The 72,089-nt window shown below is 31.3% G+C and overlaps 7 protein-coding genes and 2 long non-coding RNA genes across 15 annotated transcripts; 3 read left to right on the plus strand and 6 right to left on the minus strand.

The window, feature by feature from the left end:
• Window positions 1-4,968: 4,968 nt before the first annotated feature.
• On the minus strand, window positions 4,969-9,238 carry LOC121116021 (uncharacterized). Of its 4 annotated transcripts, none has more exons than XM_040710216.2 (3): window positions 9,164-9,238; window positions 8,678-8,906; window positions 4,969-8,062 (listed from the first exon to the last, which is right to left on the minus strand). In XM_040710216.2, the coding sequence occupies exons 2-3, from the start codon at window positions 8,871-8,873 to the stop codon at window positions 5,346-5,348; spliced, it is 2,913 nt and encodes a 970-aa protein (XP_040566150.1). In that variant the 5' UTR covers window positions 8,874-8,906; window positions 9,164-9,238; the 3' UTR covers window positions 4,969-5,345. The 4 variants fall into 4 exon arrangements, with proteins under 4 accessions (XP_040566150.1, XP_040566149.1, XP_071744050.1 ...); XM_040710215.2 differs by having other exon boundaries at window positions 9,023-9,177; XM_071887949.1 differs by lacking the exon at window positions 9,164-9,238 and adding an exon at window positions 9,052-9,160.
• A 1,019-nt stretch (window positions 9,239-10,257) lies between these two features.
• Window positions 10,258-11,642, minus strand: LOC121116481 (uncharacterized). Of its 4 annotated transcripts, none has more exons than XR_005863874.1 (4): window positions 11,542-11,642; window positions 11,171-11,466; window positions 10,955-11,005; window positions 10,258-10,883 (listed from the first exon to the last, which is right to left on the minus strand). It is a non-coding gene; the product is annotated as an uncharacterized lncRNA (long non-coding RNA). The 4 variants fall into 4 exon arrangements; XR_005863875.1 differs by having other exon boundaries at window positions 10,955-11,050; XR_011779859.1 differs by having other exon boundaries at window positions 10,258-11,050; window positions 11,181-11,466.
• Window positions 11,643-14,072: 2,430 nt separating this feature from the next.
• On the plus strand, window positions 14,073-18,259 carry LOC121116022 (uncharacterized). Its single transcript, XM_040710217.2, has 3 exons — window positions 14,073-14,311; window positions 14,477-14,724; window positions 15,339-18,259. Exons 2-3 carry the CDS (start codon window positions 14,529-14,531, stop codon window positions 18,113-18,115), a joined length of 2,973 nt encoding a protein of 990 aa, XP_040566151.1. The 5' UTR covers window positions 14,073-14,311; window positions 14,477-14,528; the 3' UTR covers window positions 18,116-18,259.
• A 1,798-nt stretch (window positions 18,260-20,057) lies between these two features.
• Gmppb (GDP-mannose pyrophosphorylase B) lies at window positions 20,058-23,924 on the plus strand. Its single transcript, XM_040710218.2, has 6 exons — window positions 20,058-20,228; window positions 21,517-21,676; window positions 21,735-21,992; window positions 22,384-22,542; window positions 22,627-23,034; window positions 23,106-23,924. The coding sequence occupies exons 2-6, from the start codon at window positions 21,533-21,535 to the stop codon at window positions 23,235-23,237; spliced, it is 1,101 nt and encodes a 366-aa protein (XP_040566152.1). The 5' UTR covers window positions 20,058-20,228; window positions 21,517-21,532; the 3' UTR covers window positions 23,238-23,924.
• Window positions 23,925-38,293: 14,369 nt separating this feature from the next.
• LOC121116613 (solute carrier family 22 member 21-like) lies at window positions 38,294-39,142 on the minus strand. The gene has a single exon (XM_040710877.2). The coding sequence runs from the start codon at window positions 39,140-39,142 to the stop codon at window positions 38,294-38,296; it is 849 nt and encodes a 282-aa protein (XP_040566811.2).
• An 11,624-nt stretch (window positions 39,143-50,766) lies between these two features.
• LOC121116024 (organic cation transporter protein-like) lies at window positions 50,767-52,647 on the minus strand. The gene is made up of 2 exons (XM_040710219.2): window positions 52,556-52,647; window positions 50,767-52,444 (listed from the first exon to the last, which is right to left on the minus strand). The coding sequence occupies exon 2, from the start codon at window positions 52,430-52,432 to the stop codon at window positions 50,867-50,869; it is 1,566 nt and encodes a 521-aa protein (XP_040566153.1). The 5' UTR covers window positions 52,433-52,444; window positions 52,556-52,647; the 3' UTR covers window positions 50,767-50,866.
• Window positions 52,648-60,775: 8,128 nt separating this feature from the next.
• Window positions 60,776-61,223, minus strand: LOC121116818 (uncharacterized). Its single transcript, XR_005863949.1, has 2 exons — window positions 61,122-61,223; window positions 60,776-61,050 (listed from the first exon to the last, which is right to left on the minus strand). It is a non-coding gene; the product is annotated as an uncharacterized lncRNA (long non-coding RNA).
• A 3,178-nt stretch (window positions 61,224-64,401) lies between these two features.
• LOC121116025 (organic cation transporter protein) lies at window positions 64,402-66,458 on the minus strand. The gene is made up of 3 exons (XM_040710220.2): window positions 66,401-66,458; window positions 66,205-66,323; window positions 64,402-66,088 (listed from the first exon to the last, which is right to left on the minus strand). Exon 3 carries the CDS (start codon window positions 65,604-65,606, stop codon window positions 64,509-64,511), a length of 1,098 nt encoding a protein of 365 aa, XP_040566154.1. The 5' UTR covers window positions 65,607-66,088; window positions 66,205-66,323; window positions 66,401-66,458; the 3' UTR covers window positions 64,402-64,508.
• Window positions 66,459-70,694: 4,236 nt separating this feature from the next.
• Window positions 70,695-71,747, plus strand: LOC121116614 (zinc finger BED domain-containing protein 5-like). The gene has a single exon (XM_040710878.1). The coding sequence runs from the start codon at window positions 70,695-70,697 to the stop codon at window positions 71,745-71,747; it is 1,053 nt and encodes a 350-aa protein (XP_040566812.1).
• Window positions 71,748-72,089: the final 342 nt, after the last annotated feature.

A 72,089-nucleotide genomic window follows, 5' to 3' on the forward strand; every position in this document is an offset into this window, starting at 1 on the left:
TTTATATTTCAATTCGATTTAAAATGATTTAATGATAAATAGGTATTGTTTATTTACTATTTTTGTCACATAGGTAGGATAATGAATGAATGCTCTTTTGCAGATTAGTATTTGGTAATTATATTCATGAATGATCATTTTATAATAACTATAGTATGCTTGACAATCCATGAGTACTTTCCAATATGAATAATGGCGAATCAAAGGAAAAGGGGATCCCAGGCGGTTTCGACAAATATATTATCGGATACTTCAATGATAAGGAAGCCCGGCGTGGATCAGGAGCATGGACGGACGGAGGTGTACAGGAAAGAATGGATAGGTAAAGGAAAAAATATATTATAAATACTAGGAAATACCCGTATTATTTATTGTATTTCGAATTATTTTATTAATGCATTAAAAAACAATAGAATCTAGTAAAGCTGGTAAATTACAATATAGTATTTATAGATATGTTCCTCCTTCCGCTATAATGAAAATACATACTAAGACTAACACGCTAGACGCTAATGTTCCTCCTATTCACTTTTTTAAATTCATATTCAATATACAGGGTCCACAGAATGTTCTGCTAAAAGTTTATTAAAGTACTAATGATATAACTAATTATATAATTTGCATATAATTATAGACATAAGTCGACACAAGTTCCAAAAACATGTGATATAACGTTCATTTAAAATGGTCATCCTTGCCCTTGACCTCAGCCCGAAGTCTCTCATAAAAGGACTTGCATGCTGCACGTACCATGTCCACAGGAATGGAGTCTAAGGCAGTCACAAGCTTGGCTTTCAGGTTGTCCAAATTCTTGAAGGGAGTCACACAGGCTCCGCACTCATAAGTCCACCACATGAGTAATCTATAACGCTTACGGCGGGCCAGTATGGGGCCAGACAGTCTTGTCCCAGAAGCCACTCAAATTGACCTCACACTACCACTGTGTCTCCCTGGATGTGTGGGAAGGGGCACCACCCTGTTGTAAGGATTATATATATATATAGGTAGATACGAATTGAATATGTTGATAGTACTATGCCGTTATTATTCAGGATAACCTCTACGAAAGTGTGTAGCAGCCTCGTTCAACAGTACACATTTAAGTTATGCGTATAAATTTCACTATAATAAAGGTCTCATACTCCATTAATGGATAACGTTATTGATTGCATCAAGGTTTTCCTTCATAACATTGAGACTGAATTGAAGTGCTCGGCGTTTTCTATCGCCAGAATTGAGAAACAATAATTTTACTTTACTTGGTATTTTCGAAGTAATTCGGAGATGGTGCTACCATTCTGTTCAGACTATGAGAGATACAAGTGGCATTTAACATTATTTGAAAATGTTACTCAAGGTTTTTGACTTCTTTTATAAAATAATCTGTGCCACTAATAATGAAAACCTTTAGTCTTTTGCCACAGAAAGCTGAGCCAAAAACGTTATTAAGACTTTAGACTTTATTTTGGCTTAAATCTTTATGTTTGCTTCAAAGTTAAAGTACCGGTGCATGCAAAAGAATTGAGACTCTTTGGCGACAAATAATAAACACATATAATTCATTTGAAAGGCATTTTTTCTGTATTTTATTGAATTAAAAAAGACTGAATATTCGATTTTCTTTATAATTATCCAATATGACCACCATTTTCTTCCAACAAGTCCTCCAGACGATGCTGGAAGCCCTGGAATACCTTCATGAGGTAGTCCTTGGATATTGCCGTCCAGGTCTGGTCGACAAAGTCTTTCAGGTCCTCAATATTTGGATGGCGCACTTCAAAGGCCTGACTCTCAACGTACCACCATATAGAGTAATCAAGAGGATTGAGATCTCGGCTGTGTGGTGGCCATCAGCTCTTGTCCCAGAATGGCATGTTGTTGGTGGTTTTTCAATGTTTTTCAGGTGGAGCTCTGTGAGGAAAGGCTGCTCATAAGCTCGTAGAGAGGTCCCACCCTCGTTCTTGACGGATTTGTACACTATAAAGGGGTAGACAGTCATCTCCTTGGGAAAATCAGACATGGGCATCGTGGGATTGTCTTGAAAAGCTTCCTTGACCTTATTTGATTTCAATTTTTTTGGCCCACTACTCTCGTCTCTAGTAGTCTTTATGACATCAGTGAAGAAGAGTCCAGCGTGAAGTAGTGAAGCTACTTCAGTCCTCTACCGCTCATCAGCTATGGTCGTTGACTTGATTAAAAACAAGTTTTTATCACAAGTAGATATTGAATATTAGCTATCTGGAACCGTCGGTATTTTTTCTCTACAATCACTCAACTCTGAGTTATAAGTCTTTAAATTTGATTCTCAAATCATTTGCACTGAACAGTAGAACTATTCATTGTTATGATAGATGATAAGAGATAAGTATTGCCAAGTGCTATTTGACATTTCCCTTGGTAAGTTTGACATGTTTGTAGCATAATCGTAATCAGAATGTTTTGAAGTACAACCATCATTTGTGTTGTTTATAGTGACTTGAAAAAATTAATTTGCCAAAAAAATGGAATTAAGTTGTGAATATTTTCGTGCGATCATTTTTCACAACTTTCGACGTGGATTATCACAACAAGAGTGCATTGATGAACTTAAATCTTTGTGTGGCGATGAACCACCATCCTATAGCATTATGAACAACTGATTTAATTAATTCTATCGTGGCCGACGCTCGCTCAAAGACGAATTCCGTGAAGGTCGTCTAAAAACGGCCGTTGTGCCAGAGAACATTGATGCCGTGTGTGAAGTGATAATGCAAGATCCTCATGTGACATACCGTGAGATAGAAGCTTTCTTGGGCATTTCTTTTGCCTGCATACCTTTGATATTGCATGTACACCTTGCCGTAAAAAGGTGTGTTCTCCTTGGATCTCACACAATTTGACAATCACTCAAAAGAAGGGTCGTGTCGATTGGTGCAAAGAAATGTTAAAAAAATCCGCTTGCGGTGCTTCAAAAAATCGTGTATAAGGTTGTCACAGCACTTCGAAGAAAATGGTCACCTGTTTCTTCGGCAAAACTGGTCATGTGGTGTCTGTTTCACTTGAGCATCGTAGGACGATCAATTCTGAGTGGTACATCACAATTTGTTTCCCAGAAGTCTTGGGAGAAATTGGAAAAACGAACAAGAAAAGACGAATCATTGTTCAACATGACAATGGAAGCTCTCACACATTGGCTAAAAGCAGCACCTTTTTAACCCACCAAAACGTCGAATTGATGGGTCATCTGCCCTGACATGGCACCCAATGACTTCTTTTTATTCTTGCACATCAAGAAAAAAAATACGTGGTCAACGATTTTCGTCGCCAGAAGATGTTGTTGAAACGTTCAAAACCATGTTTTGGAAGTGTCTCAATCGGAGTGGAAAAAGAGCTTCGACAATTGGTTTGAGCACATGCAAAAGTAAATCATGCTAGAGAATACTTTGAAAAACAATAAAACCATTTTTGTGATAAATATTCGCATTTTCATTATTAGGCCAGAAATATATATAGCAGCCTACGTATTATATATAAATACTAACGTTGGGATGATTAATCGGAATCGGAGAATTTTGTGTTTTTTCTCGCACTTTTTCAGCATCCAGAAAATAATGTATAATTTGCGATTCTGATTTCTCAGGATAGTTCATCCATTAATGATCGAATCTCTTCCGTTTTATGATTAAATGTTTCAACGGCTTCTCTTATTGTCTCCATCCTTCTTTTAATCCTGAAGATACTTGGTGTCTTCTCAATTAATATATTCTTTATCAAAGAAATGTATTTTTTCATCAGCTAATCTTAATTGTGCTTCTCTGGACATCATTTAACAGAATATAATGTACACTTCTTTATAATTATTTATAAGGAAGTTATATATTAATAATATACAGTAACGCTGACAATTATGAGAATATTTTGGAGGAGAGCAGCTTAGTTGTTATGACGTTTCATAAGATCAGCGACAAGTGACTTTTACGAGGGGATATATACAAAGGCATAGGTAATAATTACTCCGATTTCGAGCCTCAATTATACTCTGAGTCCAACAAGGACTTACAATTATAACTCCAAAGAAAATCTTCGAGATTACTCTTCGTATTTTATGAGCACACATTCAGGTTTAATGTAGAAGAAAATGAAGTTAACAACTCAGGAATGAAATAATAATGACAAGTCAGGATAAAAAAATTTAATCTTCAGTTTATTAACTCCAAAAAAACGGGCGAGCTAAAAAAATGCACCCGATTTTTATCACTAACAATGATCTTACAAGTTTAGAAACGGTCGCTAAGGTCCCAGATATGAGACAATATTAACATGCATTACATATAAAAAACTTTTCAGGCAGCACTATAGATGTATAAAGTGCTCCCTGATTCATTGAACTAAAACAACAATTGCTGCACCGATCACATGTGTTTGGAAAACAATTGTTGTAATTTAGTGTGTATTCAATTTTTTTCTTCTTCTTAGTTTTAGAACATATTTTGATTATAAATTATTTTATTATGAAATATTACATATAATAGGAGTATAGTTATAAATTTACATGGTCGTTTCCTGTATTTGGACATAAATATTTCAATACTTTGTATTCATAACGTAGAAAAGTAATTAATAGTTAAATACCATTAATAAACAATAATACATAAAAATCGGAAATTACACCTATTTTCTCCGATTCCATCCCATCACTAGACTTTATACCCTATATTTTTAATGGTGAACATGTGAATGAAGAACATAATTCATATACTGATTTTTTGGTTTTCTTATTATTCCAACCTTCTAATAAGAAAATAAAAAGAAAGAGTAGATTATTCCTTTTAGTACCTTTAGTTATATATGATATAAGAAGGCGAGTTATACCCTCGGAAAACATTCCCAAAGCAACTTTATAACGGTTAACTTTCCTAGATCCCCTTAGTATACCCTAAAATACTAAAACTAGCTAGAAGCAAAATATCCTAATGATACATCTTCACATTCACATTTTTTTAAGTTTATTGTTAATATTTCTTTGAGTAATTAGATTTCTTTTATAATCAAATTAATTCATTCTTATGGGCCAATAATAAATACATAATAAACTATGTGATAACAATTGGTGGCAAAAAAAAAATATTATTATAACTTGATCAAATAATGGAACTACATTTTGACACGACATGTCATATCAATCCAACATGATATGCTATTTTCAAGGGCTTAATTATAAAACAGATACAAATATTTTGAATTTGAATGATTTATAATTCATAATTACACTATGATACATTTTATTTACCTTCATTTGAAAATGAGCTATAACTATATGATGGCGTGTGAAATCAAGTAGTTAACGATGATGATTATTTCTCGAGTTATTCTATATCTACCATAAATTTCCCAGTATTTTGACAAATGAAAAATTTATGAAGGATATCTTTAGAAAAAATATATTTCCACCATTTGTGAACGTGAATATAATGATATATTATCCATAAAGAATCCAACTGCATGTCGCACTCTCTGCACTTATAATTTCGTTGATAAGATAAACGAAGTAATCTTCCAACTTTTTCTCTTAAATGACACATCAAGTGTCTTATAATTGCCTTTTTATTCAATAATGTCCTGATATGGCAAAAGGGGCAGACAAACTCTTCAATGATAGTAGGGCAGTTTCGTAAAATAGAGGAAGGCTGAAGCGTACTATTATTCAATGTGGAATTTTGTAGAGAAATTTTGAAATCCTTGTATTCTTTTGAGTTAGTGTCGAAAATACTATCTAAAGCGTTGTGTTCCTTTACACAGTGTATTAAAAGAGACTCTTCGTTCTCCTTTGTCTGATGACACGAATAACACATGTTAGAAGGAACAATGCCCTCGTTGTTGATAAAATTAATTAGTCGATCCTTGTAATGTAGTAAGGCTATATGAGTAATGAGATCTCCTGGCTCACCACACTTAAATGTATGACAATAAGGACAGGAGTAAGCGTCCTTACTTTTATGTTTAAGGTTAGTATGAGTTCTAAGAGACAAAGTATCCATAAAAATTTCATTACAAATGGAGCAATTTATTTTCAGTAAATTTTTGTGCTTTTGTTCAACATGATATCTCAATTTCTTATCATCAATGCATATCTCGCCACAATGGAGGCAAGTTCTTTTTCGAGAAGGGGTTTTATTATTAGTATGGAATTCTGCGACATGTCTGTCTAATTCATGGTCAGAATTTAACATTAAGTTAAAACAGTAGGGACATGCTAAGTAATATAACTCCACAGTTTTAGTTAACACTGCACTTTCATCATTAGTTTTAACTGACTCTTTTACAATATTAGAAATATTCTGTGTATGCTGCTTTACAGAGTGAAAATAATTCATATGTCTAGAGTGGGAGTCTATCGAATTAAAAACTTTTAAACATTCTTCACATTTATGTTCAAAAATAAACTTTTTGGGGCTCTTTAGTATAGACTTCATTTCATTGGTTGCAAGTTTGAATACTTCATCATGGTAAAATGCCAAATGGTGGGCTAACAAATCAGAATGAAAAAAACACATTGCACATCTGTCGCAACGCAAACTCTTTGTATTTAAAGCTAATATCTTGCTTTTGTAATGATTTGCAGCTATATGGAGTTCAAAAGCTCTTCTACTGGAGCATTCTGTATAACATAGAGAACACACAAAGTAAATCATTTTGAAATCATCCAAAAAGTTGCTCTTGGCTGTAAAAACCTCAATTTCTTTTTTAGTCATCATTTTTAAATTAAGCTTTTTGAGTTCCTTCTGACACTTTTCCAAATGCACTTTTAAATCTTGCATACTATCAAATTTAGAATTCTCACACGACTTACATTTAGTTTCTATAGCTGTACGGAATGGTATTTCTGAAGACTCTTGAATTTGTACAATTTCTTGATTAGAACATTTATTAACTTTGGCTGAGCTTTGCTTGTGTAAACTCATGACTTCTTCAATAACAATATCACCAATAGTAATATTACTACGATTTCTATCTCTTACATTAATAAACTTGGTCGAAATTGGAGAAGGTTTGTATAATATAACTTTTTTTTTCTTCGAGAATTCAGACTTACTATTTGAAAGATCCTTGTTAAATGATAAGGAACTGTTATTAATGTTGTCCTGATCTGAAGAGTCATAAGGAATAATACTATTATTACTGTTGTCAACTGTGCAATCATTCTTATTTGATGATATAACACTATTCCTATCACCAATTGTATTATCCCCAAAATTGTTGTCTTCTTCTACGATACAATTAGATTGTATATCTTCGAAAGTACCTTTCCGACTAGAAACCTTTGAAGAACAATCATTATCGATACTTTCATCACGCTCATCAACCAAATTGGGCATCCCTATAATTGGATCATGTTCGGGATTTGTAGACTTTCTAAATTTGTATTTAGGCTTAGTAATTATCACTTGATTAGGAATAGAACGCTTTCGACTAATAGATTGAGATTGTATCGTAGTTAGGAGCACCTCATCTTGACTTATACTCGTCTCACCATTTAAAAATTCTGGGGTATACGTAGGAATACCATCTTCCACTTCACATTTAATATTGGTATATTCTGACTCGTTAATAGAAGAAATCTTTTCAGATTCATCAATATTCAGTATAGATTCCAAATTGACAATCTGAGAATCATTTCTATATCTTTCCTTAAAACAAGTATTTCTAACAGTTGACTCTTGATCAAAATAATTGAAATTATTTGAAGTAGATATCTGTCGGCATGGTGCCTCTGTATTAGTAGAATTTGATTTACGAGAACGGAGTGCATAGGGTTGTTGTAAGTCTGTTTGGGAATGAAGAGAAGGAATTTCGGAAACTTCGTTAGCTATATTATTTGCTGATACTTCTGAAATATTCATAGATACATCACGAATTCCTAATAATTTCATCATTTCCATAAACTTGGAAACTTCGACCCTTCCCATTTGACGATCAACTTCTCCTGCATAGGCAAATTTCAAAAAATCCTTTAAAATGTCTGGATTATCAATTCCATCAAGGGTTATCATAACGTTTGGATTGGTATGGCCAGTGCAAGAACCTATTGAAATTTAAAAAATGAAATTAACTGTATATCACATTTCTTACGTTATAGATATTTTTAATGTTTAATTGTTGGAGACGTCTATTTTAGGGGCCTAAACAACCAAGTTTTTTAACAATAAAATCTATTTTTTCAATTAATATTAAGGAAAATATTGAACTATTAGATGTCAAAATAGTATCAATAAATAAAAGGACTTTAATTTTACGTCTATGAAAAATGTATCTCATTATTACATAGTTTTATTATATATAATATCTAATTTCCATGGTGTATAGACAATATAAATAATACGATATTTTCCTCTAATTATCCTACATTATTACTTCCCTAATCGATCAAAAAAATATATAAAATGTCCTAAATTAGACAATTTATAGGGACTTTCAGTAAATATAGCTCTAATTTAATTCAAATATTACTGTTACATCAAGTAGTATTTAATGCAGGTATTAAGTGATTTTTTTTTCAAGGCATTTGATGGAATTTAATGAAGATTTATTGGATCTTTGTCATTTTTATGCGTCAAGTTTGAGCCCCCAAGATGGCGTCTCCTTCAACTATGATACAATTTATGACGTCTGTGAAAGCGTTTTCTAGTCATTTTCTTACTCAATTTTTGGAAAAGCTCTCTCAAAAATGGAGAAATGGAAGCAAACAAGTACTGATGACATTTAAAGTGCTGCCCCTGAATGATAAACGTCAAATCAGTGAATAGTTCGGACTCCCAAGAGACTCTCTGATTGGCATAGAGCATACCGAAATGAGTTTCCATTCCACCGTTCGGAAGAAGATTTATTGAAGACATTGCACAACTTTTTAATTAGCATTAATATCCAATCTAGAAGAGTAAAAAACTATGATTAGAGTAAAGTCAATGAATCCCGAATTTAATTTTATGATAAAATGGATAAAATAATAAATAAATACAAAAAATTGTCCTATATTGTTAAGTACATTTTAAATATTATACAAATGTACGCTACAAAAATATTTTAGTCAAGAACTTAAATTAAGTTCCTTAGATGTATATTTAATGAAGGATTTTGGTTACACAAATAGGATTTTTATTTGTTGAGTTACTGCACTTTTACTAACCCGAAACTTTTTTCTCATTCTTCTTCAAAAAGTGACGTCATTTGTTCTTTGCTTTGTATATATAAAGTAAATGTCTCAAATCGATACTATTTATATTCCAACGCAACCTTTCATTCAATTAAAATGTTATAATTCAAATTATAAAATAATAAATATATTATTTTAATCAATATACATATATAACATACAGGTGGTAATATAAATTTTTAAATTATATTTAAAAAAATATAACATTCGAACACAGTTCCTTATATTATAAGTATGAATTCACACTTTCTATTGATTTTTTTGTATGGATGACGTCATGACGTCTCTTATATTTCATATTTTGTTTATCAGTCAATGTGATTACTGATTAGTCCGGATCAGGATTAAGAAATACAATTTCACCAGTCTAATAGTGGCTATGTCATCGGATATAATTTTATAAAATTATACCACTCGGTAGATAAAAGTATAAAATTTATCGAAATCTGCCCGTAGTTGAATGGAGATTCTGGATGTAGACGAAAATTAACCTTTTTAAAGGATAAAGTCCCTTTTGAATGTGTTATAGCTGTTTAAACTACAAAATTGTAGCTCACACAATTATATATTCGTATAGCTGACAAAATTTCGTGTCAATGAAAAACCACCTCAAAAAAAACTTTTAATCTCATTGTAGATTACGTATATATCTATAGTTAATAATAATTTTTTTGTCAGCTTTGTTAAAAAAAAAAGTTTAAATGGTTCTATTACATTAAAATCATCTTTTTAAAATAAAGAAGTTATTTGTCATCAACTTCAAGACATTTCCAATCAACAACAGGTAAGATCCGGGAAACTTTTGGGTTTCTTCCATCACCTAGAAAAATTCCATTAAATTATATAAATCACTAAAGAAACTTTTTTATGACCAAATCCCTATATCAGTAATCACAATAAATAAACAAAAACTAAAAAAACACAGGAGACATTATTGCTTGTATGTTACAACTTACAGGTATAGAAGGACCACAAAAAAATTAAATTAGATACATCTTTTTATATTAATAGGACATGAGCAAACTAAAAAAAAAATATATATTATCTGCAAGAGTTGCCAACTCGGCGTGTCCATGCTGTTATTGCTTGTGAATACAATATATATATATATATAGTATTTAAACATATCACAAATTGGTTTGACTTCTCTTTCTTTGGTTCGGTGATGTGCCAGTCTGTAGGTTTGTCAACTTTTTGTTTAAAAAATGGCATATGCTCTGAAAAAATTTGACAGCGCTCTCCATGTGGATTCCAGACAAATCCCCCCTCTGAATTCCCACCTATATTAATAAAACAATTTCAATTTCAACTATTACATCTTGCCGATTCAATGGATTCGGTGGTATGCCATTTGTTTCCCTAACTTTTTGGATATTTCTTCTCATCTTTTCAATTTTAGGAAGATTACCAGCAACATCATCATTTACGTTTCTTAATTCTTTGGATATAATTTGCTGTGGAGTATCAATTGTTTCTTGAACCCTTCTTTTAATATTGGATATCATAATGGTAACTTGAGTCTAAGTTTCCGATTGAGCGTGTGTATGATTGTTGATTTGTTTAATAAATTCATCGTTTCTGTTGATCTTAATTGTTGCCTTACATTGGTAGTCTTTTCGTCTCAATATACATTCAAATTTTCTCAAACCAGTAGTCAAATTCTTCTCGTAGACATAGCGGTATATTGGTAGTCCTAGATTTAACGGATTTAATTAAACGGACGAAAGATTAAAACGAACAAAAAATAATGTGGAAGGATGGTACCATCGGTTTTCCGCATAGAGCTCCTTCAACAGCTTGCAAGTCATCCTCCACCTGTTTAAAGAAGACCATGTCGTAATTGTAAACAAGTTATCGGCACTATTTTAAATGATTGTGATAATTATGAAAATTTTGAGTATTTACGAGATACTTTTTTATTATCTCATGTATATATTTGATGTTAATTTAGAAAATAGATATGCAAAAAAATTGGCTTACTTCATTTTACTTCATTATCATTCTGGGAGTTGTATTATTTTGCCACAAGAATGCACCATTCTCTATGGCATTGTTTATAAACGAATGTAAGTAAACAACTAATGAGTTATAATTAGTGTTGCGTTTGTCTATGGACTGATTTCCTTATCAGTCATTCCCTTCCCTTTTCAGTCTTTTTTTTCCCGGTATGATCCTTTTTATCATTCTACGGTCTTAAGGACCGATACATCGGTCTTTCATTCCAACGGTCCTAGCAAACTTTTTATTTTCTTACTCTTACCTAGGATTAGCTAGAACTATGAAAATAAAAAATAATAGCTATCATTTGGCTAGATCTTATTATTATAAGATCTTAGCAAAACACCACCTACATTTAACTTCAGCTTTCTTGTCTCTTGAAAGAAGTTATATAAAACCAAGATGCCTAGAGATAAAGTATCTTGTATAGAACCAAGGACTGCTAAAGAGACTGTCCTTTGTAGAACTAAAGCATTATGTAGAACAGCTGAAAGGATATAGTGATATTTAGTAACTACGTAATTTCAGCTGTTGTAGTTAACATAAAAGGCCAATAAGGACTTGTCCCAAGACTGTCAAATTTGATTAGGACCAGACAGATAGGACTACAGTCCTTTTAATTTTTTTTAGACCGAGGCAACACTCCTAATAATACTTGGAGGAGTACAAGCTTTAATCACACAACATGTTATTTTGAAAAACCACATTTTTAATATTGAATTTCACTTGGTTGCTCATATGAATGAACGGTGATAAAAATTCAATGTAGAATGGGTTTACTAAAAACAAGAAACCAAAAATCAAAATGGTACTCCTGACAATTTGAGGACTGTTTTGTAGGAGAGAAAGAATAATGTTCATGACCAGTGATCGAAATCCAGTTTATTTTTAGCTGTCCCGTTTTTTGGATTCGGCAATCTGAGGAATGAATTTTCGTTTCCACAGCAGTTCTCGTTATTTTTTAATTTCTAAGTAGTGAACACTCTTTCGGCACGTTTCATTAGATCAGCAAAAGTCATCTATGACATGGGAGGAAGGAGAATAGTATATAAACAAGGCCATTTTTTGAATATAATTTAACCTATTTAGGAAAGGATGTTCACTACTCAGGAATTCAATAATAATGACAACTGCTAAGGAACAGAAAATCATCCTTCAGATTACCCATTCCAAAAAACCGGAGAGCTTAAAAATACAGCGGATTTTCATCATTCCCTATAATATTTGTTATATTTGTAATTTTATCTCAACGTCACGTGGTATTTTAAGCAACTTTTCCATTTTGGGATAATATTAGAAATCCAAAAATTTGTTCTTGAACAAAAAATGACAGATTCACTGAATGTTTCAATTAAAAATCAAAGTAGATTTATGTTAAGGGTCTTCAAACGTAAATGATGAAAAATTATTCAATTATTTAAACTGATGAATTTGTTTTTCAAAAATAAAGTATCAACTTCAATTTGTGTTTGTACAAGATCGTTATGTAATAAGTTTCATTCAAATAATTCATATGTAATATTCTTCTTCGATTGATCTTTGGATACTAATGTGATTAATTCATATAATCGGCTGAGTTGAATGTATTTGTACAAGGAATCATATTGATTTAGAGTCGCCTAATTCAAATGGTTGGATTCAGACCCAAGTTCACAAAATATTATTCAAAACTATAAATTATGAATAAATCTCCGTAGTTTTAATGGGATTGTTTATATTGATTAATTTTTTTATTGACTGAAAATTAATATTTAATTTCTAGCGTATGATTTGAATAGTTTATTCAGATTGGATTTGACTGCTGACTACCGGCTCACTCAGCAGCTATAATTATTACTCCATGGGAATTAGATGTACCTAAATACTAAAAATCAAATGTAATTACTTAAAATTATATTATTTTGATCATTCTAAACTCATGAACTAGGGATAGGTATGAGAAATTAATACATTCTTATTGAAGTTTTTTATTCTTTTCTTTTCGGCATCTATAACTACATAATCATCGTTATGAATTAATTAAATTATTATTCAAGGATCAATTGAGGATATCATATTTCATACTGTTTGAATGAAACTGGTTACATAACCAATGAGTTATTATACTATCAGAACTCATTGACATAATCTAATACAAACACGATCTTAACAAGTTGCGTGCGAGGGTCACTAGGTACGTATCTCCTGTGTTGCTAGAGTTTAGAAGTTCCACAATGTCAGTACTTGAATTTTTGAAATTATTGAAGGTAATGCCCAAGTATCATATGTATACAACAATATGTAAAAAAATAATGGTGAAAAAATTAAAATTCTTCCGATTATACAATCTTTTTTGAAGTTATTTAAATTTTTGAAATGTCCCACCGGTGGGTCCCACGCACTGTATTTGAAGTGATAGTGACCAACCAGTGGGTCACTTCGCACGCAACGTGTCGGCAAATTCATCAGTGTAAATTATTACTTTAATTTTTTTAAATTCACTTTTGAAAACCCTTCAACATATATCTACTTTGATTTTGAGTTGTATACATTAAGTCAATCCATCATTTTTTGTTCAAGACCAATCTTTTAATATTTTCCCAAAATGGAAGAGTTACTAAAGATACCACGTGATTTTGATATAAAGTTACAACTACTACAAATATTGTAATCTTATAAATTGTCCAAAACTCATCTGAGCTTACAAAGTGGAATTGGTTATCACAAGGGATGTTTTTCACCAAGATAGTTTGCTTGTGCTCCTCCAGATAGTATTAGAACGCATTGAAACAACGTTCATGCAACATTAATTAATTTTTAATTTGAATTTCCACTTTTGAAAAATGAAAGGTTGCGTTATAATATAAATAGTAAAAGATACGTATAGATGGCGCATCTTTATTATAAACATAATTTTTAATGAAAAGAATGACGTCATATAGAAAAAATGTCTTAAGAAATTTTTTCAAGTTGTGGTGAAGCAAAAGTGTGTTCATTCAAGGGTTATATAAAAAAATATATGTGATTTATCTATCAATAAAGTTATACACTCAATAAGACCGCAAAAACCTATTTACAGCACTTGATTAAGTTATTTATGATTTTTTCTTACGAAACATTTGTAAATACTAAATTGTATAACTAGTAAGTAATAACTATAACTAATAACTTAAATGTTTAAAATATCCGCAGCAACCATTTCTAATTTTGTGTTTTTATTGATTATTTTATCGAATTAGAATTTATCACAAAATATAGTTCGGGATTGATTGATTTTACTCTAATAATAGTTTTATTTTATTTTTACAGATTGTCATGGGGTTATACCTTGTAATACTAATTAGTAATTAGAAGTTGAGCAATGTCTTCGATAAATCTTCTTCCGAACGGTGGAATGGAAACTCACTTTGGTATGCTCTATGCCAATCAGAGAGTAACTTGGGAGTCCGAACTATTCACTGATTTGACGTTTATCATTCGGGGGCAGCACTTTAAATGTCATCAGTACTTGTTTGCTTCCATTTCTCCATTTTTGAGAGAGCTTTTCCAAAAATTGAGTAAGAAAATGACTAGAAAGCGCTTTCACAGACGTCATAAATTGTATCATAGTTGAAGGAGACGCCATCTTGGGGGCTCAAACTTGACGCATAAAAATGACAAAGATCCAATAAATCTTCATTAAATTCCATCAAATGCCTTGAAAAAAAATCACTTAATACCTGCATTAAATACTACTTGATTAACAGTAATATTTGAATTAAATTAGAGCTATATTTACTGAAAGTCCCTATAAATTGTCTAATTTAGGACATTTTATATATATTTTTGATCGATTAGGGAAGTAATAATGTAGGATAATTAGAGGAAAATATCGTATTATTTATATTGTCTATACACCATGGAAATTAGACATTATATATAATAAAACTATGTAATAATGAGATACATTTTTGATAGACGTAAAATTAAAGTCCTTTTATTTATTGATACTGTTTTGGCAACTAATAGTTCAATATTTTCCTTAATATTAATTGAAAAAATAAGTTTTTATTGTTAAAAAACTTGGTTGTTTAGGCCCTTAAAATAGACGTCTCCAACAATTTAACATTAAAAATATCTATAACGTAAGAAATATGATATACAGTTAATTTCATTTTTTAAATTTCAATAGGTTCTTGCACTGGCCATACCAATCCAAACGTTATGATAACCCTTGATGGAATTGATAATCCAGACATTTTAAAGGATTTTTTGAAATTTGCCTATGCAGGAGAAGTTAATCGTCAAATGGGAAGGGTTGATGTTTCCAAGTTTATGGAAATGATGGAATTATTAGGAATTCGTGATGTATCTATGAATATTTCAGAAGTATCAACAAATAATATAGCTTACGAAGTTTCAGAAATTCTGGCTTATCATCCTCAAACAGACTTACAACAACCCTATGCACTCCGTACTCGTAAATCAAATTCTGCCAATATAGAGGCACCATCCCAACAGATATCTACTTCAAACAATTCCAATTATGTTGACGAAGAGTCAACTGTTAGACATTCTTGTTTAAAGGAGAGATATATAAATGATTCTCAGATTGGTCATTTGGAATCTATACTAAATAGTGATGAATCTGAAAAGAGTTCTTCTATTAATGAGTCTGAATATATATATATTCAATCTGAAATAGAGGATGATATCCCAATGTATACCCAAAAAAATTTAAATAGTGAGACGAATATAAGTCAAGATGAGGTACTGCTTACTACCGTACCATCTCAATCTATTAATCGAAAGCGTTCTATTCAAAATCCAATAATTATTAACCAGCCTAAATATAAATGTAAAAAATCTTCAAATCTGGATCAGGTTCTCGTCTCTAAAAGTTCAAAAATAATACGCAAAAGATATACAATTTTTAATGAGCCAATTATCGAGGTGACCAATTTTGTCGATGAGCGTGATGAATGTATCGATAATAATGGTTCCTCCAAGGTTTCTAGTCAGAAAGATTATTCTGGAAGAATGCATTCTAATTCTATCGTTGAAGATGACAACAATTTTGGCAATAATTCAATGGGTAATAATAATAGTGTTATATTGTCAAGTCAGGATGATTGTACAGTAAACAAAAGTAGTAATAGAATCATTTCTTATGAGCCTTCAGACCAGAACAACATTAATAGCAATTCCTCATCGTTTAATAAGGATCTTTCAAATAATCAGTCTGAATCGACGAAGAAGATTTATGTTAGAGATAAAAATTGTTGTAATACTACTATTGATGATATTGTTACTGCAGAAGTCCCGAGTTTACACAAGCAAAGCTCAGCCAAAGATAATAAATTTTCTAATCAAGAAATTGTACAAATTCAAGAGCCTTCAGAAATACCATTCCGTACAGCTATAGAAACTAAATGTAAATCTTGTGGGATTTCTAAATTTGATAGTATGCAAGATTTAAAAGTGCATTTGGAAAAGTGTCAGAAGGAACTCAAAAAGCTTAATTTAAAAATGATGACCAAAAAAGAAATTGAGGTTTTTACAGCCAAGAGCAACTTTTTGGATGATTTCAAAATGATTTACTTTGTGTGTTCTCTATGTTATACAGAATGCTCCAGTAGAAGAGCTTTTGAACTCCATATAGCTGCAAATCATTACAAAAGCAAGATATTAGCTTTAAATACAAAGAGTTTGCGTTGCGACAGATGTGCAATGTGTTTTTTTCATTCTGATTTGTTAGCCCACCATTTGGCATTTTACCATGATGAAGTATTCAAACTTGCAACCAATGAAATGAAGCCTATACTAAAGAGCCCCAAAAAGTTTATTTTTGAACATAAATGTGAAGAATGTTTAAAAGTATTTAATTCGATAGACTCCCACTCTAGACATATGAATAATTTTCACTCTGTTAAGCAGCATACAAGAAATATTTCGAGTACAACTAACGAGTCATCTAAAAATAATGGTGAAAGAATCTTATCCACTAAAACTCAGGAGACGTTTAACGAACATCAACAAATATACCATAAAGAGATCCGCTCAACTTGTCCCTACTGTTTTGACTTGATGTTTAATTCCGACCATGAATTAGAAAAACATGTCAAGAACTTCCATATTAACAATAAAACCCCTGCTCGAAAAAGAACGTGCCTCCACTGTGGCGAGATATGCATTGATGATACGAAATTGAGGTTTCATGTTCAATACAAGCACAAAAACTCACATAAACACAATGGGGGAAAAAAATGTTCCATTTGTAATGAAATTTTTATGGATGCTGTGTCTCTTAGAACTCATACTAACCTTAAACATAAAAGTAAGGATGCTTACTCCTGTCCTTATTGTAATACATTTAAGTGTGGTGAGCCAGGAGATCTCATTACTCATATAGCTTTGCTTCATAATCGGTTAATTAATTTTATCAAAAACGAAGGTATTGCTCCTTCGAATATGTGTTATTTGTGTCATCAGACAAATGAGAATAAAGAGTCTCTTTTAATACATTGCGTAAATAAACATAATGCTTTAAATAATATTTTCGGCACTAGCTCAAAAGAATACACAGATTTTAGAATGTCTCTAAAAAATCCCATATTGAATAGTAGCACGCTTCTGCCTTCCTCCGTTTTACGAAAATATCCTACTATCATTGAAGATTTTGTCTGTCCCTTTTGTTCTATCAAGACATTATTGAATAAAAATGCAATTATAAGACACTTGACGTGTCATTTAAGAGAAAAAGTTGGAGGATTACTTCGTTTATCTTATCAACGAAATTACAAGTGCAACGAGTGTGACATGCAGATTGATTCTCTATGGATTATAAATCATTATATTCACGTTCACAAATGGTGGAAATATATTTTTTCTAAAGATATCCTTCATAAATTTTTCATTTGTCAAAATACTGGAAAATTTTCAATGGATTCAATACAACTCGAGAAATAATCATCATCACTACCTAGTTGATTTCACACGCCATCAAATAGTTATAGTTCATTTTCAAATGAACGAAAGTATAAATTAATATTAATTACTAGTAATTGTATCAATTACATTTTTTTTAAATGAATAAAATCTATCATACTGTAACTATTATCAATCATTCAAATTAAGTCCTTGAAAAAGCATGTCATGTTGGATCGAAATGACGTGTCGTATCAAAATGTAATTGTATATTTTGATCAAGGTATATTAATTATTGTTTGTTTTTTGTGGTACCAACAGTTATTATATAGTTCATATGCACTAATTCGTGATCCTTACGCATAAATTAATTTTAATATAAAACAGAATTACTAATTTTAGAACACAAAATAATTTCATGACTCAAAATAAATGAGTCATAATTTTTATGAACTAAAAAAATTGAATTTGAAATTTGAAGACGTGTCATTCGGATATTTTGCTTCTAGCTAGCTGTAGTTCATTAGGGTGACCCAAGGCATATCAAGTAAACTTTTTTATTCAAAATGAAATACTCATTTGATCTCAGCTACACAAAGGTAAAAAACTACTCTCAAATAAGGATGATTTGAGGATAAGAGCATAACTTATCTGAATTATCTCCGAGTAATAGAACAAAACGTGAAAAGTTTCAACTGTTTTTTATGAGTTTCTCGACACTATTACTATAAAAGTATTATAGACCGTTCGAAACTAGTGAAATAAGTTTATTTTGAAGACATTAAGGTTGCATCAATTAATTATTTTATAATCTGTGTATGAGAGGAATGTTGAAACTTATTCTTACTTGTGTGATTTTAACTTTCAAAACAAATAATTAAAAATCAATTTAACAAGAAAAAAAACAAATTTTTTCTCGTACGAGGTTGAACAATTCTACAGGAAAAGGAGAGTTGTGAGTAGTTTGGAAAGCAATCATCCAGTAAACCCTTTCGATACCTTTTATTTATTAGGCCTAGATGTCTTAAACATTGGTTGAATAAATGAAACTGCTACACAGATGGGATGGTAACAAGCAAATAACATCATTTCTCTTTCAAAATTTCTCCAAACAGTTCCATTAATTCAATCAATGTGGTACTTATACTTTAACTTTCGGCTTCTAAAATTGCTTTTCAAACTGCTAAATATTGTTCTTTGTTGTTCGTTTTCAAATACAAATAATTAGAATAAGTAATTTTTGTTAAATTGATCTTAAAAAGTGAAAAAAAGTAGAAACTCATCATGTCTTCTTCAATTACTTGGAGATAATTTGGATTAGACATATTGTCTCATTTGTATCCAACAATTTTAAATTTATTTTCTAAAATACAAACAAAACTTATGCTTAGTACTTTTTCTGTAATTTTCATTTAATTATTTTACAATACCTAGAGAAAGATTTTATTCTTGTCACCAAATTGAGGAACTTAAACAGGGACGTAACATGAAGAGAAGGTTGGCAGAAAATAAAGATCCTTAGATATACTCGGGTAAAGGGTTAACATAAAACTATATTATCATGAGCTGACATTGAATTCATGGCTTTACTGTATATATAAAACGCCCCGATCCCCCTACACTAAAGTCATAGTTAATGTAGTCACTCTAATAAAAAAACTAAGTTTAGAAATTACTAAAGGAGACGATTAGTTAATGTCGAGTCGACATGGGTTATCCTTGTTCTTAAACCTAGATAAGTATTATTTTTCATATTTTTGTTCAGCTACACAAATAGAGAACAAAAGAGGGTATGCAATACAGAGTGAAAAAAATGGCTTAATTTTTTGGGACACCCTATACTGTTCCGACATATTTCTTATTAATTAATTATTATTAAGACGATTGAAGGATAAAAGTTTGGTTTTGTATAGTTTGGAGAGTGATATCTAATTAGAAAAGAGAGAGAGAGAGAGGAAAGTAAGAAGAGAGAGTGATAGAAAGAGATGCATACGTCTGTATTGAAGTATGTAACGTCATGAATGAAACTGATTTCTAGCCGGGTCGCTTACGTGGGACGTGGCGCTTCCACTGTTTGTTTACTATATTCTATCACTTGTCATTATTTAATAATTATTAGAAGTTCGGTGAAGTATTAAGATTGGAGGAAATTTCTGTGAGTATTAAGATCAAGATGCGATATATTTCCATGCATATTCGTATATTATTTAGTCTATCAGTTATCACTATTCATATCATTTATGAAATCTCTGTAGTGTAATGTCTTTGTAATTTTTAATTAAAATCGCCAAAAATTGTAATACATTGGTCATTTAAATTTATTTGACGTTTTTTATCTCCAATAAAATTATAAAAGAATAATTATCATTGGAGGGATTTTTTTGATTCTTTTTAGCACATAATTGTATATATATTTGTCGCCCATCAACACAAAGGCAAACTAGAAGGATTAAAAAAAAAATACATTTGACTTAGTATTCTAAATTTAATCAACCAATGATTCTGATTAACCCTTTGAGTGTGCCGCAAACTGCTCTTTAAAGTAGCCAAAATCCATCGTTACACTAAAAGAACGAACCATTGAAAGATTATATTTGAAATGGCCATATTGGGGTCAATATAGATATAAATCAAATTAAGGTTTTAAGCTATAGTTAAAAATCTGGGGTATCTTATCTTATCCCACAAATTTGAATACAAACCCTATAATTGACTCAAATATGCCTCTGAAATATTGGATTGCATATTTATATATATGGGTTAAAAAAACAAATTGTTATTTTCTCCTGGATTTTTGTTCAAGATTGTTTTTATGTTCACGCCCTACTTATGGCGGGTTATAGTTTCTAGGTTACCTTTGAGTGTTTTCCTTTGCTAAAAAAACCGATCCAATTTGTTCATCATATTCATATTGGCAATCACCTCATATTGGGAAATTGTTGTATATTACTTATACCCAATGTATACGTGTAAATACTAACTAGTCGCCTTTTGTTGTAGAAAATTAAATTTATTACTCACATTAATAACAATTATAATTCTTCATATTTGACAAATATGCCATACCTTTAGTAAAATCTTAATTACAAAGAAAAATGTAACATCGCTAGCTATAACGAATATCTTGATTTTGAAATAACAATGTTGTATTTTGCAAATAAAACCATATGTTCAAAAATCAATGATTGAGGACAATTTAAATCATTTTCTTTGATGTTGGTTTTTTCTCTGAAGTTATTTTTTATTATTATAGCCTTGGAGCGACATAAGTTGTACTTATTCCAAATTAAAAACAACTGTATAATTAATTGAGTGACGAAAGAGATGAAAATACTCTTATAAGGTGTTATTTAAGTGGATACATATCCAAGAGAAAGAACTAAATAACATTAATCAAATTTGGTTGACTCAAATACTGATAATATTATTTATCTCTGTTTTAGTTGACTGTATATCGATATGAAGGCTCTAATATTAGTTGGAGGCTATGGAACTAGACTCAGGCCTCTTACACTCACAAGGCCAAAGCCACTTATTGAATTCGCTAATAAACCAATACTTCTTCATCAAGTGGAAGCCTTAGTTAAAGCTGGTGTTGATCATGTGAGTGGTTTGGTAATTTAAATTTACGATTATTAATATATTTATTTATTCATTATAGGTAATTTTGGCCGTGAGCTATCATGCAAAGATCCTCGAGGAGGAAATGGCGGAGGAATCAAATAGACTTGGTATTAAAATAACTTTTTCTCATGAAACGGAGCCCCTAGGAACTGCGGGACCATTAGCATTATCAAGAAAATTATTAGAAGAAGATAATTCACCATTTTTTGTCTTGAATAGTGATGTTATTTGTGAATTTCCTTTCAAAAAAATGTTAGAATTCCATCAAAATCATGGAAAAGAGGGAACGATTGTTGTAAGTTTAGATTTTTTGTATTGGACAATTAGTCAATTTTCTTCTGTAGATTTGTTTCCTTAATTAATTACTCTATTAGTACTTTTTCATAATATGTACACTGTGCATGAATATATTTCGTTATGTTCTGTTTCTTTATAAGTAGTCGTCATCTGATAGAAAAATTGATTTAATTTCTCAATTTTCAGTATTTATTACAAGTTGTTGTTTTTTTGTGTTTTTTTTTTAAATGCTTACTTCAACACTTTTTTTCGAAAATTCAAATTGCTGTTTTTACAAGGTACTAAGAGAAAATAAGTTATGTTCTATAAATAATTATTTATTTCAAAATATGTTACGAGGCTAAATATATATTGTGTGATATTTAATCTTAAGTATTTTAATGTTTTAGGTGACTAAAGTAGATGAACCTAGCAAATACGGAGTCGTAGTATACGATAATTCAAATGGTAGAATCGAACGATTTGTAGAAAAACCAACTGAGTTTGTGTCCAATAAGATAAATGCTGGACTCTACATATTTTCTCCAGGAATCCTGCAAAGAATTGAAGTAATTTGTATTATAATTAATATTCAATATAAAAGAAGAAAAACGTGTTTTATTTTAATTAATTTCAATTATATGTATTTATAGCTCAAGCCAACTAGTATAGAAAAGGAAGTTTTTCCTTTTATGGCCAAGGATAGTCAACTACATTGTATGGAATTAGACGGATTTTGGATGGATGTTGGTCAGCCTCAAGATTATCTTGAAGGCATGTGTCTCTATCTTCAGTCTTTAAATCAAAAATCCGACGATCGTTTAGTCAAATCCACTCAAAACGGAAGTACTTCCACCTTTGTAGGAAATGTTATGATCGATCCCACAGCTAAAATAGGCTCTGACTGTGTCATTGGTCCAGACGTCGTAATAGGTCCCAATGTATGTATTGAAGATGGAGTCCGTATCCGTCGTACAACTCTACTTAAAGAATCAAGAATACGTTCTCATTCTTGGCTTGAGTCATGTATTATTGGCTGGAAATGCGTTGTTGGGAGATGGGTATGTATTTTCAAATTAAACGTCGTTTGCATGATTAATTACTTAATACTTTTTCTCCTTTACTTTTGTAGGTTCGAATGGAAAACGTGTCGGTTCTTGCAGAAGATGTAATAGTACAAGATGAAATTTACATAAACGGGGGAAAAGTCTTGCCTCATAAGGCTATTTCAAGTTCCGTGACCAAACCACAAATTATCATGTGAATTGTGAGACTCTTGAGCTTCTTTTAACACCATTTTTACGCGCATAATTTCTTCATTTTTTTTCTTACACCAAAATCTGCTCAAAACAATATGCTATTATTTTGAATTAATTAATTAGTGTGTCTTTTTTAATATAGATATATAAATATCAGCACATTACTTTGAACGTACAATCTTTTATTTTGTTGTCTATAATTTTTGTAATATTTCTTATAGGAAATTCTTGTTTTTATTTATGATTTAAAAATTGTTTATATATCATATTATATTATAGCCAAATAGTACTAAGACCTTAGGTTGACTCTAACTTCACCATTGTATTTATGTATATTGTTGCAACAGAGAAAGTGTCTATTTATTCATTTAGTACGGATCAATGTTGGATTTAAAGTTCACATCACTGTACATTATTATCAATTTTGTAAATTTTATAATAATAACTTTTATTGTCTTAAAATAATAATGACGAATTAAATTGAATTCTAAGTAAGTACGCTCTTCCTGTGACAGCTTACATTCCGAAATATGAAAATTAACTTTTTATTGTTAAATTGTTGTTTTTTTTAAATATTTTTTTTAACACCTTTTATGTTTGTTAATTACCAATCATGTTAATTTCTGATTAAAGATATATTTGTACTTTTTTCTCGCGATTTGGATTTTTAATATACTTTTTATACGCATAAATTTTACTTTCATACCGGATTTATCATGGGTTGTACTGATGCGGCTCTGAACCAATATATTTTTAAGAGCTCGATAAAGTTTGTGTTGATCTAAATTTTATTCTATACAATTTTCTATATTTGAAGACTTGCAACTTGGTTTCATATAATTATTAGAGACTCGAAATTTTATTGGATCTGAGACCATTTTTTCACAAGTTATAAAGTTTATTTTATACTTGAGCCAAAACATGAATACAATGTAGAATAAAAAAAAAACAATCAATTCAATGTAAAAAAAATATTTCTTTGTTATAATGTGCCACAACCAGGCAATAGAAGTAGTAGTCAATTGCTATCATACATATACATATATATAATTATATTGTATATATATTATCTTACGTATTTGTACACCAATTAGAAAATGTAAATTTCGTGGAATAGTTACATACGGCAACGAAGTTAAACGGGAGTTATATTTTTGCCTCTCTTTATTTGTAAGTTACTAGTATTACTGCAAAAGTTACAGATCAATTTTGATCAAACTTAGTATGAAGATTATATATGGTCACAATTTTAGGCTATTACGTTTTGAGAGGTCAAAGGTCAATGTAACAACAAAACGGTCAAAATGATAATCGTGGAGGTTTTGCGCTCTACGAAGTGACCATTTTAGTTTGTTGTTGTAACTACTAAGGACTGAAGTAATGTATTGTAATGATTTTTAGAGATTACAATTTGTTACAAAGCCGTGGTACAGGCCTACATAGTATGTTAGAAGAACATCATTAACTCCAGCAACGAAGTTGAACGCAAATTATGTCTTCCCTCTGTTTCTTTTTCTGTTGGTCATCAGGATTACGATAAAAGTTACGGATCGATACTAATCTAACCTGGTACAAAGATCATATATGATCACAGTAAGAGACCATTAAATTTTGAGACGTCAAGGTCAAGGTTCAAGGTAGCAAAAAAACGTTAAAAATACATAATCGACAATAACTTTGGAACTTATTGTGGTATAGAGCTCAAATTGGTGTCATTATTCATAATTGACCATCAATTTTGAACAAATTGAGATACAGAGCTGAAATCATCTCTTTATGGAACACAATACAAATTTATAAAGGACACATTCAAGTAGGAATGCAATAGATATTTAATTTTATTAAATTCAACATGTTGCACATTTTTGACTTTAACATAGAGAAGAAATGTTATTTCATTCAGGAAAAATGCACATAATTTCTAACTATTCTAACTCAGAAGAGTGCCCGTTCTAGTTAGAAATTTTGATTGATTAGAAAATGACTTAGGGACGAATGTATCATGAAACACAAAATAATTGATGAGGCATAGGGAATAAAATCAAGTCAACTCAATAAAAGATGAAATCGACTTGGACCTTTCGAATTATAATTAGGGGGCTACATCCTCTGCTGCCTACCCCGTCGGACGCCCTGAACAAATCAAATTGCAAATACATATGCATAAGATTTGGAATGAATTCTTAAATTTTTAGAATAACTTTTTTTCTTTAATTACACTTTTTATTAGGAGCAAAATGTTATTCATAAAACGACTTTATGAGCTTTAAATCAAATTTTATTGTTCACTTGTATTTTTTTGTACGTTGTTATAGTAATTGTATTTTTTTAATGAATCATCATTTTTGTAATTATTAATAAATTTAGTTTCACCGGATTTAAATACCTAATTCAAATACATGCATGTATGATGTAAATAAGTCTTAAAAGATTTAAAATATCAATTATAACTTATAACCCTCCTTTTAAGAAAAGAAGGGATGTATAACAGCCCATAAAATTATTATCCCACCATTTCTTCTATTCTTGCCCGAAATGCACAAATCTTGCGCTTTTTTACGTAAAATATTGCGCTTTTTAGAATCCAAATCATATTTTTAGAAGTTTCCCCATAGCTCACCATTATATGTAAATAAAAGGACGTCATCATATTTCTTTTAAAATAGCGCACCATTTTGATCTACGTATATATTTCTAAAATAAAATAATGATGTTAACATAAAGCTACATGATACTGTATCATTTTATATTTATACATATTAATATACATATATATTGGTGAGGCAGCAAGGAAATTCTACGCCTGTGTTTCTTTCCTTATCCAGAAAAGAAGGGAAATTTAATGACGTCACTGTTGATACAGTTTAGCACTCTGTCTTATATAATTGAAAAGTAACAATTTTAAAATCCAGACTTAATTCATTGTAAGGCAACACAAATTAGGTAAATAAATATAATTAAAACTCATTTATAGTACACAATGGTAAACTTAGGACCATGCCAAAAAGTATAAAAAGCAAAAATATTTAACTTCTAAGGATATAAATATCTATTAAAGTAAATCCTTTCAAATACTTATTTCGATTGTTATGAAACTTGACGATATCCTTGCTTGATACTTATAGAATAATAAATCAATTTCAGAACTAATTATTTAAAAAGACAAACAATAATTAGCATAGAGTATATATTAATAATAACAAAATGGTAGAGCACTTTTGCCCACAAGGCCAAGGCCACATTTATTATTTTTATTTAAGCCGTAGAACACGAATATGTCCATTAAAACTTTCAATGAAAATCGGTTTAGCCTTTAAAAAGATCCCATTTTTTTGGGTATTACTACGATTCAGTGACATATTTCGACATAAAATAACTAATAGAAGAAAATAAAAGTAAATATCCATTAATACAAACATTTAAGCATTTAAAAAATCAATTGTTTATTACTTTATCTTGATTACAATTAATACAAAATGTATATAACCACCAAAAAACAAGTCAAATGAAGGACCTTACTTAGAAGCTATTTTCTATTCAAGTGCTTTATATCCTACATGAAGTTATAGAATAAACTTTATATTTCAATTTAAAAAAAAATCGATTTTGATTGATTTTTGGTCAACTTAATTCTTAATATTTAAAAATAATAATCTGGTTAGGTTGCGTGAATATATATTAAAATAATACTCCGAGGAATAAAATTGAATCGTTCATTATAATTGACACTAAAATTATTATTAATAATTTAGATGTAAGGGGTTTATAGATGCTTCATATTCAAAATAACACTGTCCAACAGCAAAAATGGTACAAAAACAGTATATCCTCAACTTAGTATAGTTTGATACCTTGATTCCAAATATTGCCTTATTCTTTCTCTCATACCCTCGTGGCCTTCATTTTTTTTGTTAAAAAAAAAGGCCATACATTTTTTTGTTATTTTTGTCTATTTTTAAGATTGAAAGCTGTTTTCAGCCCTCGGTGTTGCATCAATGATGGTTCCTTTTCTAATTTTTTAATGTAGTTTTTTCATTACAAACTACTCAACCGTAAATATATCTTCGGGAGAAAAATCAAAAAGAGTCAAGAAATGAACGCCGTTTTCTTCCGTTAATGGTTCATTTTTTTTTGTTAAGGCGTTCAAATATGACGGAAAGCTAAACCGCACTTATTTTCTACTCAATATCCAAGCCTGAATTATTTATATTATATATTAGTTCTAGGATGTACCCTTATTATGCACATACAAAGAAAACTAAGCAAACTCGCTAACCCTCTTCTTTCTCTTTCAGACGAATTACTTTATTATGCACATACTAAAAATATTAAGATAAACTTGCTAATCCGTGGAAGGAAAGACGGACATACAGACACGTACTATAATATTATATTAATTTAAAGTTGATAATTCTGTAGAGAAAAACGCGTGCAAGGAGAAGGGGGGAGGGGAGAAAGACTTATGGTATCATTGTTTAAAATACTGATGTGACTATCATCTGCCTGCTTTATTATGATTTTTGAGGGTATAACGTAAGTACTATTCATTAGCAAAATGTTTAATGATGATATACTACGAATAATTGACTTAGACGTTTTTTATCCGTTACAGTAAATTTGAAAACGTAACACTCCATGAAATTGGAATTCATTATGAACCATATTCTCAGAATAATAAATAATGTAACGACAAAGTAGAGTATTTCAAAATATATTTGAAGTTCCAAATGTAAAAAGAAGGCTTAAATTAAATATATCTACATAGTAAAAAATAAACCGTCATACATTTATGTTAAATTTACAAAGTTAAACAAATGTAATCATATAACTAATAATAGCAATAAATTACTGTTTCTCATCCGGTCAGTATTTTTCAAATTCCTGGGCATCCATTTTCAGCTATCCAGACAGAAGGCATTGTTATTTTAGGGATTTTATTTAGTTCTCTATCGACTATCAGCATCTAATATTATATTAATATTGAATAATAAAGGCGGGAATGATTACGTTCTTGATTGATAGCAGAAGATGTATATTATTTAATCAATGATGCCATAAGTATTTCTTCCCTTCTCCTCGCACGCTTTTTTATTCTTGCCAAAATTATCAGCCTTATATATTGTAGTAGATAATTTAGATGTATTTATGTGTGAATATCGTCAGTTATTTTCAAAACACACGGGATCCAATTAAAAATTACTTTTTGATTTTACCTAAATGAATGTGAGAGTCACATTTCATTCCTTTAAAAAAGGGGAAAAGGAATTATAATGGATTGGGTGTCTAATAGACAGGAAAGCTTATCTATTTTAAGGATTTAAATATCCAACTAGGAACTTAAACATGTTTTATAAACTTCTGATTATATAAATTGTAAATGAATTAAAAAGAAGTAACTTTAATAGATTAAAAATAAAATGATGACATTAGATCATTCTTGGTTATTAAAATGACGGATGTTGTAATCGAATAAAATATTATAAGACGAAGAAATTTCAAACAGTGCAATCTAAAGAGACTATAAGGGAAAGAGGCGTCATTTATATCAATCAAAAATATTTTTTATTATCTCTAATTCTGATTTGTTTCAAATTCAGTAAATGCACTTTTTCATCTCTTGCGCAGTTCATTGACTAAAATTCATCTATTGTAATTTAATATAAGTAAATGTTTCGGACAGGGTTATGTATTTTCTTTAGAATAAACTATTAATTCAAACCATAGTTTATAGTATTTGAGTCATAAGTATGCTCTAAATAATTATAAAAGTTATTTTAAATCAAAAATATATAACCCTAATGATTTACACAGGGTGTTTATATTGAATATTTTTTGATCGAGGTTACGTGAATCCTGAACATAATTCATAAACATAGTTTTTATTTACTTTTTATTTCATCCAACTTGAAATCCTCTTCTCTTTTTAGTTACTTTAGTGCAATCTACTAATAAAAGTTACATCTCGTAAAAAATCGCAATTTGTACAGGCATACGGCGTTACTTCGCTAACATAAAAGTTTACATTGTATTTTGTTGTCAGCTGTCGATATTTATGCTTCTTTTCCTTTAATCAGTGCTCTGAACGGTGATTGGTTGAATTAGAATTAGATTTTGCTTTGCTATGAACAATTCCAAACAGCTATTGAATAAGAATAATTACATAGTTTGACAGGAATCGGCCAACTACCAACTATTTATTTATAAGAATCGAGTCTCCAAAGTGACATCTTGCAGTGGAGGAGGAAATTTTCCAAGTAGCATATAATTTTTGTTATACCAAAGGAGGGGGAAGGGGGTAATTAAAATTACTTCACAAATCGATTAAAATATATTGACGCAACTTTTCATTATTTTATTATCTTTCAAATAAATGGGGAGAGAGGATATACCATAATATAATCATACAGAAAGGAAGGATCATATTTGGATGCTAATATTTTGTTGATAATTTTTTCAATTGCTATATTATATGTATATATAAAACGAAAGGATAAACCTTAGATATAATTAATATTTTTTAGCATAGCAGCAAATCATATTATTTTCTACTACAGTAATTACTAATTACAAGTGCCGAAAGGTGCACAGTTGATACCCTTAGAAAAGGGTGCCTGATAGGTATTCAAGGATTTCTACTTTTAGATGCTTAAAATATTTTATGTGTTAAGAAATTAGAGAATATATGTAGGGTACGTACTAGGGGTTCTCTCTCGGGATCCTGTTTTCCCAGGAATTAAATGGATTATAACAACAGGAAACTCATACGAAAATCCACATTTAATTATTTTATAATATAAGTTTCATTTCATTATTACAAATAAATCTATTATAACGATATACTGCACTTCACGTTACCATTATGAAAAATATATTGCAATTAATAAGTTCACTCTTTCCCTTGATTTCTTTATGTAGAACTAGCTTAAAACTTTTTTTTTCTTTTTTATATAGTTGAAGAAATATTTGAATTTAAGGGTATTTATTATTTATGAACGGGATCTCGTGATTTAATAATTTGTTGCCCGGTTTCCGCTCAATTAGATATAATATGACATAACATATCTTTGTTTTTCTTACATCAATCACTCTGTAATATCTATATACACTACTATATAATGGAGCATTGATAGAGTTGTTAGGTGAGAACTTACTCCAGGAGACGAATGCCCTTTACTTTATTAGCGGAAATATGGATTCCTAGTATCCCACAATACGGAGGATTGATGAAATGGATGACTGAATACAATTTCGCTCTCCGGCTAAAACCCAAATTATTATTGTCATTTAAGCCTTAAAAAACAGAAAGACCGTTAATACCTTGAAACATAATAAGTTTGGCCTTTAAAGTCTTTTTTAAATTACGTTTTAAGAGTATAGTTGCGATTCAAAGCCACATTTCTACGTAAAATAACTATAGAGGTAAACAGTTCAACATTCAAAAGATAAATTATTATTTTTAAGTTAACTTGAATACAACTCCTTATAGTAACCATAAAAATTCCAATAAAATGAAGGATCATATTTGTAAGCTAACATGTTTTTCCTTATTTATTTTAACTACTCTAGATTAGAGATCAAACTAAAAAAATAAACCTAATATTACAACTTAAATAGATTTGCCGTCAGGAAAATGTCAATTGTGAGTAATTTTTTCGGTTTAACTTTTAATTTTCTGATGGAATATTTAATAAATAAACAATGAAAGGTTACACAAAATGTGTCAATCACTATTATTTTATTAATTAAATAAATTATTCCTACTCGCAATGGGTAACATACATACCCAAAATTGGAAAGGGTTTGAATTACTTTATGTAAAGTTTTAAAAAGTTTAAAATATTACTAAGGAGGAATAAAGTAAAGAAAGTGTAATTGAGATCACAATTTTTTGAATAATAATAATTAAAAAAATCATTATCACTTTCATGGCCCCCTCGTCCTCTTTGCAGGAAGAAGTGCTTGGCTAGTAAAAGAGTCAGAAGTCATGTTGAATTTTGCTGAAGTAGACCCTAAAAGTATCCTTCTTTATACACAGAGTCCCTTCCCATTGCATTTGACAACGCTTGATCATTGTTATCATTAACGAGGATTATCTTAATCGATGCACGTCAAAATATAAGACTAGAAAGTGTTGTTCTCTTCATGCATTGTCCAGAGTCAAACACATGTCCTTCCAGAGTAGGAACGTGTTCCATGAGGACCCCCTATGATCTCATTCTTATTTCCCCCTCTGCTTATCTAATAGATCAGCATTACTAGGCGTTCTCGCCGCTGTTCGGAATATGCCACATAGTCTCATCATAGGCTTCATTAGGGCCCTTGAGGACAACCTGAGGGTCTTATGAATGACCGTTGTGTTAGCATTTATAGCCAATTTTCCAGTCATCTGACTTCTTGTGTTTCCATTGGTTCACCCAGTTCTGAGTCTCCCAAGTAGTACAACTTATAATACTCGTCCATGAAGGACTTGAATTTGACAGCTTCTCCATCTCTGATATTTTTTTGCCACAAAAATACAAGTCTATCAGAATTTTTTTTCTACAAGCGAATCATTGCCGAAAGGTGCCTTCTTCTTCACGCCTGAAGTTCTTTCTCCAAAGATTTCCCCTCAATAGGATCCTCCTCAATCGAATGAAGCAGATATGTCTCGGAAAGAATCATTTTTGCAAACTCTTCCACCATTGAGAGGAGAGAGAACCACAAATGTATTATGCAAAAAATAAAGCTAATTTCTCAGATGAGATAATTTCATTAACATTATTATAATAAAATATTGCAGAAATGAGCAGGGAAGACTGCAAGTAATGATGCTGCGATGGTTCATATTAATATTAATTTACAAAATTTAATAATGTTGACAGCATCAAAATACTTTGATCCATAGGTACTTGTGGAGTAAGATCTATAAAAATGATTTGCATTCTCCAATTATATTGAAAAAAGTTAAAACTATATGTATTTTATTCTTTTTAGGAAAAGGCCTCAATGAAGTTGGGATGGATCTTTTAGGATGCTCTTTTATTACTCTGTTAGCCTCATTGAATGAAAAAATACTCAGCATTCTGAAATGACAAAATAAACTATAGATAGTTCTTTGAATCTACAGCTACTCTTGGTTTACTATATGCAAAGATGTAAATCCTGTGTGTTTTTTAGTTGGCCTGTTAATTTGTAATATAAAAAAGAAATTTCCTTTGTAGCTTTCATTAGGTTTAAATTCCTGAGTAGTGAACATCCTTTCTTCAATAGATTCAATTCAATTATATTCAAAACCTGATTGAACATTTGTGTGTGCTCATAAAAGACCCCTGGGGATTTTTTGCGGAGTTACTTTAGTAAGAATTTGTTGCACTCTGAGTAAAATTCGGGATCAAAATCGGACTAGTTTTAGCAAATGTCCTTTTTCCCTTCCTTTCTTGTCACAGCTGATTGTAGCTGATGTAATGAAACGTCATGAGCATTATTCTTTCTCTCCTATTTTTATTTTCTAAAGTAGTTATCATTATTCTTTAATTCTTGAAGAGAAAATATCTATATGTGTATAAAGTAATTACTTGTGTGTGTGCTCAAGAATGACAGAGAGGAACACTGAGGTATTATTGGGAGCTATTAGTGTAACTTAAAATCGGTTCCGTTCCATCTTTGCTTTTGGTCCTTGAATAACGTACCATATTTTAAAATACTCTCTACAGTGTATCATTCATACATGGGGACTCAAGTAGATTTTAAAGCTTGTGACTTGAGTTCAAGAGAATAATTTCTCCCGGGCCCATTGTTCATTGAGCTATGTTCTACTTAGTTTATGACTTGAGACTTAGTTGTTCTTTGGACATGGGTGACTACGCCCCATTATTGCACATCAACTATTCATTGAATAGATATAATATCATAATAAATTAATTCATTATCTACATCAGTTGACCAATTAAACTCATTTAGTTTAAACATAAAGTATCTTTACTACACGATAATAGCTGTTTACTACTATTCTAAAATCTTAAATTAAGGCTTTATGGAAGTATTTATCATTTTTATAAGCATTTGATCTTAATAATAACTACAAAATATTCAGGGTAGATTGATGATGTATTCACTAGCTCGTATCTATGATCACATCATTAACAAAAGTGGTTCTTTCTAGAGTGTTTTTATGGCTAGTCTTAGTGAAAACGACGCCTGAGGCAAAAATAAATGTGACGGCCTTATTTAAAAAATATTTTCTTGCTTTTTATCTATAAATTTGAAAAAAGCATCTAGCGTAGGAATTGAGACAATTACCCCAGCACCCCACTAAAATCAGCCCTGCGTATTTTACGTCCAATTCAGGTGAATATTAAGATAAAAGGCGAGGCCGGACTCAAGGTTAAAAAATGTCAAAATCACTTTATTATACAAACTATTAAGGTATATTTGACAGCCTTGTGTCCTTCATTATTTGTTCCAGTTCAGTTTTAGGATCAGTCCTGTTGCTGGGGCGTCCGCAGGATTACATTTTTTTTTTGGGGGGTTGGCTTTTGGAGTTGTTGTTTTTTTGAAAAAAATGCAAATATTAAAATTTTTGAAAATAATTTCAAAAATCTCTAGCTTTTTATAAAAAAAGTTAATTTTTTGACAAAAAAATCTAAAAACAATAGACATTGCAGAAATTTAAATTTTTTGGAAAAAAATTTAAGAAATTCATAGCTGTTCACAAATAACGAAATTTTTACCCCTATTTTTCTTTCTAACTTATTCATTCTGACCAAAAAAAACCTAGTAAAAAGTAAAAAATTCATTTTTTTTTTGGGGGGCTACAGCCCCTTTAAGTTTCCCTTCTGCAGACACCCCTGTGTTGGTTTTTTGTGCTGTCATTGCTGATTAAAAATAAATAATACAGTTGAGTGAGGTCATCAAGGACCGAAATCTATAAGTTCTTAGAATTGATAGTCAAGAGTAAACTGAACCGTACTCAACTGGACCGGACTACTGTCTTCAGTCCTGAATAAAGACCAACACACCACTGGTTATATATACACGAAATCTTTCATCCCTTTTTCAAAATGAGATTCATAAATTAATTACACTATGCAACAAAACTTTTGTGTTCAGATTTTTATTGTTATTATAAATTTATTTTTATTTTGAACATTACCAAAATTAAAATTCTCCTTTTGTGGTCTATTTTTTTTTGTTTCATTGTTCAGTTTAAGTACATAAATAATCCTTTTTAGTGATTTTATCAGATCCAAGATTACCCTTTGATTTGACCATATTTGCCTTATGCGTAGTGATTTAATTAATTATTCAATCAATTGACTTTAACTTGTTATCTTATGTGTTGATGAGAAACGTTTCTTTGCTATAGGAAATCCACCTATTCGTCTCCTTGCCTTTGCTTTCTTTTTTCTTCGACAAAAGTTCCTAGATGAGTTTTTGGCTTCCTCTTATCCCCATCTAGATGGCGTATAGTAATATCAATGAAGTTAAACCCTCGGAATTTTTCTCTTTTGTGACCAAGGACTGACTCAGGAAGATAAGGAAGAGTTCAAGCAGTTTTGAATCAGGATATTTCAAGGGAAAATGAATACAGTCCATTCATGAATTATTCTTTCATTCTAGTTTTTGAACTTAAATAAAGAAAACTTGATATCATTGTATGACAGTCACTTTGAGAAGCATTGATGAAAGTAACAAACTTTTCTTCTTACGAATATAAAGCGCTTTTATTAATTGAGTTTACTGCCTTGTGCGGTTGAAAAATAAGGACTGACCTACCTTATCACTTATCAGAACACAAAAAATGAATTTAAAGGAAAACCAAAAAGTCCATGTGTTCTATTACCGTGATTTCATTCTGTAAAAGCTAACGGGATGAGGCCTTTGAAATATTTTCCCTTCCTATCTCAAAGGCACAGATTTAATTAGTATTTATTACAGATTTAGTCATCTAATTGAATTATTTATATTAAATTTGAGAACTTATGAAAAAATATTAGCTTCCACAAAAAACCGTAAGAAATAAAAAAAAATATATTTTAAAAGAAAATTTAGGTACTAAATATAATAAACTCATGCATACTATCTCACTAATAAATAATGCACGTCATGCATTTTTTGTCCAAAAAATTAAATTTTTTGTGAATAACTTTAGATTTTTAACTTTTTTTTCCTATAAAAACAATTTTCAATTTTTCTTTAGAAAAATTTATTTTGTTCAATTTATTTTCCAAAATTTGAGAATATATATACATATCAATCTGCGGACTTCCTTGAACATGAAAGCAAATAAAATTTAATTGAACATGAAACTACATAAATTAATATTTGTGAAATAATTAAATATTATTAATGCACGAACAAAAGAATTATATATGTTATATAAAAATACAAGAAAGTCGACTTGTCATATAGGATGTCAGAAATATATATATGTATGTATTGTCACTTGTTCAAAGTTGATTTCTTGAATGTGTCAAATTTGATTTTGTGGTATTCTACAATTTTAGAGTATAACATCACTTCCCTGACTTTGTTCAGATTTAAGTCGCACCACTATCAGAATCACCATTGGTCACTTTTACTAACCTCACATATTGGACCAGTTTTTTGATCAGATGTCAGTGGTGGTTGTTCATGCTGCTTGTATTGTGGCATGTTCTTCATAAGATGGAGGTCATGAATATGTGCAGCAGCTTCCGTTGTAGTGCTCACCATGTGCCTTTGTAGAATAAGGCAAATAACTTGTTCATCCTCTCCAGCTAGATGATAATGACCTTACTGTAATTTAGTTCATTGGAAAACATGAACATCTTAATGCAGTAAATGTTCCTTGCCATCCAACGGGTTTGTTGAATGGCACCTGAATTGTACCAAAATAATCTTGGAGAATTTTGCTCACCTTGTAGCATCATACATAGATCTACCACCTCTCTATAATACGCCCATGGACTTTCTTCCTCTGAAAAATTGCTTGCGTTGCAATTGTGCTTGTCATCTTTTGTTTGAAAGGTTTTTTTCAACTTAGCCGGGAACTTTTGGGTAGTCCTCATCTTATTTTTCTCATATTTTATTCAAATGGTTTAACATTGGATTGTAAGGACTATTCACTTTGCTTCAAATTGCCTGACATAGACCTCTAATTATTGCTTCTCATATGTGATGCCGATAATTGTAGTAGAACAACTTTATCTCTAGTTTTCTTCATCTATAGTAGCATTGTACAGTTGAATTAATGTTGAACTTTCTATGAAATGTACTCCAAGAAGTTCAGATTCCCTTTTTTATATTGCCAGGCAACAGAGACAAGTACCACAAGACTTTCCATTGCGTACATTTCAGGAAGAACATTTCTTTTATGTAGTTTGCAAGATTTTCTTTGACACCATTCATGTAACTTGTGGAAAAATTATGGCAAGTATGTATATATTCTTTTTAGTTTAATAGTGGAGGGTCATATAAGAAATTCTCCAAGGTCTGCACTTCCTTTCTTAAACACAGCAGACGCAAAGGCTATTGTCTGTTTGTCAGAGACTGAAAGACGATTTCCAGTACAACAAATCTCTTAACTTGCGAAAACTAAACGTTGAAGGTGTAAGCGTATTTTACTGAGTTTTAAGGAACACTATGGTGTTGCCTCAGTTTATTCTTATCCCTCACTAGTACAAGAGCCTTGACTCTCCTCTGATTCTTAATAACTTGCAATTTCAGTCATTATACCGTTCTACCTTTTCTTTGTTCTTTGAAACTTTTCTCCGAATAGACTGTTTCTCAAACGCTTTTTTATAACCAAACATGTGTGCTATCTGAATTTTAATCGATTTTAGTAGGAAGTGTGCATTGCATTTAATATTCATCGATGTCTTCTTATTATATAGGTGTATTAGAACTAAGATTGAGATAACGTTATATATCGTATGATGCACAATAAAGGTAAATGGCTTTTGCAGCAGCCATATCTAATGACCAAAGTGAAATAAGTAGTTAGTTAAGACCTTGGAGGATGACATCAGTTTGCGTATATTTGATAAAAAAGTCAAATTTGAAGAGGTGTACGGTCTAACCTCATGTGAACTTACGTGTTTTTTTTCTTTACCCCTCTAGAACCTCGTTTTTATTTCAGATGGTCCTAATAAATCTTAGGACCCGTTAATAGTTTCCCCATTTTGTAAATTGACGACAATAATTTATCACTCATAACTTCTCAAACTGAACCTTAGGTACATTGGATTTGTGTATTATCATTTCAGGAACCATAGAGGATTCCTTCAAATTTTTTAAGACCTTTTTACAATGACAGCTTCAATGCCCGCTATAAATCTTCAACGGGTTTTCTGCGGAGGAGAAAAACTTTCTACTGATCGCAATTTTCCTATGATATTATTGTGTAAGGCAATTTTCCTCCAAGGAACCCTCCAAGCACGTAAGAGCACATAATAACCATATTTTCAGACCCTGAAATTAATTTTAAAATATTTTAATTACTCAGAAACTTCTGAAGTACCATCCCAAAAAAGGAAGATAGGAGGAGTGATGTATTATATAAATGAATACTTCAACTATATTATTGATTATATAAATATAATTGAACATTCAAATAATTTTAACCTCGTATCGAATCTACTATGTGTATACTGGGGTGATTTTTTAAAAGTGTCCCATAAATAATTGGCTCTAAATCAAAGCAAAATATTACTCACACAGGATATTATAACAATGTTTTACTCTTTGGGTTAGATAAACACCCTAGGGAAATAAAGGAGGGTTAATCTTTGGGCTAACTTAGTTACTAACTTGTTAATTACGAATATAATATGGTATCATATTTCTTTCATTATAAAATACCACTTTATCACATTTTCAAGCCACTAATGGATAAGATAGTTTTTGCATCAAATTTGATTTTGATATTTGATACACGAAATATCCATTAGGAGCGTTATAAAAAATATAAATAAAGGAAATGATAAATGATTTGCTAATTGCAAAACACTATTAATATGACATATATATATATATATATTCAGATTCCTCGACGGTGTCTGGAAACTTCATTCCATTCATTTCTGGTAATAAAAAGGTATGCTTAAGTTCCATATATTACCGAAGAATATCTTCGAAGGAGTAAAACGTATGGAGCTAAAATACAACCAAATCTACTGATAAAATAGTTCAAAGATATTCCCGTGTTCCTCATAACAGTGGGATATATCTCAGATGTAAAAAGAACTAATATAGAGTAACAACAATTTGCTCCAAATCTTCCAATAGTTGACACTACAATTCTGATCCAAGGTAAATCTGACTCAAAATATAGAAACGGGTGTATGCAAAGGCAGGATCCAGAGAGTAGTAACATGATGATAAGGGACATTTTGCGTCCTAATCTTGGATGCTGTATCATTTGTATCGAGATGACGTATCCAGGAATCTGGACAACTGCAGTGATTAGAAAGCCAATGTAGATATTATCTGATAGTTCCTGTTGATCAAGAAGTATGACATAGTATATAGCTGATATTGTAGTCCACAAAATCGAAAGAACGAATATTTTAATCCTTAGACTTGGAAACTTGAATAAATCCCAGTAGTTATAGGACGCTGACACATTTTCATTATTTTTCGAGATGGATTTCATCTTTTCCAAAAGAACCTTGTACTCTATATTATGACCATTTGATTTTATGACTTTTTCCATAATGGAAGTGGCTTCCTCACATCTACCCTTAGAAAGTAACCATCTAGGTGATTCAGGAGTTGTCCAATAATACACTCCAATTAAACATAAGGGAGCTGTATAAATGATTTGTAAAATCCTCCAATTGCTATTTACTAGAAATGCAGTGAGCGCTGTGAGTAAAAAACCAAACGACTCAAAAAACCATTGTCCAATTCCAGCTAATGGGCTTTTGATTGAACCAACTAGTTCAACCATTTAAGTTGTTTAAACAACTGGAAGTGTTATCCCAACTAGGGCCTATGATTCTAGGAAGGAGTAATATCCCAAACACAATGCTGTGAAATACCCAGATACGAACATCTAAGAAACTCCCATCAGTAGTATTTTTTCATTCCAAACTTATCAGGCAGACTACCAAAAAGGATGGATCCAATTGAACTACCTAATGTGACGATTGCACTAACCCTGGACTTTTTTTCCACTTTCATCACAGATTAAATCCTCCCTGTATTTTATGTATCGCTTTTTTTTTATAAAATCATTAAACAATTGCAAGGCAGAAGTAGCAATCATCCAGGTGGCTTATTGGTTCTCTCCAAATCATGGGCATGCCAAAATTGAGCTTTGCTTTTTTTCCTTGAGACCATTATATACCATGCATACTATACAAAGTGCCCATTTTCTCTTTGCCCCAAGCAGTATTTTAAAATAAGCAAGGTACACACTCTTTACGAAGAGAGTTATGTTCCGTCTTTGAGGTGATAAATCCACAGATATAGTAAAATATATTCGGCTCACTACAGTACTTTCTTTTACGTATGGATGTAGACATGGATAGCTTCTACAGTTATACAGATGTGTTCGGATTTTGTAAACAGCTATGATAGTAATTTAAAATAAAGAAATTAACAATCCCCAACGTTTGTTAAATCCAAATGAGAGCAACACAAGTAGGCGGACCTAATGAAAGTTTTAGTGGTATCGATTACATTAACTAAAGGATATATTGATTGCGGAAGAAAAAAACTGGCATACAACGAGTTATACATATATTGAGACACGCTAGGTATTCAAGTCAAAGAGAGGGAAAGACATATATACATAACAGCAAGACATGGTAACATTATACCCTTTTAATGTAAACATCCAAACAATATTAAATATCAGATAGAATAACAAATTGATGTGATGGGGAAAATCTAAGCATATATTCAGAATTAACAGCTCAAACTCCATAAGAATCTGTTAACAAAGTCCATGTAAGAAAAAAGAATTGTTAACTAGTGTAATGTTTATATGTCTTTCTATATTTGTGTAACCACGACAAGTAGACTGACAGTACATCTCACAATTAATATGACGCTACTCACCTGATGGATGATGCAGAATAGGGCAGTTTACTCCGCTCTGCCTAAGGAGCCAAGCAAACCACCTGTATCTTTCTACCATCGCAATTGCGCCATCCGTAACAACAGTCGACAGCTTTTCGAAGCCACCATATTCAATCACAGCACTGGTAACGGCACTGAATATATCACTGCCTTTAGAGCTGTCGCACAAAGATACCAATTTAAATAACTCATCGTGCACATCAAAGGCATTGTCAATCGTTCATACAAAACCAGCACTTGGCTAACATCCATCACATCTGTATTCTCATCCAAAGCTAATGAGAAGTACTTGGAGTCCTGCATGACTTGTTCTAGGCTAACTGCGACATGATCGTGGATGTTAGTAAACATCCGTGCTACTGTGCGTCTAGACAGAGGTCCAGCTTCAATGTTTTTAGCCATGTTGTCACGAAATGCTTTGACAATTTTCATTTCTTTGTCTTAGTAAGTTTGAGTACCACATCATTAGATGCTGTGATGGCTGACTCTTGACAGGTCGTGGCTTTTGTGAAAAAGTACTGCTGTTGACATAATTTAGATTTGCAGTCTGCTACTACAGTGGATCAGGCAGCTCTATTGTACTTTTTATATTTATTCTTATGCAAGGTGTTCTAATGGCGACTTAATTTGTAATCTTTTAGGGCTGATAATGTCCCCAAGAAAACTAGACAGATTGGTTTCCCTTTGAAATTGGCGAACAAGTACTCTTCTTCCCATTTTGGTAGAAAAGTGTGATTTTTCTCGGTCAAGTTTTCTTTCATTGCTAATGCTAGTAGTCATTGATCTTTACTTTTTTCTTTTCTGTGCGAAAGGTAGTCCGCGCCCAGCAATTATTTTTTTAAAAATTATTTTAAACTAGACTAGGACCTTACCGTATTATCTATTTTATTTCGAATTGTTTTACTAACACATACTAAGACAAACTCGCTAATTCTCTTCCTAATTTCTTTTTTAATCCGTATTCTATATGCATACATAAATTTACTACTATAATATAATATTATAGGACAAAGGAGGTGCCCGTTTTATATATTTTATACAAAGACAAACTTGCTAATCCACGTCACAAACAAGTACTATAATATTATATTATAGAAGATTATTTTTAATCTATTTGATGACTTTGGATGATATCTGAGGACAATCGTGTCAAGTTCCTGTTTCCACAAGACTCGGCCCCCTCTCAAAGCTTGCAAGGTTCAAAACATGTCATTTTAGTACCCCCATACCTGGACCTTTAACTCCCCCGATGTGAATTCCATGGATTACATCTCCTATGGGAGTTAGATAGGAAGATCTCTGCCAATTCACAGGATAACATTGACACCATGAAGGCCAGACAGGAGTTCACAGTACCTGTCGGTAATCATCCTCTCTTTTGGCACGAAGGAGATAGGGCAAGCCACTACCGTTGATCTCAATGAGTCTGAGTATCATAATGCTGGATGAAAACTTGAATTGAAAGACGTTGGTGAGATTAGCTCTTTCTCTATGGCTAACTATCTGTCGTCCTGAATATTGTTGGATCTGTCGACATTCTATTGTTTCTCATTCGAATAAAATACGGTACTTTAAATATTTAAGCAATTTTCTTCCGTGGGCAGCCCAGCTGGCCTTCATTTTGTTTGCAAGTGTATGTTTTTTTGTAGAAATTGTTTGATTTCATCCTCAGGTTCGTGTTTATGGCCCTGGAAACTGTTGCACGGATTGCTTGGTGCTTTTTGTCAAGAACGTTAATCGGAGTTCCAGGAGATACTTTCAACAATCATTTCAGGCTAACAAGGAATCTGGGAGTGCGTTGCTTATTGTTCCGGGCCTTGTGGGGGGTTTCTCTTATATGTCCCCTCCTCCTTCCAGCGTTTGTAGACGTCTTAGATTCTGCTCTTTGGATACACTAACACCTTCTTGATCTAAATTGGGCTGTGTCCTACTCAAGCTAATTGTATGATGGTGTTCGTCCATCGTAAAAACTTGTTTTGATTAAAAGTTACGCAACTTAAGGCTAACGCTTATAACATCTTACTTTAAAATTGGAATAATTAAGTTAAATGTTTTCTTTAGTGTGCAGAATGTAGTTAAAGATGGTCCAGATTTATCTAAAAAAACCTGTAATTTCATGACTTCGTTTTGAAAGTTTGAATTTTGTTGTACATATTTCAACAATTAGTGAGTCGGATGTCATTTTTGAATTACAAAATTAGTTTTCAACGTTTTTAGGAATCACTCCATTGAGGATTTGGGAACTCAACATTAATATTCAATATATATAAATTACAAATTCACTAAATGCTACTGTATCACGAAACTGTTTATAAAAAGAATTTCAGTATTCATTGTCAATAAACGATAATATTAGTTCCTTGCCCATTGCTAAGTAATTCGTATAACATAAAATAATTTTCTTATTTATCAATTATGAATACTGTTGTAATGCACTATTTCATGTGCTTCTTTGATTTAAGCTCCTATTTTTATTTTGTTCTAATTGATTACTGTAAAAATATATATGATAGGTTACTTCGATGTAAACTTATTTACAATTACATACTTCTAATATCCTTGGTATTTAGTATATTATATGATATTTTAGTTGACTTCCCTCCCACGGTTTAGTTCATTCTTCGAAGGGTTATTTATAATGTTTTATATTGGAATATATCGTTATAGTGAAGAATTGTTTTATTCCAGGATGTTGTGGTAGCTACAAGGCATCGAAAACTAAAAAAGGAATTTTAGGCCTCCATTTTTTGTGAGTGTAACGTTTCTTTATGTATTATTTTAATAAATTAAAAACAACGAGTCCATATTTATGAAAATTATATCCTATACTTCCTGTAAATTCTTGACATTGAATACAAAAATGAGTATGCTTTTGAGAGGTTTATACCGCTGATAGTCAGGGGAATTTTTAATGGGCTAAGAAATTGTTCTGTCGATTGAGGAAACTTCAGTGGCTTTCCTCTCGAATTGTTATGTATTTAATATCTCTTACATGTTTTTATCTTCTTGTAAATTCGTCTATGTATTATAAGTACTGTGTTTACGTGTTATAAATAGTGTCGTCTTTTGTAAATATATTAGAGTATAGTTAGAATACACATGATCTAGTGTTACATTATTCCTCCACGTGAATTCTTCTCCTCATGTCTCTTGGTCATCCTGGATCTCTCCTATTATAAATAAGCTTGTGTCTTTCCCTCGTCAAGACGCAACACGAATATCCTTTACACGAAAAAAAGAGCCCGATATAGTTGGAAGCTATCTCCTTGTTTTGGGAAGGATTTACGGATCAAAAAAATTATATACAAGCTACAACTTATTCAATACGATGGAAAGTGAGCAACTTGAAGAGATTGCTGTAGATACGACTTTAAATACAGTTGTAAACAACCCAGAGAATAACATAGGACGTCACGTAATAGAGAAATAGCAGAAAGAAACAGAAATAATGTTACCACACAACCGATAAATATTTGATTGATACGACTAAGCTGTAATTTCTTATATCAAAATATGTTTATGATATACATGAAAGAGCACTATATATATAGTACACACCGTGACAGTTTTTTTTGTACAGAAAGATATATAGAATAAAACCTTGCTTTATTACTATAGATGCAAAAGAAGATGACATTTATCCTAATCGAAACTTTTGATGTCATTACAAAATATGATGTAACAAGTGATCGTGAAAAAAAGCATATTTTTTATATTTTCACATATTTAAAAAAATACCTTTCTAATTAGGATTATCCCCTAATTAATTCAAAATTTTAATTTTCTTTTTGTTAGTACTTTGTTGTCCATTTCTCTACTTCTTTTCCTTATATTAGTGTTCTGGTTATTGATTAATTGAACTCAAATTATCTTGTGCTAACTTTCCGTTACTTTCCTTTCAAATCCCGGAAAATTAATAGAGAGTTGAGCTATGAAACATTTTCTATTATCGAATAAAAAATAATTCAACTGATGGGTAGAATTGGCTAAGTATCAAGTATATGTATACAAAGTGACATAAGATAACGTCGAGAGCAAGAAAAAAAATTCGAAAAAAAAAATTGAAAAAGGATTTACTTTCAATTAAAAATTGTTTCTGATAAAATATGATATTATTTGCTCAAAAAAATTCCTTTTATAAATATGGAAATTTTTTGTAGTTGAAAAGGCCATTCTAAAATACTTTGTGTCCTAAAAAAAGGGCAAGTAGCCCTTGCACTCTATTGAATTTAAATTTAATTTGGCTTTTTATGCAGTAAGAAAAAACATACTGTTCTTGGATCTGACGAAAATAACCACATCTAAGTAAGAATTAAGTGAAAAAAGAATCACGTGGTGTACTCAGTTATCATATCTCCCAATGTTGTTTGAGACAATCTAACTAAATTGAGGGTAAAAATGACTTCAATCTCAAACATCCAAAATGAACCAATAAATATATATATAAAGTTGGATTGTAATATTGGTATATTAACTCTGAGAAATGTAATGTTTAAAAAAAGATTCTACAGATGTACAATTCTCAACATTTTTCCAGAAAATCACATTTTTTACCATATTCTTACATCGTGAAGCAAAACAAAAACAAAAAATTACATATTTACGTAACATTTGGTTTTAAGAAACATATAGTATTATAAGTATTCATTTGAAAATAAGAGTTCAATATATTCCGTTAAAGTAAGTGAACAATCTGTACGAAGCAACGGGGCATGAGTATGAGTAGTAAGAGTATGTAGTTTGGTCGTGCAAAATAAATAAATTATAACTTTTTTGACTGAACCAATGATTTTGAATTCTTCGAAATAAATTATGATTTATTTGCTTCTTTAATTATATAGTACGTCGTTATCTTTAATGTAATATGCAACCTTTCCTCAAAAAAGAAACAAAAGAAAAAAAAAAGGTCCAAAATAGTTACAAAATAAGTCAATCCTACCAACTGCTGTTCATCTATTATGTAATCCCAGACTATAATTGCCATATTATTTATCTATAATTTGTAGAATGAATTACATACATATATATATTTCATCAGTGGCGTCACTAGCACTTTAGGGGGCCTTGAGTCCCCTAAAAGTTTCAGAAGCCCCCAAATTTTTTATATGTCCTACATTGTTTTAAAACAAGTTATATGTGTGTGTGTGTATTGTACGTCTCGCTTAGAAAAAAAAATGATAAAAACGTATTTATTTCTGAAACAGAGACAGATACAGACTTTAAACATTAATAACTTTTCAGAATTTTGAGTTACATACGTTAGGTAAGTTTTATTCTGATCAGAACAGATTCCTGGGCTCTGGTCCTGGAGGGTAAGTTTGTTTTTTCGAAAATAATTTGATTTTTTCCATAAGACAAAATCAAATCCCTGTTTTTTAAGGTACGGGTTGTGGATTCGAAAATACACCAAAGAAATTAAAAATCAAAATAACAAATTATTGTACTAATAGAAAAGGGAGAAGGTTTTTTACTAAGTCTGGAAAAGTCAAAATATGAATTTAAAAATGGGATCTTACGTTGTGTATGGATTATTTCTTCCATAAATACCTCAATTATTAAAATCCAATGGCTATTCATTGATACATCAGCAGATTCGGGGTCTAAAATTAAAATCTTTTCCTTGAATCACACGTAGTAAGAACTGGTTTCTTAAGACTAGCAGATTAAATATCACGCACGGTGTTAGTTTATTATCATTGCCCTCAAATTATGTCTCTCTTCATTTAAGAATGTCGTAGTTTCAAACACAGAACCTAAACTTTCCTAGATATGAATTGTATGTTGCCATACGAGGTTTAGTGACTAGAAAGGAATGAACATAACACAAAGCTCCAATAAACTTCTTCATTTCATAAAAACTGATTCCGTCCATAAATTTATATATTTATTTGACTAATGAATAGAAAAATCTTCCAGTTTTCTTATAAAAATTATCTATTTGTTAGAAGGGTCATTTTTGGCCGAAAATGTCGAAGCCAATTTGAAGATAAAAAAAAAGTAATATTTTTTTTGACAGCAATATCACTGTTAATTGATTAATGAAGAAAAAAAAACATATATATCAATAACGAACACACACCATAAATTAATTAATGTCAGTTAAAATAAATAAACACTATACTAGGAATAATAAAAAATTTGTACAAATACAATTCATAGATTCGAGGTTTCGTTGATTTCTAAAAATGATTTCTCTTTAAATAATTGTATAAATAAACAACTTGTAAAAAACAAACGCTGCATCAATGTTAATTCTCTCTCTGGATAAGAATTCTTCAAAATAAAATTAACTTATTGCGACTTGGACTACTTTTCTTAAGATAGGGCCTCTCAGGGATGATCTCTTCGTCACCATCGTCTGGAACTTTGCCACTTTTTGAACACTATCCTCAAAGTCACATTTTGTCTGGCCGGCAAAAAACCAGACAGCAGTTTGTGCTGCGTTGTCGCTCTACAAGTATTTTTGAGAATACACTCCACCAAGATTCCCACTGCTTTCTCAAGCCTTTTGCACTCCCTTAAGTAGTACTCCAATGTCCGTGTCTCATTATAGTGACTGCAGAGGCTCTGCTCATCGTGGAATACTGTGAGTGTGAAGTAGAGGCTAGATGCTATTCTGTACTTTGTATATATTTGATTCACTGTTAGTATAGTGCTCCATATTTTTTTTTTTGCAATTCTCTTGTCTTTACTACTTCCATTGCAACCCTCATAACAATGTGGAGTTCATTTGGACTTGGACCTTGCAAACGTAGTCGTCTTTTGATGCAGCGATTTGGAGTATTCATAACCACGTCATGGGGTTAGGTCTTATGGTTGGGTCGAAGGAGAGCTGAAGGGACTACTTCAGCATCCTTTTTGCAGGGTAAGTAGGTTAATTAGGGTGTAAAACATCATTTATATTAAGACCCCCATTCCTTTGTCTCCCTAGAGAATTGAGTTTTTACCTCCGTATTTCTTTAAAGTGGTCCACTTGCTCCCATTATCGTCCAATATATCTTCTTGATCTTCGTTTGTGGTGCCAAGGTTTTCCACGGCGGTTAATAAACTTTTATATTTTTTTCACCAATGAATAGAAACATATTCCAGCTTCCTTATGTGTTTTAAAATTTTTTCTCTGTCAACTGGAAGGGTTAATTTTTTGACTCAAACCACCATACAAGTCTGCAGGTCATTACATCCTCTATTTATAAGTGACTACAAACTGCTTCAAATCATATAAATAATTATTATGTTCAAGTTTCTTTAGGCTTAAAAAAGGCTTAAGTGAAAAAAAGAATCACGTGGTGTACTCAGTTATCATTTCTCCCAAAGTTGTTTGAGACAATCTAACTAAATTGAGAGCAAAAAATAACTTCAATCTCAAACATCCAAAATGAACCAATAAATATATTGAGTTGGATTGTATTATCTATTAATTATAAGTGTCGTAAGTGCTCCAAACGTCGAAACCAATTCAGAAGTCATTTTAAGTTATGAAGATTACGACTTTTTCTTATAAACCCTCTAGAACATTATCAGCGTAATTTATTTCTTATGTCTTTTTTTTTTTAAAAGTCTTCAAATTTATGATTTAATAGATGCGTTAAATGCGTCAAGAAACTTCTTATCGATCAAATATTCGAGCAATTTAATATGGGGAAACAAAAGGATTGGATCAGATTTTGTAATATATGTACCTATATTAAATATGAACTAAAAAAGTAAATTAGGAAGAGAATGAACGAGTTAATCTTAGTATTTATCTTCAATCTTCATTTTGGTTGAATAAGGAACGTGGCAAGTTAGGAATGCTAATGACAACAAATAAATCACAGGGTCAAACATTAGAAAAAATTGCTTTATATTTACCCAAATCAGTATTTTCACATGGTCAATAATATTTTGCATTTTCAAAATTGTCAAAACGGGGTGCAGGTTTGATTATATGTACATCAAATGGATAGAAACTACAAAAAATGGTGTATACATGGAGGTTTTAGAATAAAAATTTACCAATTATATAATCATAGTTTATAGTAAATCGTTTTAGCCTAGAATTATAAAATAAATAAGCTAAATAGAAATAAAATCTTTTTAATTTTTCATTGACTATCTTTAAGATAGAGTGTTCGTGATAGTATTTATAAGTCTGTTTTTGGTGTTATCAGAAATGAAATCCAACATGGTCGAACAAATCAGTCTGAAATTTAGCAAGAAGAACTATAAAATAACCAAACATGTTCCTACGATATTTTGGGGGCTCTGAGGTCATTAAAAGCCTGTTTTGACCGAAATACAACCTCACTATCCTTTTCTCTTTCTATGTTTATCTCCTTTTCTTTGACTCTTCACTCTTCTCTTCTGTCTCTTTTCATTTCCCTTCATTCTTTGTTTCTATTCCCCTCTATTTAGACCTGGAACTCTGGCATCCTATACGGTTTTATATATAAAATACACCTATTTACATAAGTTTTTTAAATATAACCGTGCTGATATTTTTTGGGGGTAGACCTGCCAAATTTATTACAGCTAGCAACTGTCCTATTTCATAATATTGAAATCCTACATAGTATTTTATTCAATACTGTATTATAATATTATTTTAAAAAGGAGGCCTATATATTTTTATTACTATATGATAGCCAAAATGTCTTCATATAAATAATAAGATGCCCAATATATACAGGGTTCGGAAGCAAAACGTGGACTGAATGACCTTTGTGAACATGTTCACTTAATATGGCGGCCCTCGGCAGCAGTCACAGCCACTACAAGGTAGTGGAAATTCTTGGAGGAGTTGATGGTGAACATCTCGGACAAGTTATTCCGCTCCTTCACAATGGCGGCCTTCAGGGAGTTCACGTTCGGGTGAGATGTCTGGTTAGCCTCCTTCTACAAAGTGCCGCATACAACAATCCAACAGGTTTAAATCCGGCAAACATGATGGCCACATGTCCTTGGGTCAAAAATCAGCCATGTTGTCGGCGCAGAACTTCTGGCATTTGGCCGATGTGTGTGAGGGTGCACCATCTTTGGTCTACACATAGTTGTTCTCTGGGTAGTTGGCCTTGAGCTATGGCAGTATGGTGAACCTCATCAGCTTGCAGTAGGTATCCTGGCCGATTAGCCTTAAAAAAGAAGGGAGGTATCTTCTTGCCGTCGGACGCCACGATCCCCAGGATCATTGTTTGGGGCGAATTGAAAATATTCTCAGCAGAGAAATTTTTAATGCAAATTTTGTACGGAACACCCCCTTGACCTCCTCTAGTGATTCCTCAATCCAACAGTCGTTCCGACGATTGTCGACCTGTTCCATGGTGAAAATATTCTCGGCAGAGAAATTTTTAATGCGCATCCATTTGCCTTGATCCACGCACGAACGTTCTTGCACCTCTGCAGTCTCCTTTCCTTAAGAGTGTTCGTCAACAGGTGCGTGGGGTCCTTGTGTAAGAGGACAACCGCAAGTCCTTCTTCAAAACCCTCCTGATTGTAACCCTGCAGACTAAACTAACTTATGAAAGGTATCATCGGTAAAAAGTAAAGTTACTTATCGGCCATTATTATTCTTTTTTGGATTACCGGCGGGATAAAATTATCCTCCAATGACCAAGGCACTTGACTATGGACTCTTAAATTCCATGGCATATATTGTCAAAAAACTCCCTTTGAGAGATCCAATCAGAGTAGAATATTTTAGAGACATTTGAGTAGATACCAGAGCAAGAAGGTACGTTGTTTTAAGTATCAAAATACCGGAAGTCTATGGACAGTTACCTGACTTTTCCTTTGACATACTGAGTTAAATAACCTCTGAATCAGAACGTTATTTGAAAAATTTAAAACATATTGTTAGTATTAAAAGTAAAGACATCATTGTCCTGTAAAAAAATTAACTCTTTGAACATTTTATTACTGCATTTGTTTTTTTGTGTATATTATACATTTTTTTATAATTTCTTTGAGTTTATTCTTTTTTTATGAATGTGAGGAGTTCTTTTCCTTATTATATTATTATTCAATATTGCTAAATGTACTATTTCAAAATTTTATAGAATTTCCAAATTTGAGACATAACAAGAGTACATGGTAATTGGACGTCTAATTTTAAACTAATATGTTTGCTTATATATTTATATTACAATTCCTTCAGTTATTTATTCAAAAATCAACTTAATTTGATAAATATTTAAAAATTTATTTTATGAAGAAGTAAAATATTTTTAGAAGATAACTTTAAAAAAAATTAAATAAAGAAAAGAACCCTATATACTATTCTTTACGCAATGGCTCCTCACTGTAAAATTGGCCTGTCTTGTACTCAATAGTTGCAATTACCTTCAAAGGCAATTTTGGAAAAATTGATGACTACATATGTAGCTTCATCACTAAATAGACTAAAAAATATGATAGGTTAATTTTCAAACCAGCTCCGAGTAATTAAACCAAAAAAGAAAAGTGATGCAACTGTCACGAGTATCCCCAAAATATGAGTTTAAATAAAGTGTCTGTGATTTTATTATATTTATTGAAAGATTAAGTTATCATTTAAAAAATTATATGATATCTCTACTTATACACTGTAATATTCAAAGAGTTTTATTAGGTATTATTTATCATACAATTTCTTCTTTCCAAAGGTCGAAAAATTAATTTTGATGTTTTCTGATTCCTCAATGGTGTCTGGTAACTGCATGCCATTCGTTTCTGGTAATAAAATGGTTAAAAATCCTGAGAGTATGCTTAAAGCTCCAAATATTATAGAAGAATATTTTCCAAGGAGTAAAACGTATGGAGCTAAAATACAACCAAATCTACTGATAAAATAGTTCAAAGATATTCCCGTGTTCCTCATAACAGTGGGATATATCTCAGATGTAAAAAGAACTAATATAGAGTAACAACAATTTGCTCCAAATCTTCCAATAGTTGACACTACAATTCTGATCCAAGGTAAATCTGACTCAAAATATAGAAACGGGTGTATGCAAAGGCAGGATCCAGAGAGTATTAACATGATGATAAGGGACATTTTGCGTCCTAATCTTGGATGCTGTATCATTTGTATCGAGATGACGTATCCAGGAATCTGGACAACTGCAGTGATTAGAAAGCCAATGTAGATATTATCTGATAGTTCCTGTTGATCAAGAAGTATGACATAGTATATAGCTGATATTGTAGTCCACAAAATCGAAAGAACGAATATTTTAATCCTTAGACTTGGAAACTTGAATAAATCCCAGTAGTTATAGGACGCTGACTCATTTTCATTATTTTTCGAGATGGATTTCATCTTTTCCAAAAGAACCTTGTACTCTATATTATGCCCATTTGATTTTATGACTTTTTCCATAATGGAAGTGGCTTCCTCACATCTACCCTTAGAAAGTAACCATCTAGGTGATTCAGGAGTTGTCCAATAGTACACTCCAATTAAACATAAGGGTGCTGTATAAATGATTTGTAAAATCCTCCAATTACTATTTACTAGAAATGCAATGAGCGCTGTGAGTAACAAACCAAACGACTCAAAAAACCATTGTCCAATTCCAGCTAAAGTCCTTTTGGATGGACCAACTAGTTCTATTCCCATCACCATTAACGTTGTTTCCACAACTGGAAGTGTTATCCCAACAAGGGCCCTTGATACTAGGAAGGAGTAATATCCCTGACAAAATGCTGTGAAACACCCAGATACGAACATCAAAGAAACTCCTATCAGTAGTATTTTTTTCCTTCCAAACTTATCAGGCAGACTGCCAAAAAGGATGGATCCAATTAAATAACCTACCATGACGATTGCACTAACCCTGGACTTTTTTTCACTTTCATCACAGACTAAATCCCACTCCTTCACGACAGAATCCCCAACAATACTCTCATCATATGCAAATCCACTATCCGAGCAGCTGTCATTTCCGATAAAGCATTGAATACTTTCAATATCCTGAATGGAAATTGAGTGATAAGAGGCGTTCAGAGTCTCATTTGGTAATAGGCATCTATGAGGAAGCTCTGCTCCAACAAAAACCCATCCCATTAGTTGCATTGCTGTCAAAGAAAAAAATATGGAGTTAAAGAACCAAACAAAAGCTTGATATCTTCCAAACTCTCCATGATCTTGTAGAAAATCATCTAAGGTCATCATTACATTACCATTAATGCTAGACATATTTATGTAAGCCTGCGTAGAAAAGATGAATTATTTTATATTTTAATTAAAGTTTATATAATTGATATTAGATAATTAACAACTTGAAGTTATTGTATTATAATGACATCATCTTCCACATACCCAGAAAATCAACTATGAGTAAATATATATGTAAAAAGTCTATAGGTGGGAAAAGTGTTTTGATACTCTAGTGGCTCAAGTCTTTTCTGTTCCTAACAGCAAAATTATCCAGACTATAAAAATAAAGTAATATAAGTTATCCAAAAAGGAGATTTGAAGTATATTCTACTCACGGCAAATTGGATATATATAAGTGAATATTGTAGAAGAAGTCCTCTTAAAAAATAAATCAAAATATTATATGTAATCTAATCAAATCAACTCCAAATATAAATGAGAGTCATATGAATTCACTTTGAGTATTTATAAGGTTTGTACCTACCGGGATATTAAAATACATTCAAGTGCATTTTTAGAGGGTTTAAAATAAATGAAAAACAGAGGCGGTAAATCTAGTTTTAAAATAGATCTCATGTAATTTGAAAGTACAAAGATTACAAGATGCAACATTTAGTGATGTTTTAAAAACTTTTTTAACACCTGGCATAATAATTAAAGATATTTCTCATTATATTGTAAATTACATGGTGATAATAATAATGAGAATTAATAGTTATGCCACTCAATTTATAATTAAAGGACCTGTAGTGCAAAATTGCCTACAGGGAAAAACCCATTATATTAATAGAAATCCTCTTTTGCATAAATTTTCTTATTTTGTAGGCTTATTTGAAAATTATTCCCCGGATATTGCATTTAGGATAACCTACTTGTCACAACAATGGCTATCAGCAATGTTACTAGAACAAGGTTTGTCAACAAAAAATGGTAGGGCGAGGGGAGGATATTTATTTAGTAAATTTATTTCTTTTGAATATTATTGGTCAGGCATGTTACTACTTCTATCGTGCGGTTACGGTGTACACGTATACGTATATATATATTTATATATAAGTGATATCAGGAGGTGATTTATATTTATACACCAATACATGTACAAATATGACGATAGATCCCTTCAAGGAGTGGATGTTTTTGTGTGAATTGGCAGATTACTTCCTCTCCAACTCCCCCTAAAAGATATAATCCATGGGATTCACATCGAGGAGTTAAAGGTGTAGGTGTCCTTAAATAGCACCTTCTCATCTTTCAAATGTTTTGAATCTTGCAAGCCTTGTGGAAACAGTAACTCGATCAATTAGGTACAAGAAAATCTGGATAATCGTAGATAAATAACGTATCTTTGCAAATGTAATAGCTATTATTTATTTATTAGCTACATTATTTAAACAAGATGTATAATGTTAATGGACTAATATGTTATGCCATTAAAATATATTAGTGTCTAATCTATATTATCAAAGCAAAGTTTGTCAAGAGTTGAATTTATCTTTCACAACGAGCCTGTGTAACTATAGTGCAGTTCAACATATTAAAAAAGAAAAAAGGAAATATAGATAAATGGATTGACTTTAGATGAGGTATAGCAACACACGTTTGTAGCACAGCGCATCATCTTAAAAAAAAAGAAAAAAAAAGTTCATATTTTTAGGATTGTAAATCCAAGTTTTTTGTGTTTTTGGGAACCTGAAAAATGTTTTACATTTTCTCGAGCTGTTATCCTTATTTTTTCATTCTTAAGGAGAAAAGAACTAGGCATTGAGAACCTCCAGATCAAATCCGCAGAGTAACATTGATGATTTGTTGGAATATTATTTTCTATATCAATAAGGCAAAGTATGTCTGAAAATTAGTTTAGCTCCATATATTCGAATGTCCCATCGAAAAGATCTATCTAAATCATCGATAAACGAGAGCTACCGAGCCATTCAATTATGTTTTTACTCTATGAGGTTTCGTACCTATTCGTATTTCTAGTCAGTTACTAAGATATTATTAAATAAAACAACTACTCTTTTTGAAAATGAGTAAAAATGTAAAAAATCCCAACGTCCGGATGTGTGTAAGCATGTAATTTTTATGTTCCAACAATTCCCCACTTCATGTGTTAAATGAAAAAAAAGTCATACCGGGTTGGAAAACTAGCTAACTACCATATAGTTCCAAATCTGTGTTTTTTTTTAAAGGAAGGTTGAGAGATACGACATAAATTGCTTTGTGCTTTATTAACCCTTAAAATACCAACTTGGTCTGTTAAACTGATTTTTAAAGGTTTTTTTGTCTAGATTTTTCTTTTAGTACCTGTTTATCATGACTATTTGACTTTGTTTTATGGGCCCATTAAAACTAATATTGACAAAAATTAAACCTATTACAAAATAAGTAGAGTAATAAAAGGGTTCTTTTTTAAAAGCAACAATGGCTAACTAATATTTTTTTTTTGGGAAAAAACAAACAAAAGAAGCTAATCTCAATGTTGCTTCTGAATAAGTAATCTAACTCGATCCTTCATCTCAAGAGATGTTCGAATTCGGATACCTAATTCCATGAGGCACGCCGGGATTAATCCTAATAAGGAAGCAGAGGGATTCCTTCCTTGCAAATGAGGTACCAGGATCGAAACAATGATGAGGTCCATTCACAATGTGTAGATAATTTCAATATTTCAAATATAATTAAAAATTATTTCATATTACATTTGAATTTAAATGAAGATGAACTATGTACGTAAGCTACAAATAAATTCAAATTCTATTTTTTTACTTCTAAACCCTTTTTATCTAATTGATAATGGAAAAAATGACATTTGATACAAAAAAGATGACCAATTGATCATCAAAATTTCACACCTAATTTTCTAACTATTTATGTTATAACCTACACCAAAATCTGTGATCCCATAAAGTATGATATTTCGTTAACAAGGTACAACTTTCTTAAACATCCAGAGAGTTGAATGAAATTAAAGAGCGTGAAAATTAAAACTAAGTACTTTCATATTGCGTAGTGATAAAAATTGAAGTCACCAATGTCGAGTTAAAATTTAAATACTTCGCATAAGCAGATTGGTAGGAAAAGTTACAAAATAGTAGATAAATAATCTTTCTAAGGTACATTGTCCTTTTATGTAATCCATTACACCTATTTGATATCTTGAAATGACTTATTTTTCAGTAAATTGTGCGATTAAACGAAGCTAAAGATTTTTTTTTTTTTTAAACTGGGTGAAAGATTAGAAATTTATCTACATTCAAAATAATTGACATGAAATTCATTTCCTCGATGTAAGTGAGGAAAAATCAGCATTTCTATTGGGATCCCCAAAACAATTGCCACCTGCAAGCTTTTTTCTCTCCGTCAATAGCCATTTCGTAACATTCTTATATTATGTGATTACTTATTATTATTTATTAAGGGGCATGACGTCATGAAATTGACATTGAAATCCTAAACAATATTATGATATTGTTGCCTATTTGCTAGTGCACCCCTATAAAAATAGGATAACTTAAAAAAATAAAAATTATAATTTTTATTTTTGAGCTGTATATTTTTAAATTAAACATTTAATAATTTTCTATAATAAGTATTTAAGCTACGATGGTCCTTATCGCCATAAATGATGAATAAGTTATAAGTGCCTAAAGGAGAGTGTAATTTTTAATAATTTTTTTAGCATAAAGAAGGAAATACATCATTTTCAGGAAATGATACAGAATCAATAAAAACCCTTTTACATAAGTTTTATTAATACTAGTTTTAATTTGGGATTTGGTTTAAGGGTAAAAAAGGACTCTAAACGATAATAATCCTGAAATATTTTTATCTCTAATATTTCAAAATTATAAATATTGTCAAAAAAATTAAGATCCATTTTGGATTTTACGCTCATAAGCTTCAATAAATATGGACAAATTTCCCCCTCCAATTGCTCCCTTGTGTTATTAATGTAATATAATATCATTTTGAGTACTTTTTATTTATAATATTTTCCTCTTCTTCTTAAATTCTTTATATTGCATGAAGAGTAATTTTTAAGAAACTTTGGTTTTTGCAAATTGGTCTAATTAGAAGCTGCAGGATTAATTAGGATTCGGAGCTGCAGGACATATGCATTTTATATTCAACTTTATTTGGATACATATAATTAAGGACGAATTGATTGACAATTAAAGAGGTTTCATTTGAAACACTTAGATGCAGAAAACATTATAGATGGGAGATTTTTACTTTTTTTAAATAATTGAAACTAGGAAAAATTTAAATATAAAAATAAATAGTAAAATAAAAAATACTGCATTTTCAGTCATAATACGATCCTCTAAATTTATATTAGAATTGTCGAAAAAGAGGGGGTTTCGGGGAACATGGATCACTTCCAAATCTTATTACATATAAATTGCATGTGTTTATGAAATGTTTCATCAAACGACATCAGGGGATAATAGTTTATATGTCGGTTATAAGAACTACCCGTCCTTGGCACCGGTCTTTTGAAGTTTTCCTTAAAATGCCTAGGCTTACTAAATCAAGTTCAATATATGAAGTATGTATTAAGAGCATTGTAATACATAATAATATAATACAAGGGGTGGCGGTGGATAATTATTCAGCTTTTGCACCATTGGTTCACTTGCACAACCCGTTGGCTTGGATGTATCAATAGAAGGAGTTCTTGATGCTCAGGACTGAGGCTGCGATAGGTTTTGATCCCTCTTGTGGACAAGTGGTTCAATTGCGTAACACGATTGCCGGGTGTATTATAATATGTTAGAAGGGGTCCTTGATAATTAAAATAGTGGCTTTGGTTTTTAAGTTTTGATCCCTCTTAGGTACCGGCTGGCCATCTGTACAAACTGTTGGCCGAGGTATATCTTACAAAAAATCTCGTGACAATTTCTTATCATACTATAGATTGATTGTCTGAATAGAGTATACATTTAAATGAAAATACACTAGACTATCAAATTGCTCCCAATTAATTGTTTGGCAATCAAATCACACACAATGATTTTATATGATAATAAAAATGAAGGTAAAATAACAACTCTATTGGAAGTTTTATCAATTACCCGGGAAAAGTGCAAAATATCAGAAAGTAAAAGTTGAACTTGCTGTCACAATAAATTAGCAAAATAAATTTGATATAAAATAAATTTCAACCCAACTTCATTATGTGCCGTGTCTTCAGTTTGAGAGTGCCGATAATAACCATTTATTGCATAAAGTAATCTATATTTTAAACAAATTGTTATTATCGCCACGGCACATAATGAAGTTGGGTTGATATTTATGTCATTTCAAATTTATTCTGACAACTTATTGTGACAACTTTTACTTGCAGATATTTATTTATTACATTATATATAATTCTTATGAATCTTTAATTGAAATAACTCACGGTTATATTGATCACTCAATGTAGAGTAATTCACCTATAATGTAACAGACAAACTTATTTCTAGATCAGTTCTATAATCCTTATTTCTATTAATAACTGATATTTTTTCATAGGAAATAAATAGAGCTAGATTGGAAGTACTTGGGTTGAAGCTGTTGATTCTAATAACTAAATCTTGTTCAGTAATGTCCTCAAATTTAGTCTTCAAAAAGCAAGTAAATTTAAAACTTCGATACATGTATTTATTTTCTTTTAAACCATCAAGGACTTATTTCATTGATTAAAATCTTATTTGCAGTATTGCACTTTTAATATTTCAAGTCTCTTTGAATTATTACACTAAATCCAATAAGCGGACATCCTATAATGAATTAAAATTAGTTATCATTAATTAATTAAAAATATAGATATAAAATCAAAATAATAATGAATTATCTTCTCAAAACAAGAGTTATCATTTCACTAATTTTGTGTGTTGTGCAAAATACCTTAATCTAATTTTTTTATGTACAAAAATTGAACTTAATCTTCCATTCAATCTACTCTTATTTTTGTAGGCCAACAAATGATATATAATGTTTGTTTGAGCTACGACAAATTTGAAACATCATCTTCTCTAAAAAAATTTTGGTCCCTTAATTTCCGTTTACGCCTCACCTGAGCCAGTGGCATAATACTAGTCCTTTGTTTAATTGTCACTTCAGTTTTTAATCCTAAAGATGGTATAGCATTTTTACTTTAGATACGTCTTTTTAGTTCTTCATTTTTTCCTTTATTTCTGTTTCAAAATCATAATGTTTTAAAGTAAGGTAAACCAGTGTGTCAACAAGTAACAATACAATTTGAAGGCATATTGCACATGTATGAAGAATAATCAATTGTTTTTCAAAATAATATTTATTTTTAACAAATTGACGATAAAAAATATATTTATACAACTAATTTATAAAAACAGAAATTGTTATAATAGAGAGGTTGCATGATTTTAAAAGCGAATAGTTTAAGATGTTAAGTAATCCATGGTTAAAGTCACATTAATTATATTTATATATATAAGGGCTAATACAGTACGGGGATGAATGGCAATTCTGTTCGATTCGAACCTTACGGTTCGATGTGTTTTTACACTCGGTGCAGTACGGATAAATATATATACAGGGTGTCCACTATAAATTGGAACTACTTTAAACTTCCTCCAGATCCATAATGTGGATATTTGGGGTTAAACAATACTAATATAAAAGGTTGCTTGAACAATACACTATAATTTCCACCACAATTGTTTTGACAACAAACAATAGTCATCATTGAACAAGCAAGGAGAGACGCCATCCTCGAATTGGCTCGCGCGGGAAACAAGCCCTCTGCTATCTACAAGCTTCTTAACTACCCAAGACCACGGTGTACCGGGTCTTCAATACCTGGGAGGTTGAGGGGAAGGTCTGCTGCAAGGCCCAAAACATGAGAAGTGATCGAATCCGTACTCCCCGCTTCCTTGAAGGCCTCTGGAAGTCCATCAAGGCTTCGCCGAGGACTTCCTTGTCCAGGTTGGCCAAGAACCATGGAGTGAGCAAGCAGCTGGTCTCCAAGGCTGTGAATGAGGACCTCGGGTAGAAGTCATACCGAATGGCAAAACAACACATCCTCACTGCATCCATGAAGGCCACCAGGCTCACCAACGGTAAGCGTCTCCTGAATGACCTAAAGAGCCATGGAGGAAGAATCATCTTCTTCTCCGACGAGAAGAACTGGACTGTCGACAGAAGCTACAACGTCCAGAATGACAGGTAGCTTCTCAAGGAGAGAGAAGAGGTCCCTGCGGTCTTCACCACAAAGTTCCCAGCCTCTGTGATGCCCCTGGGTGTCATATGCAGCACCAGCGAGTGGATGCCTCCTTTCTTCTTCAATCCCAAGGAAAGGGTTAACGCGATAAGGTACTGCAAAGTCATGGAGGAGTTCGTCATCCCCTGGATGAAGGATACGGCCGCTGGGAGGGAGTTCATATTCCAACAACACTCAGCGCCCGCACACATCGCCATGAGGACCACTAACCTCTTCAACTCCCACGACATCACTTTCTGGGATCGCAACACCTGGCCCTCCAACTCACCCGACCTCATTCCGTTTGATTACTACTAGTAAGGGAAGTTGGAGAGGGAGGTGTGCAAGGTCAGCCACAAGAGCATCGCGGCCCTGAAGGGCTCCATTACGACGGAGTGGAATACTGTCGATTCCGCGGAAGTCATCAGGGGATGGAAACCTTTAGGGACAGGATGGAGAAGATGGTGGCTGCTGAGGGAGGACATGTTGACTAAATTTATTGTTTAATATCATATCTAACTTTTGCATATTAAAAAATACACTCCAAATTCCATTTTCATCAAGCCGGTTGAATTTTAAGATAGTTCCAATTTATTGTGGACACCCTGTAGTATTATATAATATATTATTCGCATATATTTTATACCATCCTTTGTTTTTGAGAGACGTTAAGTATATTTAGGAATAATCTTAAAAAATTTTAAAATTAAATATTAATTTTTTTGTAGAAAAATTTCAATAATTTGCATGTATTCACAAAAAATTAATTTAAAAAAAAATTCAAAAATCTACATTTGTTCACAAAAAATTTCAATTATTAATTTTTTTTTCAAAAATCCACAGCAATTCCTTAAAAATATATTTTTCATAAAATAAACTTCAAATATTAAATATTTTGGAAATAAATTTTAGAAAGTTATAGCTAATCACAGAAAATTAAATATTTTGGAAAAAAAATTTGAAAAATTAAATTTTTTATTAATAAGCAAGAATTGCTTAATTAGTGTTTAAGCTACATCCCCTCCAACCCATTCCCTGCAGACGCCCCTTAGTTGTTACAACATTATTTTTTATTTAATAAATTAAAGTCAAAATATGATATGTTCGTAATAACTTGTACTATAAAAAAAACAAAAAAATAAAAATTGCAAGATATGTGCAATCATCTTAATACATTTATTTTTAGCCTTATTAAATTATTGATTATTTTTATGGAAAATTCCAAGGATCAACAGTCTGGAGGACCGGTCTTAATTAATATATGCATTTTATGGAGAATTAATTACTTATAAACAGGTTGTGAATTTATTATCATTCATAAAAAAAATTATATTTAAGTACTGGTTTACATAGTTCTCCATGATTTCGTCAAACAAACTCTCTTGACTCGAATTTCAAACTTTGAGTTGGTCAGGGCCATTCATTTCAATAACTTCAAAGAAGAACCATTTCAAAATAATCTCGATGCAAGTTTACGAGGGAAAACACCATAACGATACTTACCTTTACATATTAGATATGAAGACCACCGAAGAGTCCATAGTTTCAATTTTACACGAAACCCAAGAGATTATCTTCTCCAATGTTGTAGTTGAATGGAGAAACAAATTGTTATTACTTTATATATTTATTTGCCTGATTCGAGATCGTTTATTTATAAATGAACATCAGTCGAACTTTTCGAAATCGATACTAAATTGAACATTCTATGTAATGATTCGGTTCGTGTTTCTGAAAAGGATAAACACACCTTTCCGGTCCTTTGCCAAAAGCTCTTTAATCTTAAAGATGTCTCTTCTCATTAAAAAAAATGAGATTTAAGCGTTCCGTTCCATTAGGTCATAGTAATTTCGGAAGGGTTGTAGTTGTCCACAGGAAAAAGTATCCTAGAAACACAACTATACTAATTCAGGGGCCATTTTTGAAAATGAGGAGGGACTAAAAGCCATCCTAGCGGACCCCCCTTTTATAAATATTCATGTAAATGTGAATTAACCACTCTAAAAAGTACATAGTTATTATTCATGTCCCTTTTTCGCAGTAATAATTTAATTTCTCTTGTATTCAATGAAAATACCCTATGTATTTTTTCAATGGCGCAAACTTAGTATTTTTAGTCGGACATTACTGTTTTGAATATAAAGTTGATTAATTTTTTATGATTCCCATAGACATTTCAGACAAAAAAAGCTTTTGCGTCCCAGACATACATGAAATTATTCTCGTTTTTCTACATTTAATCTAGCAATCTCACTTGGAGTTTCCAAATATTTTATCCCTCAAAAACTATACAGCATCGTTTAACGAGCACTCTAGTATATGTATGTGTACTGTAATTTTTTGTCGTCATTCGGGCAATTTATGCTAAAATATCATTTTAGCATATTTTTCCAAAAAATTTAATTTTTTCTGAATAGTTATGTATTTTTGATATTTTTTTCCTAAAAATATAATATTTGATTTTTTTTCAAAAGATTTTTTATTTTAAATTTAATGAACCAATGGACGGAAAAGTACATGCAACATTTCCCTAATATAAGCCTTTTCCTTATGGATTCCTGTTTGCAATTTAAAGTTGATGAATAGTTTATATAGTTTGATCAAAGAAAAGGTTAATAATTAATTGGTTTTGCTCAGTTGCAATACATCAATGAATTTTCAAGAATTAATTCATTCTGAATTGAGACTTTTCATACCAATTGACTCCAAATCGACAACTTGGCCTTTCAGAGAGTCCTCTCTTTTTATCATTGACGTATCAACATTACAGCAGGCTGGTATAAAAAAGAAAAATTGAGAAACAACTCTAAATAGCTATGTATTTTCAAAAATTTTGTCCAAAAAATTTAATTTTTGATATTCTTGTCAAAAAATTCTATATTAAAATATAATTTTAAATAACTATTATTTAAAATATTAAAGAATTGGAATCGGCACCAGAAATTTTTACAAGAATGGCATGGGGATCGGCATTGGGATTTTTTATTTAATTACCCCATTACTATTACAGATCATATGATGTTTTACAGGCAATTACGAAACCTTACATAAGAAAATTTATTATTTTTCGATATTGGGTAATTATTTCATGTAGTAATTATTTATGATTATTCTCATTTTAAATTTAAGGCCTTATAAGTCGTGATTTTTTTAATCAAAGCCAATCTATTACCAAGTTCCACATTGTATATTGAATTTTGATCACACGTCATAAGGGAGTTATAAAAGCAGCTTCCAACCAAAGAATCAAAAAGTTTGTTTATTATAACTTAAAGAACAGAACTTAATCGCTTACTTTAAATTACTGATCTATTTTTACGAAAACTAATCTTGTCTGATTTTATGGTGCAACGTAACGATTATATCAAAACGTCTAACTCCCAATAAACAATAATAAACTACTTTGGCGCTTGAATAAATTTTATTTAAAAAAAATTACAATTTTTTTTTTAATAACCACAAAAATCAGAAAAAGGCTTGATTGATTTATTTTTTAAAAAGGGAATTAAAAAAAACAAAAAAACTGCCATTAAATGAAATACAAACACTATTAATTAAGAAAATGATTGACAAGTCAGCCTTTTGTTAATTCTAAAAACAGAATAAATGATTACTTTAAATTTAAAAACTTTAAATTTTTTGGCCAGTGAAATTTTAATACGAAAAAGCCTTAATCGGCAAATTATAATGCTATATTACCTCCCAAAAATAAGAATTTTCCTTCTTACTAGACAATTTAATATTTGAAATTTCGATCTAATTAAATAATTTTTTTGTAATTAGTTGTAGATTTTTGAATTTTTTTTCAAAAATTAAATATTTTGATATTAAATATGGATATATGTGAATTTCTTTTCCACAAAAGTTTAACTTTTGTAATTTACTATGGATTTGTAGAATTTTTTTTCCAAAGAATATTTGTATCTCTAAACATGAAAAGTCTCATAATTAAAAGGAATCTAAAGGCTATTATTTTATTTTTTGAGTATCTGTGGAGGAAATTTAGCTACAAAAACCAAGCCACTTTACTAGGGAATAGTAAAGTGGCTTGACATATATTGCCAAAAAAACTCCCATTGAGATATTCAATCAGGTTGAAGATTTTAGAGATATTTTAATAAATACCACAGCATTAAGTATGAAAATACCAAGAGTCTATGGACAGTTATTTAACTTTCCCTTCAACATACTGAGTTTCATACAATCTAAATCAGAATGTACTTGAAAAATTTAAAACATATTGCTAGTATTTAAAAAAAAAAACTTCCTTGTTCTTCAAAACATTTAACGCTGCAAAGATTTTATTAATGCATTTTTATTTACGTTTTTGGTGTATTGTATCTATTTTTACGCATTTCTAAGAATATTCTATGAATGATAAGTATTCTTTCTTTTAATATAATTACTTTTCAATATGGCTAAGGGAATACTTCATACTTTTGTAGAATTTTGTAACAAGTTGACAAAAGAAGTGATATATCTCTGGAGGTCTAATTTTAAACTAAAATGTCAAGATAACTTTTAAAAAGTAAAAAAAAAAAAAAAAGGGAATGTATGTTATTCTTTACGCTATTGCTGCTCACTGTAAAATTGCCCTAAACTAAATAGTTGCAATTACCTTCAAAGGCAATTTTGGAAAAATTAGTGACTACATATGTAGGCTTTATCACTAAATAGACTAAAAAATATGATAGGTTAATTTTCAAACCAGCTCCGAGTAATTAAACCAAAAAAGAAAAGTGATGCAACTGTCACGAGTATCCCCAAAATATGAGTTTAAATAAAGTGTCTGTGATTTTATTATATTTATTGAAGGATTAAGTTATCATTTAAAAAATTATATGATATCTCTACTTATACACTGTAATATTCAAAGAGTTTTATTAGGTATTATTTATCATTCAATTTCTTCTTTCCAATGGTCGAAAAATTAATTTTGATGTTTTCTGATTCCTCAACGGTGTCTGGTAACTGCATGCCATTCGTTTCTGGTAATAAAATGGTTAAAAATCCTGAGAGTATGCTTAAAGCTCCAAATATTATAGAAGAATATTTTCCAAGGAGTAAAACGTATGGAGCTAAAATACAACCAAATCTACTGATAAAATAGTTCAAAGATATTCCTGTGTTTCTCATAACAGTGGGATATATCTCCGATGTAAAAAGAACTAATATAGAGTAACAACAATTTGCTCCAAATCTTCCAATAGTTGACACTACAATTCTGATCCAAGGTAAATCTGACTCAAAATATAGAAACGGGTGTATGCAAAGGCAGGATCCAGAGAGTAGTAACATGATGATAAGGGACATTTTGCGACCTAATCTTGGATGCTGTATCATTTGTATCGAGATGACGTATCCAGGAATCTGGACAACTGCAGTGATTAGAAAGCCAATGTAGATATTATCCGATAGTTCCTGTTGATCAAGAAGTATGACATAGTATATAGCTGATATTGTAGTCCACAAAATCGAAAGAACGAATATTTTAATCCTTAGACTTGGAAACTTGAATAAATCCCAGTAGTTATAGGACGCTGACTCATTTTCATTATTTTTCGAGATGGATTTCATCTTTTCCAAAAGAACCTTGTACTCTATGTTATGTCCATTTGATTTTATGACTTTTTCCATAATGGAAGTGGCTTCCTCACATCTACCCTTAGAAAGTAACCATCTAGGTGATTCAGGAGTTGTCCAATAATACACTCCAATTAAACATAAGGGGGCTGTATAAATGATTTGTAAAATCCTCCAATTACTATTTACTAGAAATGCAATGAGCGCTGTGAGTAACAAACCAAACGACTCAAAAAACCATTGTCCAATTCCAGCTAAAGTCCTTTTGGATGGACCAACTAGTTCTATTCCCATCACCATTAACGTTGTTTCCACAACTGGAAGTGTTATCCCAACAAGGGCCCTTGATACTAGGAAGGAGTAATATCCCTGACAAAATGCTGTGAAACACCCAGATACGAACATCAAAGAAACTCCTATCAGTAGTATTTTTTTTCCTTCCAAACTTATCAGGCAGACTGCCAAAAAGGATGGATCCAATTAAATAACCTACCATGACGATTGCACTAACCCTGGACTTTTTTTTCACTTTCATCACAGACTAAATCCCACTCCTTCACGACAGAATCCCCAACAATACTCTCATCATATGCAAATCCACTATCCGAGCAGCTGTCATTTCCGATAAAGCATTGAATACTTTCAATATCCTGAATGGAAATTGAGTGATAAGAGGCGTTCAGAGTCTCATTTGGTAATAGGCATCTATGAGGAAGCTCTGCTCCAACAAAAACCCATCCCATTAGTTGCATTGCTGTCAAAGAAAAAAATATGGAGTTAAAGAACCAAACAAAAGCTTGATATCTTCCAAACTCTCCATGATCTTGTAGAAAATCATCTAAGGTCATCATTACATTACCATTAATGCTAGACATATTTATGTAAGCCTGCGTAGAAAAGAAGAATTATTTTATATTTTAATTAAAGTTTATATAATTGATATTAGATAATTAACCATTTGAAGTTATTGTATTATAATGAATATTTTTCATATACCGCTTACCTAGAAGATCAACTATGAGTAAATAAATATGCAGAAAGTGTAAAGGTAGGAAAAGTGTCCTTATACTGTAAGTCAAAGTAATGTCTCAAGTCTTTTTTGCTCACAAGTCTAAGCCCCAACTGCAATATTATTAAGACGATAAAAATAAAGTAATACAAGTTATCCAAAAAGGAGATTTGAAGTATATTCTACTCACGCCAAATTGGATATATATAAGTGAATTTTTTAGAAGAAGTCCTCTTTAAACTAATAAAAGTATTATATTTATTTCATATATTTTAAAAGAAAAGCAACTACAGATATAAACGAGAGGAATATGAATTCACATTGAGTATTTATGAAGTTTGTACCTACCGGGTTAATACAATGTATTCAACTGTATTTTTGCTTCGTGATAAATAATAATTAGGAATATCATAGCAAAAAAAATCTGGGATATATTTATTGCTTGCCAGACTGAGTACCAAAGGCAGATCGGGGCAATCGAAGGAAGATACTTCTAACTTGATAATTCATATGAATAGATGTTCGAGTTTATTATTATTTATTACAAGCATAATGTCATGAAATTGACATTGAAAATGTAACCAATATTTCACTTAAAAAAATTAAAATTATAAAAAAAATTCTTAGAGGTGTACATTTTTAAATAAACATGTAATAATCCTGAAATACTTTCATCTCAGATATTTCAGAATTATAACCATTGAGAGAAAAACTGAGATCTGTTGTGGATTCTACACTCAAAGATAAATCCCATTACAGGCTTCAATTGATTTGAACAAATTGTTCCCTTGTGTTATTAATGTGATATAAAATCATGATATTTATAAAATTTTCCTCTTCTTCTTCTTAAATACTTTACATTGCTTGAAGAGTAATTTTTAAGAAACTTTAGTTTATGCAAATTTGTCTAATTAGGAGCTGCAGGATTAAGACTTACATGCATTTTGTTTTCAACTTTATTGGGATACATTTAATTAAGGATGAATTGATTTATTAACAAGTAAAGAGGTTTAATTTGAAACGCTTCGATGCAGAAAACATTAGAAGTACCTTGCTTTTATGTAGGTATAAGGCAATCAAGCATTTCAAATGAAAAAATAATTTTCAATAATAATTAAAACTAAGAAAGTTTCAGATCAAAACCACCGAAAATCTTAATAAATTAAAAAAAACTGCATTTTCAGTCAATTTGATCCTCCAAATTTATATTAAAATTGTCGAAAAAGTATTAAACATAAAATTAAGTATGTTACATATGTGTTAAATTTTGCCACATATAGCCTGCCTACTCCTAATATAATGAAATAATAAAAAAACAAGAAAAATACTCTATGACATCATGAGAGTTCGCTTTTACCTTCTTTAAGGAATGATAAGGAGGGCTGTATTAAATGGAGCCAGAGTGGACTGCAATGCTTGGCACTAAATAATGACCTACATTTACACTTACGGACATAGATAAAATATGTAATTAAAATGGTGGTTACCTCCACTTTTTTTTTATGCTGTTCTTTCGAAAATTTAATACTTATAAGAAAAATACTTCAAGACATTAGTATACCTCTTAGTTGTGAATTATTTTATCTTGGTGATCGTATTATAAGTTACTTAATCTAAAGAAAAACATAGTTCATATTTAAAAAGAAAATCTGGATCACTACCGATATAATTTAGAAAAATACTCTCAAACACACTCTCCCAAAGAAAGATTCTTCTCCAAAAAACCACAAAGGGAGTTCGTTCATTGAAATCGTTCTTTCTCTGATCTTGATCTAGACTCCTAAAAGTCAAGATTTCGGCCCATGAAAACTGTTGCCAAAACTAATGTCGAAGAAGATCGATTACAATTTTTTTTTGTATAAAAAAGTTATTGATCCAGTAGATGTTAAAAGAAATGCAACAAAATTTAATGGTTTTAAATGATTAAATATGCAGTCAAGAATTGGGTAAATAATTTTTGTATAAGGGAGTGTTCGACATTAAAGTATAAATTATAGACGTTTTTATTGAAGTATTTATCAATGCAAACAGTAAGCAAGTTTAGTACCTTATCAAAAAGCTATCAAGTTATCTTAGTACGCCTTATGCAATATATACTACTTTTTTTTCAAAAAATAAATAAATTATATACCTTACTTTTTGACCTTAAATTTTTCAAAATATATATGACCTTTGATATTTTAAAAATGAATTAAATCATACCTTCATTTTCGTAGTATATTTTGTACATTTAGTTTAAATATCACTGATTGAAAAAATTAATTGGAATCGGAGAATTTGGTATTTTTTCTGGAATCAGGATCGTCATCACTAGGGCATTCAGTTTTGTTCAAAAATTTTCTAAAACAGATTACATTGCAATAATAATTTAGCAAATAAAATATAATATTTAAAAAAAAAACAAAACTATTACTCATTCTAATCACCATTGGTAATCATGTACTACAATACAAATTTACCTTTCAATCATCCAAAACCGTCCATAGCTTCATAACAATAAAATAATAATTAACAAATAATCCCTTTCAAAATCTTAAAATACAATTTTATTATGGGTAAAATGCCATCAAATTTATCGTCTCTTATAATGCACAATTTGTATATTTTATACTGTGCCTTTGTAATTATTGTATCGATTTTTCTGTCGTTTGCTGTTGATAAAAAATCATTTCTCGAAAGTTTGGGGGCAAATCCCTCTTCAATAATGATTTGTATGCCACTGTAGATTTATGTTAATTGGCTGCTTTCCCAGAGTAAGTGTTCGGTTTTTTATCATTTTCAAGCACAGAAAAAACAATCTGCTCACCTGTCTTTGTAGTATTTCAAGTGTATTTTAAGAGTACCAGAAAGTACTTTGTACTTAAACTATTTCTTAGGAGGGGTTAAATACTTATTTTTAATGGTTTTGATGCATTGCTGTGGAGTTCTTGGGATTTTACGACGGCTTAAGTAAACAATGAAAGGAGTAAGTAACTTAAGAATTTTTGCTTTTTTACTATAACATATAATATTTGAAATTTTTTATCAACAAAATTAAATATTTGAAATCTAATTTAGTTTTCGAAAAAGTTTAATATATCAAATTTTTTCCCAAAATTTTAATTTCCTGTGCATAATTATGTATTTTCGAAATTTTTCTTTAAAAAATTTAATATTTGATTTTTTTTCCAAACAGCTTTAGATTTTGGAACTTTTTCGAGAAATAAATGATTGAAATTTAAAAGATAATCAAATATCTTGAAAAATTTAAGGTCAAAAAGAAAACTTAACTTTTTTTTTATAACGGAAATCCTAACATGATAACATTAGTTTTGTTAAAGTAGATTATAGCTTTTTAATGACGTATCATACTTGACTATCATTGTTTTAATTTACGATATATCACTAAGATTTTATTCATCCAAATGCCAATTTTTTCACCTGAATCCCATCAAAATCAGATTTAGATTGAGTTACAGATCCAAATTTTCATTTGTAAGTTCATCTACTGTCAATAATGCTATATATTAATTTTGAGTCAAATCTGTTCTCTCGTAAAATTTTTAATTGGATTAGTTTTATTAAGGAGAGTTCTTTGTTATAGAAATGTATGCACTTATATAACAACTTATTAGAATAATTTAATCCCTATAGTAATTCATTTAATGATGCAGTTATTTTTATTTTAATATTAATGACGTCCTATGTGGCTCCTCGGCTAAAATAATAGAAAATAACTTCAGAGAAAAAACCAACAGCAAAGAAAATGATTTAAATTGTGCCCCAATCATTGATATTTTAATGTAAGGATGTATTTGCAAAATACAAGCTTCGTTTGTTTTCTAAATGTCCAATGGAGTGGTACCAAGACCAAAAGTAAGTAACAAGTACAACATTGTTATTTCAAAATCAAGATATTTGTTATACCTAAAAATATAACATTTTGCTTTGTATTGAAGATTTTACTAAAGGTATGGCATATTTGTCAAATATGAAGAACTATAATCGTTATTAATCCCAAAGTGGGGGTCGCGTGGGGGTCGCGAGACACAGATGCGGGGTCGCGAAATGCATTCCAAAAAACAAATACAATTTTTTTTTTTTTTTTTTATTAAAAAAAAAAAAGAATTATATTTTTTTTTTTTGTATAACATATACATATGAGTTGATATTAGAGTTAAACCATGCAATTGTAGCCGAGCGTTTAGTTGTTGTATTGAATAAGGCCTCAGCCTAAAGAAGACACAGGAGACATAGCAGCCGTTTAGTACAGCACATCCTTCCGGTAAAACCCCTCTTCAAAATAAGAGTCACTAAATAAAATAGCTTACACATTTCCCATCAGTTTTTTTCTTTTTTCTCCCCTTTTTTCCTCCACAAAAAGAACATTTCCTTTTTTTATCTTATGACACAGGTTAGCGACAGTTACATTTACAGCAGCACCAGTCACACGGTAGCTGGCCAAAACTCTTTTGGAAAGCAGCTGAAAATTATTGACAGTCACAATGAAACGTTGGTTAATACCAACCAAATCGAGGAGGCCACAGGAACAGGACAGGCTAGCGGAGAAGGAGAGGCTACCTGAGCTTGAGAAGCTAGCGGAGAAGGAGAGGCCAGCGGAGCTTGAGATGCCAGCGGAGCTTGAGATGCCAGCGGAGGTAGAGATGCAAGCGGAGCAGGAGAGGTCAGCGGAGGTAGAGAGCAGACAAGCATCCCCGTCCTCAAGTGCGTCGATCTTCGGCAGAGGTGGAGACCTCCGTGGCAATATACATCACCAGTCTGAGCAGCACACCAAGGATCGAAAATATCGAGAGGAATTTATCCAGTATGGATTTACATGTGTCATTATCAACGAACGACAACATCCCCAATGTGTGATATGCACTGAGGTACTTGCACATGAGAGCCTCAAGCCGGCAAAAATGCTCCGACACTTGAAAACCAAGCATCCCTCACTCGCTGCTAAACCATCCGATTTTTTCCGCAGAAAGGAGCGAGAGGTAAGAGACCAAAAGCAAGTCCTTACCAGCCAAACAAGAATCCCAGCCAAAGCTCAAAGGGCCTCATATGAGGTGGCATATTTAATTGCACAGGCTAAAAAGCCACACACAATTGGCGAAACCTTAATTAAACCTGCTGCTATAGCTATGAGTCGGGCCATGCATGGGGATAAATTAGCCCGTGAGCTGGAATCGGTGCCGCTGTCAAACGGGACTATTGCCCGGCGCATCACAGACATGGCCCAGGACATAATGTGCCAGCTGGTGGACAGAATAAAAGGAGGAAAATATGCTTTACAACTAGATGAATCGACAGATATATCCAACTCTGCCCAGCTGCTTGTTTTTGTCAGATACAGCTTTGACGGAAAACTAAATGAGGACATGCTGTTTTGCTCGCCGCTGGAGGGAACGTGCACAGGTGAGGACATTTTTGAAAAGCTTGACAGCAAACTAAAAGAAGAGGGACTATTTTGGGAAAATTGCATCGGTGTGTGTACGGACGGGGCTGGAGCGATGCTGGGGAAAAAGAAAGGACTGAAAGCGAGAGTATTATAAGTGGCGCCGCACATAAATTTCACACACTGCATGATTAACAGGGAATTGCTTGCCAGCAAAACGCTTGAACCAGACCTTAAACATGTTCTCGACACTGCGGTTAAAATGGTAAACTACATAAAAACACGTCCACTCAATGTTAGACTGTTTGCCTCTCTGTGTAACGAACTGGGATCAGAGCATGAGGGCCTGCTGTTCCATACCGAAGTCCGATGGCTCTCGCGGGGAAATGTGCTCAGCCGCCTGTATAAACTGCGGGACGAGGTGCGCCTTTTTCTGATGGAGCATGGATCCCAGCTCGCCGACCACCTCAATGACCCTGCATGGATAACAAGGCTGGTG

This window comes from Lepeophtheirus salmonis, chromosome 4 (genome assembly GCF_016086655.4).
Source record: "Lepeophtheirus salmonis chromosome 4, UVic_Lsal_1.4, whole genome shotgun sequence".
Classification (NCBI taxonomy): domain Eukaryota; kingdom Metazoa; phylum Arthropoda; class Copepoda; order Siphonostomatoida; family Caligidae; genus Lepeophtheirus; species Lepeophtheirus salmonis.

Excerpts from the sequence above, each read along its gene's own strand:
- LOC121116021 (XM_040710216.2), bottom strand. The coding sequence starts at position 8,873 with ATGTCTTCAATAAATCTTCTTCCGAACGGTGGAATGGAAACTCATTTC. Across the intron at positions 8,063-8,677 it reads AGAGCTTTTCCAAAAATTGA|GTTCTTGCACTGGCCATACC; the intron begins GTAAGAAAATGA and ends AAATTTCAATAG.
- LOC121116022 (XM_040710217.2), top strand. The coding sequence starts at position 14,529 with ATGTCTTCGATAAATCTTCTTCCGAACGGTGGAATGGAAACTCACTTT. Across the intron at positions 14,725-15,338 it reads AGAGCTTTTCCAAAAATTGA|GTTCTTGCACTGGCCATACC; the intron begins GTAAGAAAATGA and ends AAATTTCAATAG.
- Gmppb (XM_040710218.2), top strand. The coding sequence starts at position 21,533 with ATGAAGGCTCTAATATTAGTTGGAGGCTATGGAACTAGACTCAGGCCT. Across the intron at positions 21,677-21,734 it reads TTAAAGCTGGTGTTGATCAT|GTAATTTTGGCCGTGAGCTA; the intron begins GTGAGTGGTTTG and ends TATTCATTATAG. Across the intron at positions 21,993-22,383 it reads GAAAAGAGGGAACGATTGTT|GTGACTAAAGTAGATGAACC; the intron begins GTAAGTTTAGAT and ends TTAATGTTTTAG.
- LOC121116613 (XM_040710877.2), bottom strand. The coding sequence starts at position 39,142 with ATGGTTGAACTAGTTGGTTCAATCAAAAGCCCATTAGCTGGAATTGGA.
- LOC121116024 (XM_040710219.2), bottom strand. The coding sequence starts at position 52,432 with ATGTCTAGCATTAATGGTAATGTAATGATGACCTTAGATGATTTTCTA.
- LOC121116025 (XM_040710220.2), bottom strand. The coding sequence starts at position 65,606 with ATGTTCGTATCTGGGTGTTTCACAGCATTTTGTCAGGGATATTACTCC.
- LOC121116614 (XM_040710878.1), top strand. The coding sequence starts at position 70,695 with ATGAAACGTTGGTTAATACCAACCAAATCGAGGAGGCCACAGGAACAG.